A 72,089-nucleotide genomic window follows, 5' to 3' on the forward strand; every position below is an offset into this window, starting at 1 on the left:
TGCTGTTTTTCACAGCCTGGGCAGGAGGTAGCAGTTGCGAGGTTATCTCTGCTAGTGGCCATGCTCCACTTTTCGATGGCTTCTAGGGATGCAAATGCTGATCCTCAAGCTTGCTCAGCAAGCATTTTAACCACTAAGTCATCTCCCCTGTTGGTGACTTCCTGGTAAGTAAATGACCTATTATATTCATTTCTCTGTTTCTACATCTGCAAAATGTAGACAATGTGATATTATGAATTGAAAGATTGGATCTTACAGGATCTTATATCAATTTAATGAGAAGAATCTATACCATTGGTTTATTCTACAATGTCCTACAATGATATACTCTTCAAACATTTATAATTAAGCCTATTTTGCTAATCAGCAAATAATTATACATTTAAAACATATTCACACAATCTTTATGTGATTTGGTTGTTTAATGCTTTGTAGAACCCCATTAGATATCTAACCCGATATCGCAACATAAAATTTGAAATGGGCTTTTACTTAACTCAAGTGTCCATTATGTAGGTATCCCTAACATTTCACTACGGACTTTGGGGAACAGTAACCCATGGGTAAACTCTTTACTTAAGCAAATGATGAGTACTCCTTTCTATTCATGAAGGCAATCTTCTGGGGGGCGGGAGTGAAAAGGTCTCTCCTTCCTCACTTTCATCTGCAAACAAACTGCCTGTGTGAAGGAGACTGGAGTTTTGTTGTTTCAAACTTAACAAATGAAAAGGGGGAACTTTCTTCTTTTTCTGTTTTTTAATCCAGTGGATCATAATTCTTAGCCACACTCTGATGTATGTCTTATCATCACATAAGACTCATATTAACTTCAAAGGCAGTGACACACAATGGCACATGGAGTGGGGAGAAACATTTCCAGGACATAATGAAGTATTATCTGAAGCAGGGATGAAGCAGATGTCTTGGGAGGGGAAACAGTAGCAGTGTGGTGAGCCAGAAAGCTGCCAGAGGCGGCGTAGGCCACTCATTCAGCCTTATGGAGATCATACTGCCAGTCAACCAAAAGTTTGGAGCCAGGGGGGAAAAAGCACGTTGGAAGCACTGGAGACACTGCTTGAAGTAGAGGCCAACTTACACGTGTGTGACTTGGCAGAGGGTACAGGACACTCATAAATCTTCCCAGTTTCAGAGAACTGGGGGATTTGAGAAATGACCATGACCCACGTGGGCCTAAAATGGAACAAAGATTCATGAATTTATTCAGGGCCACTAAAGAGAGGCCAAGGTCATACCTCCTATTTTACAGACACTTCCCCCCCCCAACCAACCTCCGCCCACACTACTGTTGTAGAGCCCGTTCTGAAGTGGCAAAGTTCTACTTTGGTTTACCTCAAGTGTTCTTGGGAAGCTTCAAAGCTCCATACCCTAAGGGTTGTGCAAAGGGAGGCAAAGACCATCCTTATTTTGGGCAGGAAGAGAGTTTAATTTTTCCAGGTATCAATCCATGGGATAGATACCATTACCCAGGAAACCCCAGGCTTCAAATCCTGGGCTAGGCCTACTGATTGGAAATACAGAGCTAACTACAAAGTGATGTGTTAGTGAAAGGGGCATGTGAGGAGTTAGGAGATCAGCAGTTGCCAGGCACAAATCTCCCTAGATTTCCTCGGTGACTGTAGTGCTTAACTTGCAGTTGAGCAAAGGAAAGGTGTTGCAGGAAACTGTAACTTCAGAGAAAGTGCCTATTTTATTGCTCACTTCACAGTGCTCCCAGAATGGCTAATAGAGAAGCTGTACCGCAGGATTACCACTGCCTGCTGCCTCGGCTGAGTTGTTAAGGAATCTGATTAATGGAGCAAATATGGTTTTGGCATAACAATCAAGATGGGTTCCTTAGACAAAGCAAGACTTGTCTGCTTTACCCAATGCCCATTCAAGATGGACAACTCGACATTTTTAAAATGGAAAGCAGATGTTTGGTACAAAGCTTTAAAAGTGTCAGGTATAGATGAAGGACCCTGGCTACTTAGATGGATGGGAGCCAGGGAAGGAATGTGAAGAAATCTGACATTTCATTCACCAGGCATGAGTGCGTTCCAAAATAATCAGTTTACTACCAAAGAGAGAGAAGTTGTGTAGAATAGGTTGGTTAGGATAAGAAATGGCTTATGAATGCCATAGAAAATTCTGATAATTATTATTCTCAACAATTAACTTGTCCTATCATCATCTTTAAATCAACTTTAATAAAGAGAAAAAGCTTCAGATTATGTTATAGGCATAAAGTTAGTAAAGACACATTTAGAGTCAGTCCACCTAAAGCACCCAGGAAGCTATGTAGGATTTTTATGTACATCATTTTCAGTCTTCTCAACCAATGGAAAAAATGAACATCTGCATAAACAAATGTACACTTTGAAATATTAAGTATGTAAGACTGATTATTGTGTGTTTTGAATGGCAATGGTGTCATCTGGGGAACTTTTAAAAAGCACTTATTCTGAGCTTTCCTCTCATGTATTCTGATTCCCTTCATCTCTTGTGGGGCTGGACATTTGAATATGTTAAAGCTTCCCAGTTATATTAGTCTGTAACCAGATTGAAAAGCACTATAACAATGTTAGAAGTCTAAGATATAGGAATATATTCCTACTTTCTTACCTTGCTCTTTACTTGTGTGTGCCTTAGGCTAGACAGAGCCATTGCTGATATGTGTTTCTAGAAGCAGGTGCCCCTATTTACATTCTTAATAATTCTGCAGGGCAGTCAGCAAGAATGTGGATGTGAAAGTAGAAACACCTACTTTGAAATACTGAATCTCACTTAGGAGCCATGTAACCTTGTTTATATTGCTTACACAGTGTAGTCACTTTTTGTGTGGTACTAACAATGAAGACTACCACCTAGAGTTTGTACTAAGATTATATGTGAATGAGATACACACCAAGCCTGGCTTTAATTCTGAGTCACTGGCACCCAACACATAACCTTTTTTGCAATCATTAAACCATCAAGTTCATCAGGCCAGCTTTCTACATCATTCCTTGGCCTTATTATCATGTATTTAACAAAAATGGAGATATATGCAGGTCCGTCTTTGGCTCTTATGAAGTGTTCCTCATAGATAGGGTAGACTGCATACTGTGACCGGGTGTCTGGGGTGATTCTTATGTTCAATGCATAACTAGTCCAATCCATTTTGCTTAAATGGAAACCAGTAGAATTTTGCTTCCTTCTCCTTCTAGCTGTTATGGTTCTGGTTTGTCAGGGTCCCTGAAAACCACCAGCACAAGGTGTCTATAAAGGAGACACAGAAACTGATGACAATGTACTTTTGTAGACACTTAGTCAAGGTTGTTGACTGACTTTGTATGAGAAAACAATTTTTTATATTGAAAATATATTCTTTGATCATACAACATATCCTGATTATAGTTTTTCCTTTTTCTATTCTTTCAAGTTACTTCATATCTCCTCTCCCTTTCAGATGCACTCCCTTTATGTCTCTCACAAACATGACAAAATAAACTAAAACAATAGTTATTATATTGAAGTGGACACAACAACCCAACAGGAGAAAAAGAGTTCCAAGAGTTGGCAAAAGAGTCAGAGACCCTCTTCTCACAGTTGGGAGTCCCATAAAAATACTAGGCTAGTAGCTATATTATATATATAGAGGACCTGGTATAGATCCCCATGTAATTGCTAATTAAAGATGTCCACTTTGACAGTATATAATTTTGAACTCAAATTTTTTGGGAGATATCTTCACAAAGGCATGAATCTGTTATGATCATATTTTTGAAAGAGAGAACAAACGAGTGTTTTCCTCAAACCTTCCGAGCATATTCCTGGTAAGAAAACTCTGGAACTCATAGTTTGGAGAGAAAGTCGCATTAAGACCACTCAAGCATACTTTGTGGACTCTGTTCTCTTTTACTTCTTTTGCTGGCACCACTTTCCAATGGCTAATACATTCCTCCTCCCCATACCAAAGGCTGAGGGTATCTTACGTTCATCACCACCAAGCCATTCTTAAGAGGACAGGGTGGCATGAAGGCTGTGCCTTTTACTAGCATGTTATGGGGGTATGAGTGAAACTGAATCCCACAGGCTCATAGGAGTAGTACAATTAGGAGGTGTGGCCTTGTTGAAGGAAGTATGTCACTAGGGGTAGGTTTTATGGTTTCAGAAACCCAAGCCAGGCCTCGAGTCACTCTCTTTTCCTGCTGCCTACCAATATGGATGTAGAACTACCAGCTCCTTTTCCAGTGCCCTGTCTGTCTGCAGGCCACCATACTTCCTGCCATGATAATAGTGGACTAAACCTCTGTCCTGTAAGCCAGCCCCAATTAAATGCTTTCCTTTAAAAGGGTTGGTGTGTTCATGCTGTCTCTTCACAGCAACAGATACCCTAACTTAGGCACATGCCAAATTTGGAAGGCTCATTTCCACAGGGAGTCATTGTCCCATGAAGTAGTGGGTAAACAGTATGTGCGACCTCTTCTCTGTCTACTATTCTAAGTGCCAGGCCATACCTCACATCAGAATTCTTAAATATCAAGAGCTTCTGAAATAACAAATTACAGGAACCTTCCAACAATGATTTGTTTGTGGAGCTTACTTAGACATTTAGTCATTTTGGTGGCTAAACCTAAAACCATGAGAAACAACTGCCATTAAGTCCTTTGTAGAAGCCAATGTGTGTAGCCCAGCACACAGGTGGCAGAGGCCCACGGATCATGACTTTGAACTCAATAAGAATTCATGTCAAAAACCAAAAAGAAAAGATTATAATTTATATTCTTTGTTGCTATAGCCAGAGAATTGTTGGAAAACAGTACAATGGTCAAACTGGAATCAACCAGGAAATGGTGTTCTAGAGACAGAAAGATGTAAAATGAATTAGGATAGCCATGGTGTGCTGCTAGAGCCACTGGCTAGCTTCTTGGGGCTTACCAAACTAAGCCTGCATGTCTGTTGTGCCTTGGTCATTGGCTCTTCATCAAAGATCTTCTCTTGGGGACTCTGGCTGATAACACACTCATATCCAGAACACTGATTGTTCCGGTGGCTGGAGAAGAAAGCTCTTGAAGTCATGGGTCACAGAGCACACACATCATTTTTGCTTGTAATTGATTGGCCAGGACTAGCCAACCATTTGTTCAAAGAGACAAGCCAAGGCTATTTGGGGTAAAGTACTAGCAATTACCACATATGCATTTAAAGCAGCGGGACTTACCATTTCTATATAGTTCTTCAAGTAAATGGAAAGATGACTGTTCCTTTAGAGTAAGTATATTGTCTATTAAATCATAGTCATAGAAAAGAGACTTGTGAATATATAAAAGATTTCTTTCAGTCATTATACAATTGAAATCCTACTTTAATATATATATGTACATATATATATATATTTATATAATCTGTAAAGAATACATCAATATATTTGATTTTCTTTTCTTCAGATGCCAGAATTCAAAAAAAAAAAAAATAACTGTGAGCAAGCATAGGCTTTCTCTAGAGAAAACCTGAGGCCAAGGCTTCCAGTAAGAGTGGCATTGCTAGGTGAGAAGACACGGTGAGTTTATTTTTCATTTTAAAAAGACATGATAAATTTCTTTTTCATTTTAAAACTCTCAGTTTCAACATATGTGTGTATATATAATGTTTACATATGTGTTTTTTATAAAGGAAAACATAAAATATTCTAGGAGACAAAATGCTTGAGAAACAAATACTTGGTGGATTTTTTTTTTTTTTGCATTGGATATAAACCCAGATTATTTACTATAGGTCGTTAACTAGGAACAAAACCTCCTTTTCTTCTAGAAGTTTTAAAGTAATGTTGACTGTCATCAGTTCTGAGGGTTAGAACTTGTCAAGGGACAGGAATGGTGGAGGCTGTTACAGTCTATTCCTGCTTTGGCTTTAGTTGTTTTGCTTACTTAAAGCAGTGTAAGATACACACAAGGCTGTTTGTCAGGAAAAAAAATCCTTTGTCAAATTTTAGTTCGAGCATTTAAAAGAATGGCTGTCTTTTAAGTTTGTTTGTTTGTTTGTTTGTTTTATTGGTTTTTTTTTTGTTTTTGTTTTTGGCTAAAATCCAAAGTATAAAAACATAATATATTTTAGATTTTTTATTGAATTTAAATTGGCTACAGAATTTTCAAAATTTCTACTTTTAAACTGTTTTGTATATTTTAGTAATTTTCTTCTTTAACTTTCTCTTTTCAGCCTCCCTCTCTCCCATAGGAAGACCCTTCCCATGTTCACGTCTTTTCGTTTTTAATTTCTTATCTGTTGAGTTTGTAATCTGTATGGCTGTGGGTTTAGAACTATACAATTCACCCAGGTCGACTCATTGGTAGGGATACAATTTTAAGAAATAATTCAGCATATTAGTAGCAGATAGCAGATCAAGGATTTCTTAATAAAGAACAATGAGGGCTGGAGAGATGTCTCAGAGGTTAAGAGCATGGACTGCTCTTCCAGAGGACCTGAGTTCAATTCCCAACAACTACGTGGTGACTCACAACTATCTGTAATGGAATCTGATGCACTCTTCTGGTGTGTGTCTGAAGAAAACTACAGGGTACTCATATAAATAAAAATAAATAAATATTTTTAAAAAGGAGGAAGTGGAGGAGGAGGAGGAGGAAGGAGGGAGGAGGAGGAAGAGAAGGAGAAGGAACAGAGAGATAACAAGGGACCTGAGGCTACTTTTGAGGGAAATGGGCATATCTATCATTTTGAATGTGGAAATGATCTTATGACACATCGTAACTATCTGAATTGTTTATTTTAAATATGATCATTTACATTAGGTGTACAAATATATATTAAAAATATAACTCAGCCTTGACTATCAATAGTAGAGCTCGATAACGTTTCTGTTGAATTAAATTACCAAGGTACAAAGATCAAGCTTATAACCCTAACTTGTTATGTTTATATCAAAACTTAAAGCTTGGAATGTGAAATTTTTAGATGGCACTGAGCTAGAGGGAATGAGAATGTAATGTAGTTAAGATCACTATGAAGGACATAAAGTTAGTAAGCTGGAAGTTAACTAGTAGCTGATGCCAAGACTCCAGCTGGCTGGACAAAACCGACATTTTAAACTATTGTGTCCACTTCTGTTGAATGCAACTGTGATCTACAAACCTGTCCCATGAATGGTGCTCACCTAGAGTTTGTCACTATGATGAACTAACATGCCTCAGGTATAGTTCAAATGGCCAGAAGCATTTCATATAAACCCATAATGCTGTTGTGAAAACAATGTTAGAAATATCACTCGCTGAACGAAGGAAAGTGGAATATAAATTTCCAAGGCAAACATCAATTCATGAGTGCTAACAAATAACATAACAGTGGCAATACATGTGGTTATTGTGTAAAATTTTTTCTTAAGTATTTTCAGTGCTTTATACTTTTGGATCATCATGTGACTTTTTTTAAAACTCCAGACTAACAATGAACACAATACCAAGCTTCTAGTCATAACTGAGCCTACTTCTATAAGAAGAAATGCAAAAGTGAGGTATTCTTTTGATCCATCAGATCAGCTGTGGTTATTATGTTCTCAACAAGGACAGAGACATCCGAGTCGCTTTGATCTCCTCACCATTTATAAGGGTCACAGCTGATTGGATTAAGACACACATGCTCTAAAAGCTGTCCTACCATTGAATACATAGAAACAATGTGCGTCTAAGGAGATACTTTCAAAGTCTAAAATATTTATGGATAATAATGGCATTTCAGTTTCAAAAATTATTCATTGAAATTATTATTATCTATATTAATATTTAATTATATATATATATATATATTTTTTTTTTACATTTTAAACAGAACTTCAAACTGAGTGGAAAACAAACTCTCATTTATATAAAAACTCCAGAAGAGACTTGCACCTTGGGTAAAATTGACAGTTTTCAAAGGTTTTTAATTTTTTTTTTTCCTCTTCAAACTGTGGCAGTAGAACTCAAGAAACACTGCTTTTAAAGTTCTAGATGTAATGTTGTTATGCTGTGTGTGAGCACCGTTGCTTCTTCATTTTGTTTGGCACTTAACAGAGCAAATCTTTACGAGGAACTAAAATATACTAAATATTACAGACTAGTGACAGTTGACCCAAATGTAGCTGAGATAGGCATCATGACAGCCACCCAAGGAGGCTCACATGGAGAGCTTAGAAGTCATTAAATATTTTGTTCCAGAAGAATTAAGTATGTAGGACAGAGTTATAATGGAGATTGGTTCACATCATTAAGTAAGCCAAGATTCTCTATTGTATGAACTTCTAAACCAGTGGAGTAGCAATTGGACTGTATAATGCTGTGTATGGCTGGAGACCCAAGGATGGAAGTGTATAAAAGGACAGGGAAGCACACTCCAGGGGCCGCCATAAGTGCCACATTCTGTGCACCCAATATCTAGGGGCCCAAGAGAAGTTGAGTGTTAGAGATACATAAAAAGTGAAATTTGCCCTTCAGCCCCTGTTACTCATTCACTGTGTCATTCTCCCAGCCCTCAATGCGCTGTGTGAGTGTGCGCAGAAGTGGTGTGGACAGAACAACCTCAGTGGTCAGCCTACTGACCCAGATACTGACTTGTCTGGAAACAGAACACCCAGAAATAATATCTTAGCAGCTATCTAGATTTCCTGTAATATGGCCAAACTTACACATGAACTGGCCATTTAACAAAAATCCCAGCGTTCCCCTCACCTTCAATTTTACCTTTGATATTTGCATATCCCTTAAGTCAACTGAGGTGTCCAAACATGAAAGCAGAAATATTAAGAAGCTAAGGAACTCATACATTTAAAAGGTCTATTTTAGTATATTATTATAGCTGTTCTATGATTAGTTATTGTTATTTTATCCCTTACAGTGCTTAAGGAATAAACTAATATTGAATGGATATGTGGATACAAAGAAGACTTGCTTATTATTGAGGTAATGAATATGTAATTAAATTGTATTTAATCATTTAACTGAGTGTGCATATATCATAACATTATATTTTATCCAGTAAATATAGATAATTATTTGTCCATTAAAATACAATTTTAATGATTTTTTTATTAGATATTTTCTTTATTTCCATTTCAAATGTTGTCCCCTTTCCTGGTTTCCCCTCTGAAAACCCCCTATACCCCTCTCCCCCTGCTCACCAACCAACCCACTTCCAGTTCCCTATCTTGGCCCTGGCATTCCTCTATACTGGGGCATAGAACCTTCACAGGACCAAGGGCCTGTCCTCCCATTGATGACAGACTAGGCCATCTCTGCTACATATGCAGCTAGAGCCACAAGTCCCTCCATGTGTACTCTTTGGTTGATTGTTTAGTCCCAGGGAACTCTGGGGATACTTTTTATATTTTGAAAATATAATTATAATATTTCACCTTTCCTTTTCCTTCCTTCCAAGCCTCTTAACTAGCCATCACCTCCTTACTCTCTTCCAATTTCATTGCCTCTTTTTTCATTAATTTGTTAAATACATATATGTATATTCATATATACACAATTATATGTTCTATAATGCTATATAAAATATATTTAAAGCACATATATATATATTTATTTATAAATAAACTATTTTTCTTTAAAGATAAATATAGCCTGCTCAGTCTGTCTAATATTACTTGTATATATGATTTTAGTGCTGACCATTTTGTACTGAATAACCAATTGGTGAACTCCTCTTTGAGGAAGACTATTTCTCCAGCTCTCCTCACTCCATTGTCACCTGCATTTCTTTGTAAAGCTGTTCAGTTCTCCCTGTCCTCTTTAGCATACCTGCTGTTGTCCTTGTTCAGCTCATGTTTAGGCCATCACGCTGGTGAGATTTTATGGCAGTTTCTCACCTTCCTAGGACACCAAGTCACCCATCAATCTCTGTACTCCTCAGAATCCCACAATTTCTCTGCATCCTCTTATGAAGTGATCCTTGAGCCTTAGATGCAGGAGTTGAATCCTTTGGGATTGGGCTCCACATTTCTGCATGCTGTTGATTGTAGCCTCTATGTTCAAAGAGAAGGTTCTTTGATGAAGAGCAAGGACTGCACTTATCTGTGAGTATGAGGAAAAATATTTAGAATGTAGTTAGGGACTATGCTGAAGTACTAAAATGGTGGCTGTAGGCTTTTAAAAATCACCAAATAGAAAAAGAATACACAGCCTGTTGGGGAAGATAAAACATATTAATTTGGATAAGGCAACTTCAATACTGAGTGCTACATGTACCACCTGATAACTGCTGAAGAGAACTTAAGCCAAAATTGAAAGAAAATTTACAATTTATAAAGGAAGGAAGAAGATGGAGAATATCTTTTATTGATGTAAACTAGTTGGGAATTTTGTGGAACTATAGCTGAAGAAAAGCATAGATGTGCATTTAGTGAAATCACCTGGAACTTTGAAAAATCTGGTATCAAACTACTGCTACAGCCCTACCAAGGAAGGTTCTCTGTGAGAGAGATTAGGAAAGGTAGTTTCTGCAGCTTCCCTTGTGACCATGTTGTAATGAAAACCAAAGATGAGAACAGGTAGAGTTTGAACTTCAGGGAGGAAAGGAGAAACTTGACAACTGAAATAGATCTGAATATTTCAAATTATTACCTACAAAAGAAATTATTACCTATTCCCCAGAGATCAGTTCTGTTAAAGGAAGAGAAATACCAAACACTAGAGCCTTTAGCACTCCTGTACCACTGAAGGAAAGGGAAGACACTGGCATGCATTAGTGATGTTCAGAGTCAGAAAGCATGAACCCACCAAGAGTGGCTTAATTGTAGGAACACAGCATATTTGTCATTTGCATATGGCTAAATAAAAGATTGTTTTAAGGCTCCTCTTACCCAGTTTATCAGGGAAAACCATTAAGTAAAATTTATAAAACATATGAATCAGCAAGTACAATAGTTTAGGGGAAGTGGTGAAAGTGACAGTACCAGGGTCACAGAGGAGGGTGTTGAAATGGCCAAGCGAGAACTTAAAATCATATGATTATTGTGATACAGACTCTTAACCCTAGCCCTCTAATTATTATGGCAAACAAGATGCAAAAAGGTAGTAATATAATCACACATATGGAAATACTACAAAGGAGCAATACACAAACGACAACAAACCCTACTAGACATCAGAACGCCATAAAAGAATTCTAATGGGATTCTTGTATCAGACATGCCTGAACACAGAATCTTTGAATTTGGAGATGGATCAATAGAAACTTCCCTAGTTGAAAAACAACCAGAAGAGATGGGAGTAAAGTTAAGCATAAGCTATAAGAACTGTGGAACCGCTGCATGGGTGGAGGGAGAAGATCAGAAAGGAGGAAGGAACAGAGGATATATTTGATGCAAAAGTAACTGGAAAAACTTTCCAAATGAATGCTAAGCTTTAAACTACAGAGCTAAAGGCCCAGAGAATATTAGGCAGGATAAATGTCTAAAAAACCCTCCAATTCCCCAGGCCCTGTGCTTAGGTACATATTATTTAAACCGCAGGAAATCAAAGATAAAGAGAAAATCCCCAAAGAAGATGACAAAACACTTCCACAGAGAAGCAAAAGTAAAGATTAATTTCTCTTCATTATAAGGAAGAAGAAAGTGAAGTGAAATGTTTGTTATAGATAAGCCCAAATGACCCAGAGTTCTCTTCCTGAGAAAATTTCCTTTAAACATGTAAAAGAAAAACAACTGCTTTAGACAAACAAAAATTAAGAAGAGGCATAGCCAGAAACCTGCATAGCAATAAATAGTAGAGAAAATCAGTAGAAGGGAGGAAATTTATATAGGGAATCAACTTAAAGCTATATAAACAGCACTTCAGAACAGGAAGATGTTAATAAATAGAAACAAAGTTTTCCTCTGATTTATTCAACTGATAGACTCAAAGAGAAATTTAAAAGAAAAATTAATTTGAAATGCTAACATAGATGCACTTGAGTAAGTATGCTTATATTCATTTATGTTTAAGGTAAATGATCACATCAATGACTCAAAGAACCAAGAGTACTTGTTTGTAACACATTTGCAACACTCATGAAATGATATGATGAGTCTGAATGTAGACGTGGATTCATTGTGAATATATACAGAAGATGCTAGGGCAAACAATGTAAAGAGGTTAAACATGATTGGTGAACTAGCAAAGAAAGAAAATTCAGTCATAGAAATTGCTAATCAAAACCACAAAACCCAGAAGAATAGTATTTGAAACACAGTATAAACAAAGTATGAGCAACTACAGTGAACATGCTAGATATTAATGGAAATAATTTCAACAGTCATCTTAGAGCCAATTACCTGAATATTAAAAGACATAGTTGAAAGACATTGTGAGGGAGCATTGTAAGACACAATGTGTTATCTGGAAGATAAGGAACTTATTTTACATATGAAGAACCATAAACGAATGGGATATACCAAACACTAGTCAAAAGCAAGCTTCAGTTGCTATACCAATTATCAGAGAGAGCAGATCTAAGAAGAAAATGCACTATCAGAGTCAGGAGATAGTGTCTAAGAAAGTATAGCAATTCTTTTGGGGTGGGGGTGGGTGTCGAGACAGTTTCCCTGTGTAGTCATGCCTCTGCTTCCCGAGTGCTGGGATTAAAGGTGTGTGCCACCACCACTGCTGATGAGCAATTCTTAAGGCAAAGCATACCACAACATTTGAACCCAGGGTGAAAATGAAGGAGGTATAGATTAATCCATTTTAAAGAGGGAAACACCAGTATCTCTGCTTTAGGGGCAGACAGGTCTAGCAGACAAAAGGTAAGAACAGAAATCAGTTCAGAGGTATCACCCAGCATCCGCAGATATTCCAAAGACATTGGTCAGGCTAGCCAACAGCAGGGATGTGTACACTTACAAATTCTTGTGGAACACCTAGCAGAGAGGCCACATTTGAACTCATTAAACAGATCTTTATAAAATTGAAATGAAAGGAAGGATAATGAGTGGCTTCAAAATACAGCCACCTTAGGCTAGAAATTAATAATGGAAGGGTAGTTGGAAAAGACTCCAGCACCTGGATTCTAAGTAGCATAACTCAGAAAAGAAATAGCAAAAGAAACTGTAAATATTTTGAATGAAGATTAAAATGATAAAGTAAAATGTCAAAGATTTTGAATATTGAAAAAAAAAACCCACATTCCCTAGGCAAGTTTCCAGCATTGAGCTTGTTTTCTGTTGGCCATCTACTGCTGGGTGTGCAGCTGACTCCTAAGAGAAGTTTGTGCAGGTGTGGGGAGAGACAGGAGAGAGGGAAAGAGGGAGTGAAAAAACTCTGAAGCTGGTGGGAGTATAGGAGGACTTGATGGAGACCTGGGAGGAGGCTCCCAAGAGCCAATGGGAGTGACCTTAGCTGAGACACATAGCAGAGGGGATATGGAACACTATAGAGGCCACCTCCTGCAGTCATGGAGGATCCCCAGTAGAGGGATGCTGACACCAAACTACCTACAAAACCTTTGAGCCAAAATTTTCCCTGTCTACAAGAAATGCAGGAACAAAGATGGAGCCAAGATTTAGGGAATAGCCAACCAATAACTGGTTCAACTTGAGACCCACTCCATGGGCAAGCACCAATCCCTGACCCTATTGATGATACGTTGTTATGCTTGTAGGCAGAAGTCTAGCATACCTGTCCTCTGAGAGGCTCCACTAAGGAGCTAACTGAAACAGATGTAGAGACCCACAGTCTAACATTAGATGGAGCTAGGGGACTCTTATGGAAGAGTTTGCATTGGGAAGGGCAGGGATTGAAGACACTGAAGGGGACAGGAACTCCACAGGAAGACTAAAAACGTCAACTAACCTGGACCCTTAGAGTCTCTCAGAGACTAGTCACCAACTAAAGATCATCCGTGCCCTGGACAGAGACCCCCGGCATATGTGTAGCAGATATGCAGCTCAGTTTTCATGTGGGTCCCAAACAACTGGAGTGAATGAAAGCTGTCCCTAAAGTTGTTTCCTGTCTGTGGAATCAATTCCCCTAACTGGGCTGCCTTGCCGGGCCTTAGTGGGAGAAGATACAACTAGCTCTACAGAGACTTGATGTGCCAGGATGGAGGAAAACCGGGGGTCAGTCTCTCAGAGGAGAAGCTGGTAAGGGCATGCAGTGATCTACATGTAAAATGAATAAATTAATTAATTAATGGAAAAAACAACAGCTGAATAGAGGGAGGAAAAAGAGTAGTCTGTTAATCCAGTAAGACTCCCTTGGAGAAATGTTCCACTTAGACATTGCTTCTGGGTTAGAGATGGGGCATGTGTCCACTTCTTTTAGATCTAGTCCACCAACTGGTGCAGATCCTTGCAGGCTATGCACATGCTGCCCAGTCTTCATGAGTTCATGTGTGTGCCAATCGTGTTGTTTTAGAGGGTACTGTTTTTGATGTCCTCCAGCTATTGTGGCTCCTACACTCTTTCCATGTCCTCTTGCTCAGAGTTTCATGAGCACTGACTGGAGGGATTTGGTGGCTGAGTGTTCTAAGGTCTCTTATTCTCTCCATAATGTAGGACTATGGGTATCTGTATCTGTCTCCATTTGCTTCAGGAGAAAACTTCTCTGATGATGGTTGAGAAAGGCACTGATCTATGAGTATAGTAAATCATTAGGGGTCATTTTATTGTGTTATTTCTTTCCTTCTTTCTTTAGACTAGAAACATTTTGTTTCACCAGAGGTCCATGGGCTCTCTTGTCTTAGGTGCTTGGTCCTCCAAGCCATGTTGGGTATAGATTCAATCTTGAGGAGTAGGTCTTAATCAGATATAGGTTGATTACTCCCATAAGTATTGTGCCACCATCTCACTAGAATGTCTTGTAGGCAGGACACCATTGTAGATTGAAGGGTTTGTGACAGGGTTGCGTTTATGTTTCTCTTTTGGTGAAGTGCAGAATACCTTTCTGTAACAAAGAATCTAGAATGTAGGAGTGAAGGGTCTGTCTAGCAACCAGCTTCACTTCTCTGTGTTCAGTGAGTTTTGTAATTATTGACTTTAGCAGTGGGAATTTGCCATTAATTTGTGGCGATCATCCTTTCCTAGTGGCAACAGCCTATGTTGTTTGAGAGTTCCCACGTGACCCCTTTGGCCAAGAAGCCAATTAGCTGTAACCCAATTCTAGGACTGGAAGCGTCATTTGATGACAGGAAATGCCCAGTTGACATTCTGTCTCCTCCATTATTTAGTGAGTTCATTTAGATCACCTTCATATATGAATATGTTTTAGCAAGTCCTCTTAGTATCTTCTCTACACCTAACCTCTGCAGTTCTATGGACTGTTGCTTAGTTATCATTGGCTTAGCAGCTAATATCCACACAGGAGTGAATACATATCATATCTTTCTGGGCCTGGGTTTCCGCACTCAGGTTGATGTTTCTCTAGTTCCATCCATTTACCTGAAAATTTCAAGAATTTTTCTTTCGTTTTCCCTTCACTTTCCCTTCCCTTCACTTTCCCTTCCCTTCACTTTCCCTTCCCTTCACTTTCCCTTCCCTTCCCTTCCCTTCCCTTCCCTTCCCTTCCCTTCCCTTCCCTTCCCTTCCCTTCCCTTCCCTTCCCTTCCCTTCCCTTCCCTTCCCTCCCCTCCCCTCCCCTCCCCTCCCCTTCCCTTTTTCCTTTCCTCTCCTCTCCTCTCCTCTCCTCTCCTCTCCTCTCCTCTCCTCTCCTCTCCTCTCCTCTCCTCTCCTCTCCTCTCCTCTCCTCTCCTCTCCTCTCCTCTCCTCTCCTCTCCTCTCCTCTCCTCTCCTCTCCTCTCCTCTCCTCTCCTTTCCCTCCCTTCCCTTTCCTTTCCACCAAGCCTGCCTTTCTTTCTTTCTTTCTTTCTTTCTTTCTTTCTTTCTTTCTTTCTTTCTTTCTTTCTTTCTTTCTTTCTTTCTTTCTTCCTTCCTTCCTTCCTTCCTTCCTTTCTCCCTTTCTTTCTCCCTTTCTCTCTTCTTTCTTTCTTTCTTTCTTTCTTTCTTTCTTTCTTTCTTTCTTCCTTCCTTCCTTCCTTCCTTCCTTTCTTTCTCCCTTTCTCTCTTTCTTTCTCTCTTCTTCCTTCCTTCCTTCCTTCTTTCCTTCATTTCTTTCTCCCTTTCTCTCTTTCTTTCTCTCTTCTTTCTTTCTTCCTTTCTTCCTGTCTTCCTTCCTTCCTTTCTCCCTTTCTCTCTTTCTTTCTCTTTTCTTTCTTTCTTCCTTTCTTTCTTTCTTTCTTTCTGTCTTCCTTCCTTCCTTTCTCCCTTTCTCTCTTTTTTTCTCTTTCTTTGTCTCTTCTTTCTTTCTTCCTTTCTTTCTTTCTGTCTTCCTTCCTTCCTTTCTCCCTTTCTCTCTCTTTTTCTCTCTTCTTTCTTTCTTTCTTTCTTTCTTTCTTTCTTTCTTTCTTTCTTTCTTTCTTTCTTTCTTTCTTTCTTCCTTCCTTCCTTCCTTCCTTCCTTCCTCTCTCTCTCTTTCTCTCTCTCTCTATATATATTTCTTTCTTTCTTTCTTTCTTTCTTTCTTTCTTTCTTTCTTTCTTTCTTTCTTTCTTTCTTCTTTCTTCTTTCTTTCTAGTGAGTTCAGCTCCAATATATTCATGTACTATATTTTCTTTATCCATTCTTTTCTTGAAGAACATTTAGGTTGTTTCCAATTGCTAGCTATTATGAATAAAGTAAAAATGAACATGCTTGAATAAGTGTCTTTGTGGTAGTAGGAAATATCTTTTGGGTATATATCTAAGAATAGTACATCTAGATCTTGAGGTACATTGATTCCCGTCTTTCTGATGAACCAGTATATTGATTTCCTAAGTCACTGTACAAGTTTTCATTCTCATCAGCAATGGATGAGTGTTCCTCCTGCTTCACATCCTTGCCCTTATGGTCTTCTCTTAGTGTTCATAGCCATTTTGATAGCTCTAAGATGACATCTCAAAGTAGTTTTGATTTGCATTTCCCTGATGATTAAGGGTGTTGACCATTTCTTTAAGTGTTTCTCAGGCACCAGAGTTTCGTCTTTGGAAAATTATCTGTTTATATCTATACCACATTTTAAAATTAGATATATCTCTAAGATCTAGTGCTTTACAAACACTTTAAAAATATGAAACTAGAAGTACTCCTTCCTAATAAATTCTAGGAGCTCAGAAATACTCTGATACCATAACCACATGAATTTCTCTCTCTTTCTTTCTCTCTCTCTCTCTCTCTCTCTCTCTCTCTCTCTCTCTCTCACACACACACACACACACACACTCACACACACATGTAAAACCATTTTCACTCATGACAATGAACATGCATGTATAAATCATGAACAAAAATATTACCAAAACTAATACATCAATGTATAAAAATTGTGATCATACATTTGTGACTTCATGGCCTGTGTCTCACATATGCAAGGCTTCTCAAGATTTGAAAATCAGTGTAAGCCTCAGATCAACAATGTAAAGAAGAAAGCTGAAAATATCATAACAATGCATGCAGAATATTTATTCATCAGAATACGCTCTGAAAATAAATGTATGAGTTCTTTCTACAAAACTCTGATAAAAAATCAATAAATTCAAAGATTATCCATGTTGATGGACAGGAGACACAATCTTATCAGTAATTCTCTAAACACGGTCTATATATTCAACCCAATCTCAGAATTAGAAGTTGTCTCAGAAGAGTCAACACAAGACTGTGGGAAAACAACACTTAAAGTTCTGATGTTCAAAATTTACTAGTAAATTACAATAATTAAGACTGAATTGTATTATAGTAAATATAAATAGAATGCTGATGTAGGATAGATAAAGTAATATATCCAATGAAAATATCTTTGACAAAGGAGCAAAGACATTACAATGGAGAATAGCCAGGCTTTTGAATAAATTTTATTTCACCATTTTGGCATCCACATACAAGACCATGAAACAAACAGCAATATTATGCTTTACATAAAATCAACTGAAAATGATCATTGTACTAGATATAAAATTTTTGGTATAATCTCTTAAGTATCATCTGTGAAAGAAATAATGTGGAAGTTAGACTATATCATTAAAATTCAAATTTCTTACTCTGTCAAGAACTGTCAAGAAAACAAAGATATATTGGAATTTAATATTAAGAAAACATAACTGGTAAAGAATCAGAAACAGTCAAAAGATATCACGTTATTGGAGATATACAGATGGCAGGAAGACATTAGGAAAATATACAGCATTATCTGTAGCTAGGACATTGTGCATTAAAACAAGGATCCACCACTTCCCAATGAAGGGAAAAGTACCATGCATTGCAGATGAGAATACAAAATACTGCAGCCACTTTGAAAGGCACTGTCCTTTTAACACTTCTATCTACATACTTATTTCTGACAATATACCCTTAGAGTAAAAACATAACTGGTAAAGAATCAGAAATAGGCAAAAGATACCACGTTATTGGAGATATACAGGTGGCAGGAAGACATTAGGAAAATACACAGCATTATCTGTAGCTAGGACATTGTGCAATCTAAATAATCTCAATGTATTATGGGAGTCTGGTTGATGTGATAGCAACTAGACTCATCCCATCATGAATGTTTTCTATCTGAGGATTATTACACGTATTTTAGAAAGTTGTCCAAAAGACCCTTGTTATATAATCTGTTGTAAAGATTTGAGAACCAGAGGCTATTTAGTAGTGTCTGTATAAGCATGTTTTATGTATGATTGAGGATGTAGTCATAGACTGGATGTGAATGAATGTTTCAGTCTCCATAAATGCCCTCGGATCCTCTTACCTTCAATGACTATGGTCAGTGTGCAGAGAACTAGGTACCAGCTGATAGACATTGAAGCATTGGTGCTTACCTTTGTGATGTGTGACTGAAAAATGTGGCTGTGTGTCATTTGATTTGCTTTTCCATCTGGCTTTTACATTTACCAACCCAAGAGCCATATCATTTATCCCTCAAAGTGCTCTCCTTTTTATTTGATGAAATGTCTTTCCATGGAACTCTATTCCACCTGTCAAGCTTCCCGTTGCTCACATCAGAAAGGAAAGCTTTTTACTTTTGATATGTCTGAATTAAAATGGCGCAAGACTCATTTGCCTTAAAGACTCTAGCAATGATAGCAGAGGTTTGGTGAATGGTAAATTAGAATTTGGTCCAGTAAATTTTATATCTTATAAAGAAAAGAAAGACTTATTTTATTGCTCAAAATAACTGAGTTATTACACATTCATCACAATTTCGCACTAAAAGACTGTGGTATGTATTTTTTTAAGTAAACAATAGATCCTCTGTTCCAAGAAATATTTCATCCAAGAAAAAAATGATTTTGTAATTCAAAACAGAAATTGCCCTAAGTTTTCATCATACATAGTCACATTTGTGGGCCATTTCATCTGGGTGACTTGCTGACATTTTTCGTGTTTGTGACTTCATAGGCTGTGGTCATTTGTTACCCCGACATTACCCATCTGCACATGCATTTGTCATTCTCTCCTTGAATTTGCTCCAGTTGGGTACCAGGAACTTAGGACCAAGAATAATAATGTTATGTGAAGGATATCATTAGAGGAAAATTTTTACTTCAAAGTCCAAGCACATATGGTTTTGACTTTTATAAAGATGGCAGGTGGACATGAAGAAAAGGTTGATTTCGAATTTATTTTTGGGATGGAGGGAACTTCTTAAAGTCTGAGGAAGATTAATTTTCAATTTGGCATTCCTCATAATTGAAATACGATCAGGTTTTACAACTTCCTGAGGTAACTTTTGTGGATGCCGAAGCTGTCCTCCTGGAGAGCAGCGGAACAATTTAACAGAAGTGTCAGAATGATGGAATACTGACAAATGTTAGGTAAGAGAAGAAACACGTCTATAGTGAAGTCCATTTGAAGTCATAACAATGAGCTAAAGAGGAAATGATTGCCTTTGAACATGCCTCATAATTGAGAACAGTTTAAAAACAGTATCTATTTTAGAAGATCAATTTATTACACATTGTGTTTATTCCTAAAACTCCTCAGAATATAGATGTCCAAAAAATGATGAAGGTTCTCTAGTGAATCTCCAAGTTTAGTCCTTTGGAAATATCCGTATCACTTCTATGATAGGGATGTGACCAATCAAAGAAGGGACAAAGATTGATCAAGTAGAACTGAGAATTCAAATCCTAGTTGTTATCCTAAAGACATTCAAATATCCATTGGTCATATTTACTAGCAAAACATGAGAAATCACCTAAATGTAAAGTTATGGGAGAGCCCAGACCAAGTCCTATTAGAAATGTACCATGATTGTTTTATACATATTGTCAATAATATTGGCATATTTAATATTATGGAATAACTTCCAAGATGTAGAATAAAAAGCAAAGTTCAGGGTAGTGTAATATGAATAATATGCTAATGTCCATATATAACTGTTTCATATACACATTATTCATACGTGAAACTTTAGTAGATTTTAAAATAGAGTCAGCATTTCCTCATCTCCAAAATGACTTAGTTACAAATTGACTTAGTTACAAATGTCTGCTTTGCAGCCTTGTATTGAAGTTAAATATTTATGAGGAGTCAGAAGGTTTCTATGACAAGTTTTGATTTAAGATAAAGATTTCCCTCTGTGAGATCTACTTTTTTTTTTGTCAGTAATCAGGGTTTTTGTGAAGTAGTGGAGAAGAGGTCAGGGGATCTCTTTATATAATATTGGTTTGGATGGAGAGCAACTGTGTGAAAAGGTTTGGGCCTGTCACTAGACCTCCTTTCCCTCAGGCTCTTCTCCTTGTAGTTCTTGCAGACAGGAACAATTCTGGGTCAGAGTTTTTGACTGTGGAATGGCAACCCCATCTTTCACTTGATGCCCTGTCTTTCTACTGGAGGTGGACTCTATAAGTTCCCTCTCCCTACTGTAGGGCATTTCACCATGATCCATCTGAAGGGGAGACTCCAAGATCTGATACTATTACTGATGCTATGGTGGGCTTACAGACAGGGGCCTATCATGACTCCACTCAGAGAATTCCAACAAGCAGCTGAGTTAGATACAGATACTCACACCCAACCAATGTACGGAAGCCAGGGACCCCTGTGGTTGAATTAGGGAAAAGCTGGAAAAAGCTGAGGAGGAGGGCAGCCCCATGGGAATACTAGCAGTCTCAACTAACCTCGATCCCTGAGATCTCTCAGACACTCGGCCACCAACCAGACAGCATACACCAGCTGACATGAGGCCCCCAGCACATATACAGCAGAGGACTGATGGGTCTGGCCTCAGTGACAGAAGACACAGCTAACCCTGGAGAGACTTGAGGCACAAGGGAGTGGGGTGGAGTTATGGGGCGGGGACATCCTCTTGGAGATGGGGGAGGAGGGATGGGATGAGGAACAGTCAGAGGTCAGACCATGAGAGGAATGATGACAGGACTGTAAAAAAAAATTAAAGAATTTTTAAAAAGAGAAGGATTGGGGGACATTTCTAGAAGAGTAGAAAGAAGTCAGACTTCTAACATCTCCATTGTGCTTGTGTGAGCGCATGTGTATGCCATCTAAGTATGCCCAAGTGTGTGCTTATATGTGTGTGCATGGTGATGGAGGCAAGAGGAAAACTTTAAGCAGTGCTACTCAGGTTCTATCCACCTTCAGTTAGAAAAGGGTCTCACTGGCCTACATTAATCTAGACTGCCTGTTCAGTGAACTTCAAGAATTTACCTGTCTCTGCCCTATTCCCTGGCCCATGCTACCTCCTCCTCCTCCTCCTCCTTCTCCCCCCTCCTACCCCCCTCCTCCTCTCCCTCTTCTTCTGAGCAAGTGTCTGTGGAGTAGGATGTCAATCATTTGGGCATATGCCAATGAGTGGTATAGCTGGCTCATATGGTCGATTTATTATCAGCATTTTGAGAATTATTCACATTGATTTCCAGAGTGGCTTGACTTGCTTGCAGTCCCACTGAACAAGAGGTCCCATTTCCCCACACCCACTCAACCATTTGTTATCCTGTTGTTTTGTTGATCTTTGCCATCCTAATTGGAGTAAGGTGAAATCTCAAAGTTGTTTTGATTTGATTCCTAATTGTTAGTGATAATATGGAATCATACTGTTAAATGTCTACCTAAAATTTCCTATAGGTTAAGTCAGTGTATAAATATGCATATACAGTTGGGCGGCAATGCTGCCTCCAAGCCAAAACCCATGTAACAAAACCCCCAACACCAGGCATGGTATATTCTTTTTTGAGTTATTAGATAGGGTTGTTCAAGAGACTCTGATAACATTACAGGCCATTGCTATTGCCCTTTGTTTCCCCTTTGAGGTGGAAGGTAAGTCTAATGCACTTTAGACACAGAGTCAAGAGGACCCATCGTGTATCTTTGGCTTCTTTGTAAAAATAAAATTAGTTGGCCATGGGTGTATGGATTATATTTTTGATCTCATTTCTCTTTCATTCTTCAAGTGTCTGTTTTGATGCCATGCCATTAGTTTGGTTTGGTTTGTTGTTGTTTACCACAGCAGCTCTGTAGTGTGACTTGAAGTCAAATACAATGATACCTTCAATATTGTATATATTTTTGGCTATTCTTTGCCTTTTTGTACTTCCATATGAATTTTGAGATTTGTTTTATAATTTATGTTACAAAATGCCTTGTAAATTTGATGAGAATTGCATTAAATCTGTATATTGCTTATTGGTAAAATGCCTATTTCTACAATATTAATTTTAGCTGTTCATGAGATTGGAGAGTCTTCCCATCTTTTGGTGTCTTCTTCAATTTCTTTCCTCAATGTCTTAAATTTTTCATTTTACAGTCCTTTATGGACTTGGTTGAATTTTTCCAAGACATTTTATAATGCTTTTGTGGATATGACTGCTTCCCTAATTTCTTTCTTGGTGTGTTCATTATTTTTGTGTGTTAATTTTGCTTTCTGCTCCTTTGATGAATGCCTTTATAAGCTGTAAGAGTTTTCTGATGGAGTCTTCAGGATCTTTTACGCACAGAATCACAAAAATAATTAACTTAAGCTTTTTTCCTCTCTTTAATCTACTTTGGCTAATGGTTCATAAGTCTTGTTAATATCCATAGAACCGACTCTCCCTCCACATTGGTTTGTTCTGTGCTGCTGTATGTTTTTCATGAATTTCAGCCATGATTTTGATGATCTCATCCAATCTACTGTTTTGAAGTGTTGTTTGTTATTGTTTTTCCAAGGCCTTCTGGTACATCTCTACCTTATTAAATCGGGCCTCTCAACTTTTTTGATGCAAACACCAAACACTAAAACGTTTCTTTAGTACTGTTTTTGTTGTGTCTTAGAGACTTTGCCATGTTATGCACTTATTTTTGTTTTGCTTGAGGAGTATTTAATTTTCCTTATTGATTTATTCCTTGTTACGGTTATCACTCAGTATTGCCATTTTAGTATTTGCTCTAGTTCATATTACTGTTGATATATATTCTATCTCACTATAGTCAGATAGAATGTAGAATGTTATCTTGACCTTCTATATCTTGAGACATGATCTGTGTCCTAATGTTTGTTAGATTTTAGAGAATGTTCTATTGGTTTCTTTTTTTTTTATTTAATTTAATTTTTTTTTTTTTTACAATACAGATTTTATCCCCCTCCTGGCCTACCTTCTGACTGTTCCATATCCCATGCCCCCTCCCCATGTCTCCACGAGGATGTCCAAATCCCCCTGATTCCCCATCCCACCAAACCTCCCTACTCCCTAGGGCCTTCAGTCTCTTGAGGGTTAGGTGCATCATCTCTGACTGAGTCCAGACCCAGCAGTCCTCTGCTGTATATATGTTGGGAGCCTTATATAAGCTGGTGTATGCTGCCTGGTTGGTGGCCCAGTGTCTGAGATCTTGGGGATCCAGGTTAGTTGAGACTGCTGGTCCTTATACAGTGTCACCTTCCTCCTCAGGAGGAAGTGTCTTCCTTCCTTCCTTCTATTGGTTTCTTATAAGAATATGTATTCTGTTACATTTGGGTAGAATGTTCTATAGATCTCTGTTGGGTCTATTTGACTTATAACATCATTTAATTCCAGTGTGTCTATTTAGTTTTTGTCTTGATGACCCCTTGATGAGAGTATGATTTAAAAGTCACTCACAATCGCTGTGTGGGTATAACTATATGGCTTTAGTTCTAGTGTATGTCTTCTATCGAGCTATGAGTGACTGTGTTTAGCACATAACTATTTAGAGTTGTGATATCATCTTGGTAGATTTCCCTATTAATAGGTATGAAATATTCTTCCATATCTCTTCTAAATATTTTAGTTTTTGAAGTCAGATATTAGGACAACTACACTTGTTAGTTTCTTAATTTCATTTGCTTTATTCTAACCTTTTCCTATCCTTTTACCACAAAGTGAATATTTATTGTGGATGATGTTTTTCTTGTAGGCAGTAAGAAGATGGATGCTGTTTTTTCTAATTAATATTGAATTATAATTGACAGATGTGTATAAATTACTATAATGTTTTTCATATTTTATGCTGGTTTCTTATACCTCTTTCAATCAACTGTTCTGGAATTTGTTTTATTCTTTGTGACCTCTTGATGTATTATTTATCTTTATCTTCAGATTGAAGTATCACTTCAATTATCCTCTGTACTTTTTGATATACTTTAATCTGTTTTTATCATGGACCAGTTTTATTTCTCCTTCAATTTTAGCAGTTCTTAGTATAATAATCTGGATTAAAACTTATGGTATTTTCAAACTTGAAATACATCATGCCAGACCTTTCTGGCTTGAAAAATGTTGTCCAAGATCCAGATACTTACCTAGTAGATCTTGATAAATTCTCTTGCATCTTACAGGACCTTTTCTTTATTCCATGTTTTTGATGTTCTAGCAGCAATGGTCTGATCCTGAAGTCTTGATATTCTCTAGGCCTCTTTTATACTAGTTCCTAGGTTTGAGAAATTTTCTTGTATAATGTTCTTAAAAGTACTCTCAGTGTTTTTGCCATAATATTATTTTCATTCTTCTATGGCCACAATTTGAAGGTTGGTTCTGTTCCTCGTATCAAAATGCATTTCTATGTTCCATTACATTACTTTCTCATCCATCCCTGACCCTCTGTTTTTAAAATGACTGAGTTGGTTGTTGAGGCTTTTCAGTGAGATTTTAATTTGGCTTATCTAGTTTTTCATCTCTTGTATTTTCCCCCCAAAAAGTTCTGTCTCTGAATTAAATTCTATTTTCACATCTTGGATTAACATATCCATTTCATTCAGCTCTCTCTTTTTGTTTTCTTAGAGTAAGTATGTCCATAACCTTTTAAAGTTGATTGAATGTAGTTATAATCATTTGTTTGAATTCTCTATCTGGACTTTGCTGGTCATTCTCATTAGGATTCATTACTTTGCGATTAGTCATTTGGAGAGCAGAAATGCTCTCTTGGTTTTTGGTGTTATTCTTGTGTCTCTGCTGGGACTTGAGCATCAGAAGCAGTTTGTTAGTGGATTTTTTTTTCTTAAACCATCTTTGTTTGAATGCTCAGTAGCAGATTAAGTTGCAAGACAGTTGAATTTTTTTCTTTTGTGGAACTGGTATTGAGGGCTGCCATTATATCTTTAGCTTTCTTCTAAGAGCCAGCTATTGTCTGTATAAACAGGCAATAATGAAGGGTCAGCACATACCTTGGTGGTACTCTTTGCTGTTTCCTTCTGTTGTGGCTCTCCAAGATTGGTTGGTTTACCATGAATAAGTTCTTGTAAACTAAGGATTAGGGAGAGAAGATGTTGGGACAGTAGTTTTCTAAACAATTAGTCTATGGGTTTAAAGAAGATCAGTGTTTTCCAGGAAGTATAGAAAAGTGAAATTTTAGGGGAGTGGCTAACTTATGGGGTGGGAGTGAATCTAGTCTGAAGCATAAGGATGGAAGATCTGTGAGGAACCAGGCTGGACAAGAGTAAGTGGTAACAAGATCTTAGAGGAAACACCAGGTCCTAAAGATTAACAATGAGTGTGTATGCCTAGTGGTGTGTTGAGGTGAATCACAGCAAAGCAAAGTTAGGATCATAGGATGGGAAGAAGGCATACCTGGTGTGTATTTGGAAATCCCAGAGAACCTGAGCAGGTGTATAATATTGAAAAGCAGTCCCTTATTTTTCTATTTCAGCAAAAGACTATTTGCCACATCTAATAATAACTTTTGCTAAATCTCAGACCTTTAATGAATATTCCTTCTCCTTTTGTTATCCCATTTCCCCATTCTATTACTTAAGTATCAATAACCTTAGATCAATGAAGCGTATAAACTGTGTTTCCCCTAATTAGTAATCAAGTGCTGCTGTCTCTGAACCTTTTTGTGGATGCAAGCAAAATGCACAAGTGCCTTTTGCTGTAAGTTGATGTGGACCACTGGGAAATCGTTAGGGAAAACCAACAATCACTAGTCACCATTTTCAAAAATCAGCAGAGAATGCAACTCCAAGTGACGATGGCTTGTGAGGAGGACTCACACCATAAAAAGCCAAAAGTATAGGGAAATGGGATAGATTTTTTTAAAGTGGAAGACATGAACATCCTAACAGATGCACAAAACACAAGAGAAAAAGAGCATGCAAAAATATTTGAGAGAAAATCCACTATGACTTCTTAATACTAAATATCTAGACAATGAGATAGCATATACATTGGAGAAATATATGAGAGTCCTATAGAAAGAAAGAAAGAAAGAAAGAAAGAAAGAAAGAAAGAAAGAAAGAGAGAGAGAGAGAGAGAGAAAAAGAAAGAAAGAAAGAAAGAAAGAAAGAGAGAAAGAAAGAAAGAAAGAAAGAAAGAAAGAAAGAAAGAAAGAAAGAAAGAAAGGAGGAAAGAGAGAGAGAGAGAGAGAGATTATCCAGAGACCTGAAATAAGCACATCAATAAAATTTTAAAAAATTGATTCAGAACCTAGACAAGAAACTCGTTAAAATGAATAAAGTGGTTGGATAACTTAAAGGATTAATTCAAATCATGGGGGGAAAATCGCAAGGAATTGAGAATAAAACAAAGCAAATAAAAATTATGAAAGGGAAAAATCAATCAACCAGAAAAAAAAACAAAACAAAAACAAAACACAGTAGGATGCACCATCAACAAGACACGAACAAGCAAAGAATAAATGCTAAGGAAGAAGGACTGTATCAAAAATGTAAGGTATTTTGAGATATATAAGGAAAAAATAAGCATAAATGGCCCAAACTTCCAATAATTCTGGGTTACATTGAAAAGAACATGCCTAAAACCCATGAGTTTAATAAGGAGTTGAGATTAAACCTAAAGAAAATGTATTCAATTAGTCCTAGAGAAAATTTCTCAAATCTCTATAGATAAACGGACATCTAAACATCAGCAGGATTTAGAACCCCTATGTACTGGATTGTTTTATGTTAATGTGAAACAAGTTAAAGTCACCTAAGAGGAGGGGACCTCCATTAAGAAAATGCCTCCATGAGATGGGCTGTCCACAAACATGTAGGACATTTTCTTAATTGGTTATTGATGGGGTGGAACCCAGCCCATTGGAAATGGTTTCAACCCTGGTCTGGAGGTCCTGAATTCTGTAAGAAAGTAGGGTGGAAAAGCCATGGAGAACAACCCACTAAGCATCACATTTTCATGGCCTTCGCATCAGTCCTTGACTTCAGCCCTGCTCTGTTTGAGTTCCTGTCCTGACTTCCTTCAATAATAAGGAGCAATATGAACGTGTGAACCCAATAAGTCTTTTCCTCTCCAATTTGCTTTTGGGTCATGTTGTTGTTGTTGTTGATGATGATGATATTGCAGATATAGAAACCCTAATAACTCACCTAAAGAAATTTAGAGGAGAAATCTCCACACAGCACAGAATAATCAAGATGTCAAAATTAAATAAAGAAACAATTTTAAAAGCTGTGAGGAGAAAACATCAACTGATACTCAAAGGCATAAACATCAGAATGTCAGTTTTGTCTTTAGCAACCCAAAAAGCCAGGTAGCCTGGAATGGTATAATTCACTCTCCAAATTAAATAACTGTCCACCAACATTCCTGCACTCAGAAAAGTAATTCCTTGTCTATAATACATTTTTAATTTATAATATTATTATATCATTGTCCCCTCCCTTTCCTCCATTCAACCTTTCCCATGCACCCCTTGCCTCTTTTCTTCAACTATTATAGTTTACATATTTTTAAATTGTCAGTGCATATGTACAAATTTATATTCCTAAATAGAAAACTAAACCCTGCTAATTCCAGATAATGTTACCTATATCTATAGGATCCCAGGGTTAACCACTTAGTATTAGATAAACCATTGTAGGGAGGATCCGCACAATGCACTCATATTGCCCATAGTTCTTTGTTTAGAGCTGAGCCCCTGCCTTAACTCTATCCCTGCTATGTTAGCATGTTCATTGATCTCATCCTTGCTCATGTCTCCTTTGCTCAGCCCTGTTGGTGAGACCTAGTGGATGTAGCCTCTCTGTGACATCTGTGACATTTCTAGGAGACACAATCTTACACCAAACTTTCTACTTCTTTGCCTTTTACAGTCTTTTGGTTCCCTGTTCAGAAATGATCCCCAAGCCTTCTGTTCAGGTATTACGTTGTAGATGTTTCAGTTGGGACAGGGCATTATACTGTCACTTATTTTCTGTATTTTGATAAGTTGTGTGTGTGTTTTGGGTTTTTTTGCTTTGTTTTGTTTTGTTTTGTTTTGTTTTGTAATGTCCTCTGCCTGTTGAACAGAGAAAGTATTTTTTGGGAGGGGAGTTAATATTAATTTTTGTTTTTTTAAATTTTAATTTATTTCTTTTTTTATTACATATTTTCCTCAATTACATTTCCAATGCTATCCCAAAAGTCCCCCATAGCGCCCCCCACTTCCCTACCCACCCATTCCCATTCTTTTGGCCCTGGCATTCCCCTATATTGGGGCATATAAAGTTTGCAAGTCCAATGGGCCTCTCTTTCCAGTGATGGCCTAATAGGCCATCTTTCGATACATATGCAGCTAGAGAAAAGAGCTCCGGGGTACTGGTTAGTTCATCATGTTGTTCCAACTATAGGGTTGCAGATCCCTTTAGTTCCTTGGGTACTTTCTCTAGCTTCTCGATTGGGAGCCCTGTGATACATCCAATAGCTGACTGTGAGCATCCACTCCTGTGTTTGCTAGGCTCCTGCATAGTCTCACAAGAGACAGCTATCTTTGGGTCCTTTCAGCAAAATCTTGCTAGTGTATGCAATGGTGTCCGCGTTTAGAGGCTGATTATGGGATGGATCCCTGGATACGGCAGTCTCTAGATGGTCCATCCTTTCATCACAGCTCCAAGCTTTGTCTCTGTAACTCCTTCCATGGGTGTTTTGTTCCCAATTCTAAGAAGGGGCACAGTGTCCACATTTTGGTCTTCATTCTTCTTGAGTTTCATGCGTTTAGCAAATTGTATCTTATATCTTGGATATCCTAAGTTTTGGGCTAATATCCACTTATCAGTGAATACATATTGTGTGAGTTCCTTTGAGATTGTGTTACCTCACTCAAGATGATGCTCTCCAGGTCCATCCATTTGGCTAGGAATTTCATAAATTCATTCTTTTTAATAGCTGAGTAGTACTCCATTGTGTAGATGTACCATAATTTCTGTATCCATTCCTCTGTTGAGGGACATCTGGGTTCTTTCCAGCTTCTGGCTATTATAAATAGGGCTGCTATGAACATAGTGGAGCATGTGTCCTTCTTACCGGTTGGGACATCTTCTGGATATATGCCCAGGAGAGGTATTGCTGGATCCTCTGGTAGTACTATGTCCAATTTTCTGAGGAACCGCCAGACTGATTTCCAGAGTGGTTGTACAAGCTTGCAATCCCACCAACAATGGAGGAGTGTTCCTCTTTCTCCACATCCTCGCCAGCATCTGCTGTCACCTGAATTTTTGATCTTAGCCATTCTGACTGGTGTGAGGTGGAATCTCAGGGTTGTTTTGATTTGCATTTCCCTGATGATTAAGGATGTTGAACATTTTTTCAGGTGCTTCTCTGCCATTTGGTATTCTTCAGGTGAGAATTCTTTGTTCAGTTCTGAGCCCCATTTTTTAATGGGATTATTTGACTTTCTGGAGTCCACCTTCTTGAGTTCCTTATATATATTGGATATTAGTCCCCTATCTGATTTAGGATAGGTAAAGATCCTTTCCCAATCTGTTGGTGTTTTTTTTGTCTTATTGATGGTGTCTTTTGCCTTGCAGAAGCTTTGCAGTTTCATGAGGTCCCACTTGTCAATTCTCGATCTTACAGCACAAGCCATTGCTGTTCTATTCAAGAATTTTTCCCCTGTGCCCATATCTTCAAGGCTTTTCCCCACTTTCTCCTCTATAAGTTTCAGTGTCTCTGGTTTTATGTGAAGTTCCTTGATCCACTTAGACTTGACCTTAGTACAAGGAGATAGGAATGGATCGATTCGCATTCTTCTACATGTTAACAACCAGTTGTGCCAGCACCATTTGTTGAAAATGCTGTCTTTCTTCCACTGGATGGTTTTAGCTCCCTTGTCGAAGATCAAGTGACCGTAGGTGTGTGGGTTCATTTCTGGGTCTTCAATTCTATTCCATTGGTCTATTTGTCTGTCACTATAACAGTACCACGCCGTTTTTATCACAATTGCTCTGTAGTAAAGCTTCAGGTCCGGCATGGTGATTCCACCAGAGGTTCTTTTATCCTTGAGAAGAGTTTTTGCTATCCTAGGTTTTTTGTTATTCCAGATGAATTTGCAGATTGCACTTTCTAATTCGTTGAAGAATTGAGTTGGAATTTTGATGGGGATTGCATTGAATCTGTAGATTGCTTTTGGCAAGATAGCCATTTTTAAAATGTTGATCCTGCCAATCCATGAGCATGGGAGATCTTTCCATCTTCTGAGATCTTCTAGAATTTCTTTCTTCAGAGACTTGAAGTTTTTATTATACAGATCTTTCACTTCCTTAGTTAGAGTCACGCCAAGATATTTTATATTATTTGTGACTATTGAGAAGGGTGTTGTTTCCCTAATTTCTTTCTCAGCCTGTTTATTCTTTGTGTAGAGAAAGGCCATTGATTTGTTTGAGTTAATTTTATATCCAGCTACTTCACCGAAGCTGTTTATCAGGCTTAGGAGTTCTCTGGTGGAATTTTTAGGGTCACTTATATATACTACCATATCATCTGCAAAAAGTGATATTTTGACTTCATCTTTTCCAATTTGTATCCCTTTGATCTCCTTTTGTTGTCGAATTGCTCTGGCTAGGACTTCAAGTACTATGTTGAATAGGTATGGAGAAAGTGGACAGCCTTGTCTAGTCCCTGATTTTAGAGGGATTGCTTCAAGCTTCTCACCATTTACGTTGATGTTGGCTACTGGTTTGCTGTAGATTGCTTTTATCATGTTTAGGTATGGGCCTTGAATTCCTGATCTTTCCAAGACTTTTATCATGAATGGGTGTTGGATCTTGTCAAATGCTTTTTCCGCATCTAACGAGATGACCATGTGGTTTTTGTCTTTGAGTTTGTTTATATACTGGATTACGTTGATGGATTTCCGTATATTGAACCATCCCTGCATCCCTGGGATGAAACCTACTTGGTCAGGATGGATGATTGTTTTGATGTGTTCTTGGATTCGGTTAGCAAGAACTTTATTGAGGATTTTTGCATCAATATTCATAAGGGATATTGGTCTGAAGTTTTCTATCTTTGTTGGGTCTTTTTGTGGTTTAGGTATCAGAGTAATTGTGGCTTCATAGAATGAGTTGGGTAGAGTACCTTCTGTTTCTATTTTGTGGAATAGTTTGTGAAGAACTGGGATTAGATCTTCTTTGAAGGTCTGATAGCACTCTGCACTAAACCCATCTGGTCCTGGGCTTTTTTTGGTTGGGAGACTATTAATGACTGCTTCTATTTCTTTGGGGGATATAGGGCTGTTTAGATCATTAACCTGATCTTGGTTCAACTTTGGTACCTGGTACCTGTCTAGGAACTTCTCCATTTCATCCAGGTTCTCCAGTTTTGTTGAGTATAGCCTTTGGTAGAAGGATCTGATGGTGTTTTGGATGTCTTCAGGATCTGTTGTTATGTCTCCTTTTTCATTTCTGATTTTGTTAATTAGAATGCTTTCCCTGTGCCCTCTAGTGAGTCTGGCTAAGGGTTTATCTATCTTGTTGATTTTCTCAAAGAACCAGCTCCTTGATTGGTTGATTCTTTGAATAGTTCTTCTTGTTTCCACTTGATTGATTTCGCCCCTGAGTTTGATTATTTCCTGCCGTCTACTCCTTTTGGGTGAATTTGCTTCCTTTTTTTCTAGTGCTTTTAGGTGTGTTGTCAAGCTGCTAATGTGTGCTCTTTCTAGTTTCTTTTTGGAGGCACTCAGAGCTATGAGTTTTCCTCTTAGAAATGCTTTCAGTGTGTCCCATAAGTTTGGGTATGTTGTGGCTTCATTTTCATTGAACTCTAAAAAGTCCTTAATTTCTTTCTTTATTCCTTCCTTGACCAAGGTATCATTGAGAAGAGTGTTGTTCAGTTTCCATGTGAATGTTGGCTTTCTATTATTTATTTTGTTATTGAAGATCAGCCTTAGTCCATGGTGATCTGATAGGATGCATGGGACAATTTCAATATTTTTGTATCTGTTGAGTCCTGTTTTGTGCCCAATTACGTGGTCAATTTTGGAGAAGGTACCATGAGGTGCTGAGAATAAGGTATATCCTTTTGTTTTAGGGTAAAATGTTCTGTAGATATCTGCCAGATCCATTTGATCCATAACTTCTGTTAGTTTCACTGTGTCCCTGTTTAGTTTCTGTTTCCATGATCTGTCCATTGGTGAAAGTGGTGTGTTGAAGTCTCCCACTATTATTGTATGAGGTGCAATGTGTGCTTTGAGATTTGCTAAAGTTTCTTTAATGAATGAGGCTGCCTTTGTATTTGGAGCATAGATATTCAGGATTGATAGTTCCTCTTGGAGGATTTTACTTTTGATGAGTATGAAGTGCCCCTCCCTGTCTTTTTTGATGACTTTGGGTTGGAAGTCAATCTTATCAGATATTAGAATGGCTACTCCAGCTTGTTTCTTCATACCATTTGCTTGGAAAATTGTTTTCCAGCCTTTCATTCTGAGGTAGTGTCTATCTTTTTCTCTGAGATGAGTTTCCTGTAAGCAGCAAAATGTTGGGTCTTGTTTGTGTAGCCAGTTTGTTAGTCTATGTCTTTTTATCGGGGAGTTGAGACCATTGATATTAAGAGATATTAAGGAAAAGTAATTGTTGTTTCCTGTTATTTTTGTTGTTAAAGTTGGCATTCTGTTCTTGTGGCTGTCTTCTTTTAGGTTTGTTGAGGGATTACCTTCTTGTTGTTTCTAGGGTGTGGTTCCCGTCCTTGTATTGGTTTTTTCCTGTTATTATCCTTTGAAGGGCTGGATTCGTGGAGAGATAATGTGTGAATTTGGTTTTGTCGTGGAATACTTTGGTTTCTCCATCTATGTTAATTGAGAGTTTGGCTGGGTATAGTAGCCTGGGCTGGAATTTGTGTTCTTTTAGTGTCTGTATAACATCCGTCCAGGATCTTCTGGCTTTCATAGTCTCTGGTGAAAAATCTGGTGTAATTCTGATAGGCTTGCCTTTATATGTTACTTGGCCTTTTTCTCTTACTGCTTTTAGTATTCTATCTTTATTTAGTGCATTTGTTGTTCTGATTATTATGTGTCGGTAGGTATTTCTTTTCTGGTCCAGCCTATTTGGAGTTCTGTAGGCTTCTTGTATGTTCATGGGCATCTCTTTCTTTAGGTTTGGGAAATTTTCTTCTATAATTTTGTTGAAGATGTTTACTGGTCCTTTGAGTTGAAAATCTTCATTCTCATCCACTCCTATTATCCGTAGATTTGGTCTTCTCATTGTGTCCTGTATTTCCTGGATGTTTTGAGTTAGGATCTTTTTGCATTTTCCATTTTCCTTGATTGTTGTGCCGATGTTCTCTATGCAGTCTTCTGCACCTGAGATTCTCTCTTCCATCTCTTGTATTCTGTTGCTGATGCTCGCATCTATGGTCCCAGATTTCTTTCCTAGGGTTTCTATCTCCAGTGTTGCCTCATTTTGGGTTTTCTTTATTGTGTCTACTTCCCTTTTTAGGTCTAGTATGGTTTTGTTCATTTCCATCATCTGATTGGATGTGTTTTCCTGTGTCTCTTTAAGGACTTCTACCAGTTTGGTTGTGTTTTCCTGTTTTTCTTTAAGGACTTGTAACTCTTTAGCCATGTTCTCCTGTAGTTCTTTAAAGTCCTTCTTGATGTCCTCTATCATCATCATGAGATATGCTTTTAAATCCAGGTCTAGCTTTTCAGGTGTGTTCGGGTGCCCTGGACTGGGCGAAGTGGGAGTGCTGGGTCCTGATGATGGTGAGTGGTCTTGGTTTCTGTTAGTAAGATTCTTACGTTTACCTCTCGCCATCTGGTAATCTCTGGAGTTGTTATAGCTGTCTCTGTTCAGAGGTTGTTCTTCTGGTGATTCTGAGTATCGTCTGTCAGCAGACCTGGGAGACAGGCTCTCTCCTCTGAGTTTCAGTGGTTAGAGCACTCCCTGCTGACAAGCTTTCCTCTTAAAGGGAAGATGTACAGATATCTGGCATTTGAACCTTCTCCTGGCCGAAGAAGAAGGCCGAAAACAGGACCTTTCCCAGATGCTGTGTTGTTTTGGCAGGTCACAGAAACTGTCAGCTTCTGTGGTGCACACTCTCAGCTGTGCAGACTACGTTCCTAAGTTCAGAGGAGTCCTGGATCCAAGATATGCTCCCTGCTCCTGAGGCAGAGGGCTCCTGTGCAGGGCAGAATACAGTCTTCCAGCTGGGAGGGTGCCGGATGTCTGCAGCCCCAAAAGGGTGCTGCCTCAGCGACTCTGTGGCTCCCACCTGTCCCAGAAGCTGTCTGCCTCTGTGGTCCTCACTCTCACCTCTGCAGACTAAGTTCGGCGGAGCCCCGGAGCCAAGATGGCGCTCCCTGCAGGGCAGATCACTGTCCTCCGGCTGGGAGGGTGCCGGATGTCTGTGGCCCCAAAAGGGTGCTGCCTCAGCGGCTCTGTGGCTCCCGCCTGTCCCAGAAGCTGTCTGCCTCTGTGGTCCTCACTCTCACCTCTGCAGACTAAGTTCGGTGGAGCCCCGGAGCCAAGATGGCGCTTCCTGCAGGGCAGATCACTGTCCTCCAGCTGGGAGGGTGCTGGATGTCTGCAGCCCCAAAAGGGTGCTGCCTCAGCGACTCTGTGGCTCCCGCCTGTCCCAGAAGCTGTCTGCCTCTGTGGTCCTCACTCTCACCTCTACAGACTAAGTTCGGCGGAGTCCTGGAGCCAAGATGGCGCTCCCTGCAGGGCAGATCACTGTCCTCCGGCTGGGAGGGTGCCGGATGTCTGCCTATTTCTTTTTTAACTTTTTTACTTTATATCCTGTTCACTGCACCCCTCCCCATCACTCCCTCTCACATTCCTTCCCCATTCCCCTCCCCTTTTCCTCTGAGTGGCTGGGCCACTCTTGGGTGGCACTTTAAAACTCTTCAAAGTTAGGGGCTTTCTCTCCCATTGAGGCCAGACAAGGAAGCCCAGATAGAAGAACATATCCCACATATAGGCAACAGCATTCAGGATAGCCCTGCTCCTGTTGTTTGATGCCCACATGAAGGCCAAGCTGCACATCTGTTACATATGTGTACGGATGTCTCGGTCCAGCCCAGCCCACTTATGTTCTTTGGCTAGTTGGTGGTTCAGACTCTGAGAGCCCCAAGGATCCATGTTAGTTGACTCTGTTGGTCTTCCTGTGGTGTTCCTATCCCCTTTGGGGGCTTGCAATCCTTCCTCCAGTTCTTCCATAAGAGTTCCCAAGCTCTATCCACTGTTTGGCAGTGGGTGTCTGTATCTCTCAGAGTCAGCTGCTGAGTGGAGCCTTTCAGAGGACAACATGCTCCTGTCTGCAAGCATAACAGAGTATCATTAATAGTGTTAGGGATTAGCACTTGTCCATGGGATGGGTCTCAAGTTGGGCCAGCTATTGGCTGGCCATTCCTCAGTGAGAGAGGGTTCTGTGATGAGGGTTGAGGGCTACACTTACCTGTGGATATACGGATAAGTATTTAGAATGTAGATATGAATTAGTTGAATGTAGATATGATTAGTAAAGTTGTTAGTTCTCCTCCAAGATCCATGACTTTACTATCACTAAGTATTTGACTAGGTTTCTGTTTTGTTTATGATTTTTAATAATATTTTAATTTCAACTTGGGAACTGTTGGTTACTACCACAGTATATATGCCACTATTGTCTCTTTAGAGTCTCTTTAGGGTCATGGTGGTCATTGCTGTGATTTTAAAGCATCAAGACTGGGTGGGACTATTGGTTTCTTCCTTCCCTTGTAAGTTTGCATGGTTCTTCTGCTACCAGGTAGTTGTCAGTGAGGAGAATTTCAAATCAGATCCAGCTCAGTTCCTCTGGTTCCTGTGTCTGAAGAACATGGTGTCTCCAGTCATTGGAACTTGCCTTTCACCTCTTGGTTAAACAAGATCAATGACCTAAAAAGAGAGATACCCAAGTTTATGCCCCAGGTTCCTATGGCTATCCTGGGGTGGTGGGCTGGACAAAAAGAGATACTTAAGCACCAATCAGGGCCCCAAGGGAGTATGGAGTGGAGAGAACACTGTGCAAATAAGTGGAACTGGAGATGTAATGGTGGTGAGGTGAGGAACAGGATGATATGAAGAGCCTGCACAACCAGCCCAGGCCATGGAGAGGCCTAGGCCCAGGCTGCTGCCAGTGGCTGTGTCTGATTCCATGGCCTTACTGCAGCCAGGATCTGGGTTGACATCTGTGACCTGTGTTGCTATCAAGGCCCATCCAGGTGTCAGTGGTCTGTGCTGCTACATGAAACCATGTTGAAGTCCGGGGGCCATACTGAGACTGGGGGGCCAAACTGATCTGAGTGGCTTGTGCTGCCACCTGAGGCCATGGTGACATCCTGGTATGGGCTCTTCCTGAGGAGCCTGTTTTGGCCTGTCATCCTGCTGCTGCTGGGGTCTGCGTCAATGTCCATAGCCTGAGTTGCCACCAAAGGCCATGTGTATGTCAGTGTTCTGACTACCACATGAGACCACTTGAATGTCTGAGAGCCATGCTGCCAATAGGGAACATACTGATTTAAGCACCCTGTTGCTGCTACCTGGGGCCATTGCAACATTTGGGTCCATGTTGCCACTGGGGGCCATGTCTTATCTCAGACAGGGTCTGTGTTGATGTCCAAGGCCCAGGTTACCACCAAAGGTCCGGGTTCCAGCCTGAGGTCATATTGACATCTGAGCTGGCTGTGTACCTTGTCTGTGGTAGGAGAGTCAACCTTGCCCCCTCTCCCCATTGACCCCTGTCCTTTCCTGGCCAGCATGAGTGAGCTGGCACTGGTGGCATTAGTGCAGAAGAGCTGGCCCCAAGGGTAGGAAAACGGGGGAGCTGGCTGTGCTCCACACCTCCTGCAGCACTTGGAAGAGTGAAGCCAGCTTCTCCCCAAGGTAGCACAGAAGAGTAGCAGAGTAGAGTTACCCCTGACTCAGCTTCTACCCAGTCCCAGATCCAGGGCTCTGAGTTGGCTCAACATGAAGGGTCTGGTTCTACACATCCAAAGCTACAGGATCTCCCTGATACAGGGCAACAACAGGACTTCTGAGAGGAATGACAATGAGGATCCAATATTGATACTGTAGCAGTCTTTGAACCAGACCAATGACTCATCGCAATAAACATTTGCAGCCACCATAGGAGGGACAACAATATGAACTAACCAGTACCCCCAGAGTTCCCTTGGACTAAACCACCAATCAAAACACACACACACACACACACACACACACACACACACACACATGGTAGGACTCATGGCTCCAGCTGCATATGTAGCAGAGAATGGTCTAGTTGGTCATCAATGGGAGGAGAGGCCCTTGATCTTGTGAAGGCTCTATGCCCCAGTATAGGGGAATGCCAGGACCAGGAAGCAGGAGGGGGTGGGCTGGAGAGCAGTGGGGGGAGGGGATAGGGGATTTTTGGAGGGGAAACTAGGAAAGGGGATAACATTTGAAATGTAAGGTATTGTGAAGATCATATGCCCCAGTACAGGGGAATGCCAGGGCCAGAAAGCAGTTGAGGGTGGGTTAGGGAGCAGGGCAGGGGAGGGTATAGGGGGCTTTGGGGATAGCATTTGAAATGTAAATGAAGAAAATAACTAATAAAAATGCCTTAATAAAAAAAAACACATCTGTAAGTAAAACTCTTTGGGCAAATAGGCTATTCTGTGTGATACACCATGACATACTGCAACGTCCAGTGTGAGATTTTGTTTTGCTTTGTTTTTATTTCTATTTATTTTATTTTTCATTTAGGAGGAAGGTTACAAGGTTAAAGATGGATATGAAGGGATGGGCAGATGAGTGGGATTGGAGTGCATGATGGGAAACTCACAAAGAACCAATAAAAGTTAAAAAAATAAAAATGAAAAAGTCAATAGACCTTAGGCTTAACTAACCAAAAGAAAGAGAGGAAAAAGATGAAAGTCAATAGAACCAGAAATAAAGAAGGAAATACTACAATAGACACTAGAGAAACTCAGACAAGTATAATGAAATGCTTTTAAAAACTATACTCTACTAATCTGGAAAAGTTAAAAGAAATAGACAAACTTCCATATTAAGCAAAAACACAAAATTAGACCAAGAAGAGACCAGCAACCAAAACAGACCTGTAACAAATGAGGAAATTGAAATAGCAATTAAAAAAAAAACAGTGAGAGAAGATGCATCTAGTCCTCTAGAGACTTGAGGCCCCAGGGAGTGAGGAGGCCTGGCAGGAATGGGGTAGGATAGGGGCATCCTCTTGGAGACCAGGGAGGAGAAATGGGTTGAGGAACCGTCCAAGGGTGGACTAGGAAGGGGATAACGACTGGCCTACAAAAAAAGATTAAAGATAATTTTAAAGGTACAGATTTTCTTATTTTAGAAGAAAGATAACTAGATCTACAGTAATATAACTAAAAATTACGAGCTAAAAAAGAAAAAGAAAAAGCCTCTAAATAAAAAAAGCCAGGCCCCTGTATGCATTCTCTCATACTTTCTCTCCTCTTCCTCTTCCTCTTCCTCTTCCTCTTCCTCTTCCTCTTCCTCTTCCTCTTCCTCTTCCTCTTCCTCTTCCTCTTCTTCTTCTTCTTCTTCTTCTTCTTCTTCTTCTTCTTCTTCTTCTTCTTCTTCTTCTTCTTCTCCTTCTTCTTCTCCTTCTTCTTTCTTCTTCTTCTTTTTCAAGACAGGCTTTCTTTGTGTAGCCTTGGCTCTCCTGGAACTCAACTCTGTATAACAGACTGGTCGTGAACTCAGAGATCTGCCTGCCTCTGTTTTCACATTGCTGGGATTTAAGATATACAGATGGAGGAAGGGAAGTGGGTGGAAAAGGGGAGGGGGAATCAGAGCAGAGTGAGGGGCTAGGTGTGGGGAGGGCAGGGTAGAGAGAACAGAGAGCGATAGAAGAGAAGCATCTCTAGGACATGCCAGAGACCTGGGGAGGAAGGAGGCCTCAAGGTGTCTATGGGGGAGACTCTATATGACACTCCTAGCAGTGAGGAATATCGATTCGAAGTGGCTACTTCCTGTATCCAGGCAGGACTCCCAGTGGAGGGATAAGAACAGTAATCCACCCACTAAACCTTCGACTCAAAATGTGTCCTGCTTACAAGATGTGCAGGGACAAAGATAGAACAAAGACTGAGGGGATGGTCAACCAATGACTAGCCCAAACTGAGACCCATACCATGGGCAAGAAACAATTCTAGACACTATTAATGGTACTCTGTTATGTGTGAAGGATCCTAGCCTGACTGTCCCTTGAAAGGTTCCACCCAGCAGTCAATGAAACAGATGCAGAAACTTACAGCCAAATAGATGAAGCTTGGGGAATCTTATGGACGAGTTGGAAGGATTGAGGGACCCAAAGAGGACAAAGACTCCACAGGAAAACCAACAAAGTTAACTAACCTAGACTCTCTGGGGTTCCCAGAGACTGAAACACCAAACAACCATAGTTGGGCTGGCTGGACCTGGGCCCCTTGCACATATGTAGCAGATGAGCTTGGTCTTCATGTGGATCCTCCAACAACTGAAGAAGAGGCTGTCCCTGATTCTCTTGCCTGCCTGGGAATCCTGTTTCTCTAACTGGGCTGCCTTGTTTTCCCTCAGTGGGAGAAGATACACCTGGTCCTGCACTGACTTGATGTGCCTGAGGTAGTGATACCCAGGTCAGGGGGCTCCCCTTTCACAGAGAAGAATGGAAGGTGGTAATGGGGTCTGTGTGAGGGGTACTGGGAGGAGTCAGGGTCTGATATTGTGATGTAAAGTTAATAAATAAATAAATAAATAAATAAATAAATAGTCTAGGCCCAAATGGATTCTCAGTGGTATTTTACCAAACTATCAAGGATGATCTGAAGATGCTACTAAGACTATTTTTTAAAAAGAAAAAGAAATTGAGCTAATTAATTTTTTAATTGATGGGAGCATAAGGACATTTCAGTACAAGTACTTAAGCTATCAAAGGTGACAGTTGACAACCAAGTCAGCATTGCAGAATATTTAATGGAATAGTATACACAAAGAAAAAAGACAATCTTACTCATGAGAACAAAGGAAAGTATCTATTTCATGACATTAATAGATGAATAAAAGAAAGCCAAGAAGAAATTTATTAAGTGTAATACAGTAACCTAGAAAATTCCTAATAGGAGGAAGAAAGAAGGAAGAATAATCCAAGCAGAATAATCATAAAAACATATAGGAACTAGAAAATCTATCTGAAAAATAACTAGATGAACAAAGCCTAAACACGGTATTTAAAAGAAACATTAATTTTAGAATTTAGATTTAGAAACACAATACAACTACTTGCTGTGTCCAAGAAACACGCATTATTGGCAAAGGCATTCAAAAATGGAGTCAAGATTTACAAGTAAATCCATTAAGCCATTAGAAACTGTAAATAAGCTGCCACAGTAACTTTCATAGTGAGAAACGAACCTCAAACTAAAACTACTCAGGAGAGAGAAATCTCCCACCAAAAGCAGACTCCCTTTTTGCTGCTTTAACATACCTCAAAATCATGGATAGACATATATTTAGGGTAAAAGGATAAACCAAGGTTTCTATAAATTATTGGAACCAGCAAAGATAATAAAAAGCAAATGTCACTCTTTTATTATCAAACAAAATAGTCTGCAAACTAAAATGAATCCAAAAATATAGGAGCTAGAAAATCCATCGGAAAATAACTGAATGGAAAAATCCATTTGATACAGAGTGAGGGAACAACTCATCAAGAGCACATTATAACTCTAAATATAGACATACCAAATATAGTTGCTTTCAATTTCATAAGCAAATATGACTAGATATAAAGCCATACATTAAGTCCAACAAAGTAATAATTGGTGATAATAACAATGAGTGATAATAGTGCTCACTCTGACAAACAAGAATGAAAAGAGAAATATTGAAATTAAATGACCCCATAGATCAAATGACTTAAGAGATATCTACAGAACATTTCATCCTCACGTAACAGAATAGAGACTATTCATGGCACTCCATGTAACTTCCTCCAAAATATACCACATATGAGGACACAAAGTCAATCTTAATAAATACAAAGAAATTGAAATAGCTTCTTGCATTCTATCTGACCACAATAGGATAAAGGTCAAAATGAACATCAGGAGATACTACAAAGATGCAGAAGAAGCTGGTAGAAATTAGAGAAGACACTCCCAAAATGAAGGACATCAAAAAGTTCCTAGAACTGAATGGAAATGAAAATGAAGTGTATCAAAATTAAGATAATGTGGAAGTAGTCCTGACGTCAAAGTTCATAGCCCCATGTTCCTGCATTATAAATCTGAGAGCTATCAAATAAATAAGGCAATGATGCACTTTAAGGCAGTAGGAGCAAGCCAACCCAAGAAGCAGTAGATGGAAACAATAACCAAGAGAAAAAACTGGGGCTGGAGGGATGTCTCAGTTGTAAAGAGCATTTGCTGTTCTTGAAGAAATCACAAGTTCAGTCCCCAGCACCTGTATAGTAGATTACTATCATCCATAACTTTAGTTCCAGAGGGAGCAATGTCCTTTCATACTTTTAAAAGCACTGTACAAACATGTTGCACAGAAACACATATGCATAAAATAAAGTACATGCATTTAAGTTTTAAAAGATAGAACACCAATCAATGAAAACCAAGTGAAAAAAGTACTAATTAGTGGAAATTAAAATTGGTTCTCCAAAAACATCAACAAGATTTGTAGACCCTTAGTTAGATTTACAAGAACTGGGGCATAAAACATTAGACATTTGTCATTAGACATTGGAGAAGAAGCATGACTGAAGAGCTTAGTTTCACCAACTTGACACAAACTTGAGTCACCTGAGTAAAAGAAACTTCAGGTGATTTTCATCTCTCAGCTGGGTGCATATCTGTGAGGCATTTTCTTGATTAATGTTTGATGTCAAAGAGTCCAGGGTTGGTAGTCCTTAGTTGTTTAAGAAAGCAAGCTGAGCAGACTCAGCAGCTTCTATTCATGGTTCCGGTCTGCTCTTTCTACCCTGACTTCCCTCACTGAAGTATTGTCATCTGGGTGTGTAAGACAAGTAAATGCTTCCTTTCCAAAGTAGCTTTGCTCAGCGTTTTATCACAGCAATGGAAAGCAAACTAGAAGAGAAGTTGATACAAGAATGCTGTCTTGCTGTCATGAGCTGACTGTTTGGTTTTATGCCTTTGAGTGTTTTGTGGTAGGAAGTTGGAATTAAGGCTGTGAAAATATAGTATAAAAAAACCTGGCAGATTCAATGCAGTCACCATCAAAATCCCAAAGATGTTTGGCACAAAACAGAAAAATAAATGCGAAATTTCAAAAAGAAATGGAAAATACCTCAATAGTCAAATCAATCCAGGCAAGAGAGGAACTGTTGAGGGTATCACAATGCTTGACCTCAAATTACACTACAAAGCCATAAGGACAAATATAGTATGACAATGGCAAAAGACCCAATTGGATCTGTAGAACAGTCAAACATAACTGAGGATCAAGAAACAAACTGACACAATTACAGCCTCATAGATTTGTCAAAAGTGTGACAAATGTCCATGGTAAAGAAGACAGTCAATTCAATGACTGGTATAGGCAAACTGATGTTTTCATTTAAGAGAATAAAATTGGGTCCATGACATCCTGCACAAAAATAATTTCAACTGTTTCAAAGACCTTAGTTTAAGACTCTTGAATGCAGAAAGCATGATAGGAAAACATATCTAGAAATAGTCACATATATGGATTTTCAGAAATTTTTGTTCAACATTACAGGGAAGAACCCCAGACTTTTGACAGATGAGATTACATAACATGAAAGTGCTACCCACAGCTGAGGAAACTTTTAGCAGAGTGGAAGGACAGCCTTCAGCACAAGAGAAGATCCATACCAGGTATACTTCATACAGATGCTAATAGCTATAATATGTACAGAATTACAATAGTCAAACACAAGAAAAAGGGAAATTCCCAATGACCAAACAGAATAATGACATGTTCTCATGTTCGTCAGTTCACACAGGAAGAAGCACAAACTTCCATAAATACTTTAAAGCAATTTTATATCCTCAGACATCAGGTATGCAAATTTAAGTCGTTCTGAGACTCCATCTCAGCTCAGTGAGAATGGCTTTCATCAAGAACACAAATGACAACAATGTGACAAAAAGAGGAACCCTTGGACACTGCTGGTGGTTGTGTAAGCTGCTATAGCCACTATGGAAGCCATTATGGAGATTGCCCACAACAGTAAAAATAGGGCTACGATATCATCCTCCTACACTGCTTCTGCACATTCAAAGGACTAAGTCAACATTGCCAAAGAGATACTCACACATCTATGTTAATTGCTGCAGTATTCACAATAACTAGAAAATAGAACCAAATCATATGTCCATCAAGAAGCGAATGGATACAGAAAATATGGTATATATTCACAGTGGAATTTTATTCAACCATAAAGAAAAATATAAAATTTGCAGGAAGAAGGATGAATCTGGAAATTATCATCATAACATGTTAAGTGACCCAGACTCAGAAAGAAATACTTTATGATCTGTCTTATAAACAGACCCAATGTGTTAATTTTATATGTGTTATACTAATGTGTATAGGGTATAAGTCATCAAATTGGAATGGAAGTAATGAAAGAAGAAAATTGGGGCCTATTGCAAAGAAGGGGCAGGGGATAATAGAATACATGTGAGATGAAAGCATAAAGGGTCCACTGGGGAGAGAGATGTGTGTGCAAGAAACAGAGAGGAGGTGGGGGAAAAAGAGAAGAACATCAGTGAAAAACAAACAAATGGAAAACAAAATTATGGATGTAAATGTGAAATGACTAAATGCATTGTATACAAGTTAAACAGAATAAAGCAAGTTAAAAACAAAATGCTAGATATTAATTTAACCATATAACATAAAAATCATTGATAGTACAGATATATCAATTAGAAGACACTTGTTAGAATAAAAGAAAAACAAGATTAAAACCTGGTGTGGTGATAATCTGAGCATTCCAGTGACCAGGCTGAAGTATTATGAATGTGGATGTAAGCAGAGTTAAAAGAACTCATCTAGAGAAACAAACAAAAATGAAATGCCCAAATCAAAATAAAAATCTAGCTATAGAAATCTAACTCAAGTATAAAGATTCAACCAATTTTTCTGAAAAATATAACACAGTAATATTAGTTAAATCCAAATTTTCAGATACAGAGATCATCACAGAAAGCCACAGTGGCTAATACACAGAGGAAAATTGTAGGTTAGATGCCCAACCACAATTGGTATAGCTACAATGTAATGCCTATCCTTATGGCTCAGGAACAAAGAAGGCTTAAATAAAACTTAAAAAATAACAACACCAACTTCTCTCTGCAACAGACAGAGAGCACTACCAAAAATCACAACCTATCAATAGGCTGAGTTGCGGAGCCCAGCCCCTATGGATGCATCTGCAAAACACTCCCACACCTAAGGATCTGGGAAATGTGCAGAAGAGAGTATCAGGGCATTCTCTGTGCCATTCTGTCTCTTAGTCATATCGTCTATACTTTCAAAGTCTCACTAACATGACCACCCAAATATGAGCTGAACATGTAGGACACCAAAACACATGCCAAACTGCATTAGAGAAAGCCCTACAAGGTGTCAGTCATACACTAATAACCCCAGGCAACCAAGGAGAGTTGAGAGTAGGAAGAGATGGCCTTCCACAAGGAAGAGCACTCTAATTGATTTTCAGTGCCAAAACAGCCAGTCCTGAAAACACACATGCATGTGACATTATGTAGACTAAAATATGTATGTATTCAAATACACATAGGCATGCAAAATTAATTGATGACAAAAGATGCCATGAATTAAATAATAGGAGGTGTGTATCAGAGAACTTGGATGAAGGAAAGGGGAGAGAGAAATTATGTAATTAAAAACACAATCTCAAAAAAATCAATAAAAGATTTTTTAATGAAAAAATGGCAATCAAACATGGATGGGGTATTCTCACAAGGTTTTACCACCAGAAGTGTTGTAGGTAATTGATGGTGCCTGAGAGAGTCTGTCTTCCCCAAAAAGAATTCTTTAAAGGTTAGCTTATCCCAAGAGGTCAGCCATAAACACATACGAACAATACAGAATGATCTTAGCCAGTTGTGTTTGAAAGAATAAGAGACCATGCATTTGAGAGGGAATATGAGGGGAATTAGAGATGAATAAAGGAGAGCGAATGGTGGATGGTGTAAGTACAGCACCCTATATGAAATTCTCAAAAAGATATAAAAAGGACAAAACGGAAAACTGAGAGTTACACACTTTAAGACACAGCAGACTTTAGGAAAAAGAAAAATTAAGAAGGACATTTGCAACTAAGAGGACACCTATTTACAAACCTGTCTATACACAACAAAGCATTCTACACATAAGACCAAAGTTTGCAGAAAATTTCCAGAAGAAAAAAAGCCAGGCATCACTATATTTGAGGACTTACATACTCTTCTTATGGTAAAGGCTAGATACTCTTGACAAAAAAGCAAAAAGAATACACACCATGTTATACAAATCAGTAAGTGAACTGAAATTTACTTCATTGTTACTAGCTAAACATCCCACAGAAAAAAAAGTAGATGATATGTTGTTTCATAGCACACATGGCCATTCATAAAGGAAGATCAGATTCTTAACTATAGAGACCGCCTTTGCAAAATAAAGAATAGAAACCATTCAGTATACACTTAAAATAATAGAGTTGAATTGGAAGTACATAAAAGGTAATCAGAAAATGCACATCTCTCTGGAAATTGTGACACATAATCCTCGCCTAAAATGCATACCGGTCTTGGAAGTCCCATGATAATTTAAAAAAAATACACTCACACACATATGCATATACCTATGTATACACACACACACACACACACACACATATACATATATACATAAACACAAAGGATAATGAAATTACACCCCATAGAAGCCAGGGCTATACTGTACCTTGCAATGGTGCTATAGCTTTAATATACCCGGCACTAATTGTGTGGGACCCAAAGTACCCATTATAACAGTATAGAGAGGTGGGGCCTAATGAAAAATGCTTAGGTGACTATCATAAGTAGTGCTGGTGATAAAGGCACAGTAGTGTAGCTGTCTTTTATGGCTCTCTCACCCTCTTCTTGTCTGTATGCCATGGGGTAGCACAGTAAAAATTTTCTTGTCTGCTGTTACACCAAGCTTTGATGGTTTATTCTCCAGAATTATATGTCAACAAACTTTTGTTCATTGTTTGACAAGTTCTATGAGATATTTAAATAAGTAAAATTGCCAGCTCTCCACAATTTTATAAAAAATAAGCAGAGGGAATACTTCCCAATTCATTTTATGAGACAAATATCTTCTAATACTCAAACCATCTATGCCCCAGACACAGAACTAACAGGCTAATATCTTTCATGGACACTGTCTTAGGGTTTTACTGCTGTGAACAGACACCATGACCAATGCAAAGTCTTATAAAAGACAAGTTTAATCAGGGCTGGCTTACAGGTTCAGAGGTTCAGTCCATTATCATCAAGGCGGGAGCATAGCAGCATTCAGGCAGGCATAGTGCAAGTAGAGCTGAGAGTTTACATCTTCATCTGAAGGATGCTAGCAGAATACTGGCTTTCAGGCAGCTAGGATGAGGGTATTAAAGCCCATACCCTCAGTGACGCACCTACTTCAACAAGGCCACACCTACTCCAACAGGGCTAAATCTTCTAATAGTGTTATTCGCTGGACTAAACATGTACAAGCCATCACAGGCAGAGATAGAAAATTCTTATAACCAAGTGGGGTTCATATATTCATAAATCATTTAATTTAATTCATAGTATTAACAAAACTAAATAATAAACTGCATGCTCATATAAATACTTGATGAAGATATATTTAAAACCCATTGAAGATTCTGAGGAGAAATATGACATCGTCTTAACTGATTTTGAAAGTGAGTGGAAGCTAATGCAAAAGCAAATGGGTGTGAATAGCACCCCTTAATTTTGAAGGTGTTTCACATGTGAGAACAGTTAAGGGATGCTGGAGCTACTGAGACATTCCTTGGAATGAATTGAAAGGACAGCAGATGGATTTCTTCTTGCTGGCATGGTAGCTAACAGTCAAGCAAGAGGAATGTTTTAGTTTGGATTTGGAGTATCCTCCAAAAGCCAGTGCTAAGGCTCCATGCCTCTAACCCCGGAGTGGCACTTACTGGGAAATTCCAGGGCCTTTCGGCTTGGTTCTGGTGTAACTTTAAAAAATTTAGAGCCACGGAGATCATGTAACTCATGGAGCTCCTGTCATTTTTCTCACTTGTGCATAAAATAAATGTTCTCCTACCATGATGTGCTAACTTGCTGGAAGTCTAATCATGGGTAATGGGTGTGCTTATTCATGGATGGGGGCATATAAAAGCTTGCGAGTCAAAACAATCGTTTTCTTCTTATAAGTTAATTACCTCAGTATTTTGTTGTAGTGACAGGAAACTGATTAACACAGGAGGTAAACTCATAGGTTATATTTAGAATAATGGAATCATATGTTTAGACAGTAATATAGCCAATCCACGGTTAGCTAGCCCTGTGGTTTTGGTCCTGTGGCAATTAAGTATGCCATGTCTAAATTATATGCCTAAGCAAGAATGTTCACTTTATCAACTGAGAAGAAACTACATTGAAAATTTTGCAGGTGATGTTATAGCTATTACATTGCAGCTTTGCCCCAATGACCTAAAGACCTCCCATAGGCTTACTGTCCTTAAAGTTCTACCACCTTTCAGAGGTGCTTCCCTAGGCCAAGCCTTTGATACAGAGGCCTCTATTGGCCATGCAAAAGATGATGTTCTAATGTATTTGTCAATGGATCAGGAACAGCTAAAACTATCTCAGGTATTAGCATGTAGGAATGCTATTCTTCCAGTAGGTCTCCACTGAAGTTGTTTTAAGTAAAGAGCAGAACAAAACTCAGATTAGAATTGAAAATAAAGCTTATCACATGTTTATATGTATCTATTTTACTTCCCTGGTACTTTGCTTGTTAACATAAGAGGATGCTTCTGCAGAGTGCTTAGTGAGCAACTGTTGGATCAGAGAGTGGGTAAGTAAAAGCCATCTAGCTCAGGGCACTTCCACTAATGCTAGTCCTTTCTCTCTTTAGAGAACCAACATGATGAGTGTTTACATTCATCATCAAGCTTCCCCAATTTAAGAGCTTGAAATAAACGTGGGTGTGTTCTATATTTCACTATGCTTGGAATCCAGCAGATCTTTCCAGCACTGATTGGTACTCAAGATAAAAACCGTTTCCAGCATCCTGAGTTTTCTGCCTCAAGCCCAGCATAGCAGCCAGAGCAAAGCAAGTTAAGCGAGATCATGTGACATAAAACAAGAATTTCCACTGTAAGAGGTTGTATGGGGCTGACGTCCCCACTCCTAGTGTCAATTGATATCACTGTCATTCCTTCATTTCTGATTATGGCAATTCTTAAAACCCAATGTGAAATTTTTTCCTTCAAAGGATTTTCTGTATTTTTAGAACAGTTTAAGGAAGCCATCCAGAGACTACACAGATTACTTCAAAAAACAGCCAGCACCACTAAGAAGCATCCTGGTAGAGCGTTCTAGAGCTTGACTAATCATGGGTGTCAACAGTCTTCTGAAGGAATGACCAAGCAAAGTTCTGGAGGGGCTGGTTTCTTCAGCCAAGTTTCTGAGCCTTTTTTTTTTTTTCTTTTAATACTAAGCACATAAACCTAACCCCTGTTGGGATTTCCTTTTTTTTTTTTCTTTCTTTCTTTTTTTTAAGGGTAAAACAATAACAAAGGTGGAATGGATGGATTAGGTAAAAGTTGATGTTGAACATTTAGGGTATCTCAACAAACAGCAAATCAATTACGGAACTTTTTCTGCTCTTCGCTTACAGACCATCTGGGGCTGTCATGTAGCCTTGCCCTTTCTTTAAGAACTGTCGAGAAGAAATTGTCGAGATTGTCAGAAACACATGCCTTAACGCCACTTACACAGCATCTGTATGAGGAATGAAGCTTACACAACTCTGGGCAAAGTTACACAGCATGCAGGAAGTGCACAAGTCTGACTTGCCTTGGGATAATGTAAACGTTTACAAAGCACAGTCAACTGTGCAGAGTTCACACCTCTCTCCACCAAACACCTCATTTATTTTTTTTCTTGAAATTTTTCCTTCTATATTACATTTTCTATGTCAGAATGTTTTCAGACATGCTAATATTTGGGATTTTTCATATTTCAAATTAATTATGTGTGTACACTCCCCCATGTTTCTCTTTTTCTCTTCATAGATGTTTAGAATTCTAAAATTATTTTAAAAATTCAGTTCTTTCGCTACTATATGTGGGATATAGAATACTACTGAATCTGTAATAACTGCAAGCCATAGAATTGGTAACTTGGGTTTGAGTAATTTGGGTGAATTACAGCTTACTTAAATCCATGTTATTATTTTGTATGTTCAGACTTACATTCCCTTGAAATGGAATTTTCAAAGTGGCAGCTAAAGCATGAAGAATATATCTCCCAATCTTATAATACAAACAACTACTCAGTCTCATGGATAAATAAATATTCATGCAAATTAACTTTAAGGAGAGAACTTTAAAATGAAAGTGGTATGTGTGTGGATCCAAGGGAAACCTGAGAAAATGTATATGGAGTGGATGCAGTCCTAAGTGAATGTGTGCCATTGAAACGGACACAGCCATGTTGAGGACCTGGTGCCTCAGACCCATGGAAATAGCAAAGACTTCCCACGGTGAGGTTCAGAGAGACAGCGAAGCCTTCCTTCAGTCTATGTGAATGTTCTCAAGGTATATACACTCATCTACCACAGCCTCTTCTTCAGGGATGATTACAATCTAAGCCTCCTTCCCTACAGAGATGTACCAAGATTAGCTAAACCTGCCTATCATTAGCTAGACCTAGCTCAACTATTTATCAAAAAATAATCTCCTTACTCAGCTATATACAATAAACTCATCTCCATTATTCATATGTGTAAAGTAAATGTGCTGAAGTTCTGGGCTGATGTTGGTGTTCTCTGTTAAAGTGAGTACATCCCACCCAAACCCCAGCTCTTCTGTACGTGTCTGTATCGGGGTACCTGCTCTGTTTTAATTCCCTTGTTGCTCCAGATAGGCTAACCCCTGAAGCCATACTAAGCACAATGGATGTCTGATTTCAGGTTAAAATAATTAAAGAAAAATAGGTCATGAATTTGAAAGCAAGGTGGGAGTTCATGGGAGGGTTTGGAGGAAGGAAAAAGAGTGAGAAAATCATTTAATTATATAATCTCAATTAAAAAACAGAAAGCTTATCAGGGCATTAATTTCTTGTTTAAAAATTATATATTGTTCCAATAGGAACTCAAATGCTGTTCTTGCTCATGATTATAGTCACTGAAATTATTCAATATTTGTAGTATCTTTTATTTCCCTTTGTACACTAGAGTATTGTTTCTTCATGGAAACTTTTAAAATTCTCGATACTTTGTTCTTACTGACATTGTATTTTAGAGATACTTTGCCTGACACAGTCTAGATCAGTAGTTTTCAACCTGTGGGTCACCACCCTTTGGGGTTGAAGAACCCTTTCACAGGGGTCACCTAAGACCATCAGAAAACACAGATTCTTCCATTATGATTTTTAGCAGTAGAAAAATTACAGTTATGAAGGAGCAATAAAAATAACTTTATGGTTGGGAGTCACCACAACATGGAGAACTATATCAATGGGTTGATGCATTAGGTAGGGTGAGAATCACTGTTCTAGAACTTCTGAGGTCATAAACAGAGGCGAGATCCCGGCTGAAGATGGCAGACTTATTAGTTCATAAAACAATATGACCTTGTTCACCTCTGTTCCGCAAATCTAGGCACTTCATTTGAGAGGACAACAGCAAAGCTATTATTTTGACTGTGGTCTTCCCTAGATGTGCCTTATTATTTTTGCCCCACCCCCCTCATGGGCATTCAATGGTCACTGACGTGCCCCATGGAGGAGAGGTTTGGAAGGCTAAAGCAAATGACCTTCAAATGCCAGTGCAGTTCTAACAAGGGCTGTGAACTCCCATATTACTGCGGATAGGTGAGGATGTTCAAGGGTATAGACAGGTTAGCTGACCAGCAAAACTATGATGACCCCAGGTCTGAGGAAGGGCAATCATTACAGTTTGTTTCATATTTACAATTCACAGTCCTCTCTGTTAACTGCTATCACTTCACTTCCTGCTCTGTGTCTCCTTAGAGTGTATGACAGAGCCAGAGGGAAATTAAGAGCTGTCTTCTAAGGAGACTCACATGAACAAGGTTTAATCTGCATGCAGATTAACAGACGAGGAATCCTGGACTTGTAAGGTTACTGCTCTGAGACTAATCCAGTTCTCCCACACATTGTAAATGTTAATTTGGAACATTTGAAATGATTTTCTTTTTTTAAACATTAATTTTAATTTTGTGTAAATTTAAATGGTAAATATACTTATATTTGGTATAAAATTTAAATTCAAATTTCAAAATGATCAGGGACTTAGATTTTGGAAGCCCAGTTTTTCTTCATCCAGCCAGACAGACAAAGGCAAAAATATTGTCAGAAAATTTTCTCCATTGAAATACTTAATTGTAAGATCCACAGCTGTACATAATATATAGCTGAGGGCCAAGAACAAAATAGTAACAATATTCAGCTTTATCTTAAATACCAGGCACCATTCAAAAGTCCTGCAGGTCTTTCTGACTTCAAAGTTTGGGCTCTTCACATGCTGAGAGACATGCAGCCCCGCTGCTGCTGCTGCTGCTGCTGCAGATTGGAGAAAGAGCTTGGGGTCAGAGGTCGACACAGTGAGGGAGTTTGCTCTTTAAGAGGTTATCTGTGGATCTGCAAAGCCAAAGTGTAATTGGGTTTTGTGATGTGATTTTAGTGAGTAATTGTATATGATCTGGGGAGGTTTCAAAGACAAGCTTGGGAGATTTTTCTAGCTTGCTCGCGATAGCAATTTTAGGGATTGTGTGCACTCGTGGAGAGACAGAACAGAGTGAGCCAAAGAGTGATCAGAAGTGACACAGCAAATGTTTTATTCTCTATAATTATAATTTTAGCTCATCGATTCTCCTATAACATGCTTTCTCTTTTTAGGCCACCACACAGGTAGAAAGAGCAAAATACTACGTGCTCATAGGTAGTGTCAGCATTGCCAATTAATGTCAGCAGTACAGCCATTTCATGCTGCTCTCTGTGCTTCAGAGACTGAATGTTATTTGAGGATTACTGGATGATTATAAAGCAAGGGAAAAAAAAAACCCGTTCAAGCTCTGCAATTGGCTGTGGAAGGTTGGGGGGGCTTAGTACCACAAACCCTGCTAACTTTGCGATCCCGAGTTTCCCACACAATGAGAAATCAACATTTCCTTATTGTTTTAGTTGTTTAGGGTTGCCTTGATTAAGCTGTCCCTCCTGTCAGTTATGTTCCTATAAGCCTGGCTGGATCTATTTCATGTTAGGAAAAAGCTCAGATAAATCCAGGAAAGCTTAATGTTTATCCAATGTGAAAATAATTACTCAAAAGTGTTATTCTTAATCCAGATAATTAGAGCGAGGAAGGGAAGATCAGTGTCATTGTGAATTATGCCCCGGCAATTGACTCTTGGTCCTTGTAAGTTTCAGGTGAAGATGTGGATGGATAAAGGTTAGATTAAACATAATCCAAAGTAGCTGCAGCTTTAATCTGTTATGATACAAGGATGATCACTTAAAAAGAGCTGGATTGTGGGCTTGCTTCTGGTTGGATAAGATGCTGCTCGATTGGGACGAGTCTTAAAACATGCTTAGCACCATGTCACTGCGGCTGTAAGTACTTGTGCACGACCGTGGGCTGCCACACCAACAGGCGTGCCTGGGCTCACACTGTGCAGCAGAGCACCAGACATTAGCAGGAGCTCGGCTTCACATAAGCATGGCTTCCAGGGTCTACACAGGGGGTGGGAGAATATTTCCTGTGACCCATGGCATCTCTTCTGGGTTGGAATAAGCGTGGATTTGGAATCTGCTAAAATTCAGGCATAAAGTAAGCAGCCATTTATTAACTGGTATGATTATAAAGTAGTTTTTGTAATTGAAGTTTTTTTTTTGTTCTGATTCAATACAGAAGTTATATTTTAAGTGTGAAAACTTAGGTAATAGGCAAGGTTTGAATTAACTATCTGACATGTACTCTGAAATTAAAATTAGCACTTTCTAAATATTTCTGCGAAATTAAAAATAATTTTGGAGGAGTATGAATAATGAGTTCCAATAACGACAGAATGCAAAATCCAACCTAGTCATTTTTTTAATTAAAATGAAGAAATATTGATATTTCTTCTATTTCTCTCAACAAACTCAAGAAATTTAATATAATTTCTGTGTGACAGAATTGGCTTACTTTGATTATAGAAAATGAGAGCAAAACTATTTTACCAATTATAATGTGAATTTTTATTGCATAAATTAAAATTTATTGTTATTTTATGACAAGTAAATTTTAATTAGTTTGACTATTTAGTAGTTTGCTACAGTTGTTTCTTTTCCTCTTTATAACTGTATTGCATCCTATGTCTGCTCCAAGTTTAAAAAAAGGTTATTGTAATGTAAAAACTAGTAACACAACACTTCTTAGCACATGTCATACTGACCCATAAAAATTGACATTATTAAAAGGGAGACAGAATCATAAAGTATGTTAAACAAGCATAACTCATATCAATTTATTTTTAACCTTTAACCTTTATCAAATTCCAACTTTACTTTAGACAACAGTTATTGTCCTTAGATAAATATGTATCGTGATATGCTGTAAACACAACAGACCGGCTACCACTTTTGTTTTGTTTTGTTTTGTTTTGTTTTGTTTTGTTTTGTTTTTTGAGGCAGGGTTTCTCTGTGTAGTTCTGGCTGTCCTGGAACTCACTCAGGCTGGCCTTGAACTCAGAAATCTTCCTGCCTCTGCCTCCCAAGTGCTGGGATTAAAGGCATGCGCCACTACTGCCCAGCTTAATAGTAGATTTCATATGTATTTGTTCAAAATCTTTTTTAAAAGGCCATACATGTTTGTTAAGAGTTCATCACCCTTTTTAGTCACTTGCTCCATATTTTCACAACTTATTTACTGCACACAGCCAGGATGTTGCCAGGGGTCTTTTACAATGTGCCAGACAGTGGTCAAGGGCTAAGTATGTTGGTGAATGGAACAAATCCCATGCCATTTTGATTCTTGCATTCTTATAAAAAGAGAAAAAGTATAAATTACGAAGACAAGATGGATCAGGAAGTAAAGGAGCTTATTGCTAAGCCTATCACCAGAGTTCTATCCCTATTCCATCATCCACCATCTATAGATGAATGTCTTGAACTAGGCCTTGCTTTGCAAGCTCACTGACATGTAAGATATGATTAGTATGTTTACAGTAGTCAGTATGTTTGGAAGTTTTAGCTACACAGCTTGTGGCCAGAATTCATTTCTCTTCATTTTCAAGATACGGTTTTATTATCATAACCAAAGGAGAATACAGACCATTTTGTTGCTCATTTATACAGTTGAAAGAGAGTATCAACGCCTATAAATTGTCCTCTGACCTCCATATGTGCACCAGAGCATGCATTCCTTTCCATCTCTCTCTCTCTCACACACACAAACCACACACATCTATAGAAAGTATATTAGTAAATGTGCACTGCAACATACAGTTGGGGTTTAGGATGGGACCCAGTACATTACTACTTGAGGTGAGAAGGTTGCAGATAGCATTGTCACAGAGACACATTAGCATTAGCATTAAGACCTGAAGGATATTTGTGAATGAGCTGTATCGAACTACCAGGTCTACCAGCTTCTGTATAATTAATTACTCCTGGTAAACCAGACAAGATGCTAGTCCAGTTGGTTTTTAAGAGTCCAAACATAATTATGATTTAATATTTTCTTATTTATTTAGGTAAAGGTATAGTTTCCTTACATTTCAAGATCATTCAAACTGGCAGACTTCATTAACCTGTGGGCCTAAACTACTTATGAATACACTATGCTCTTACTTTTGGAAAAAATGTTCAGATAACAGAAGAGAGCATAAAGCCTTTAACATTCAAGATGTTTGTGCATGTTTTAGTAAGGGGAACTAAGAAAAGTTGGAACTTGTTCAGTTGTCTGTGGATGCTACAGGTCTGTGGCACTATTCATCATTATTCATTGTGTAATCTCTTACCTATAGATGAATGTCTTGAACTAGACCTTGCTTTGCAAGTTCACTGACAAGTAAGATATGATTAGTATGTTGAGTAGTCAGTATGTTTGGAAGTTTTAGCTACATGGCTTGGGGCCGGCATTCACATTTCTCTCCATTTTCAAGATAGAGTTTTATTACAATCATCGAAGGAGAAAACAGACAGACAGACCTTTTCTGTTGTTCACTTGTACTCTATAAAGGTGTTGACTAGGTCATCATCAGAGGAAAACCAAGGAGCCTCAACCCTATACAAACAACTGGAGGCAACCAAGGATTGCTGGGAACAGGAGGGCTAGTCTTCTCCAGAGACAACATACCAATTGGCCATTCAATATCAAAGAGTCAGTCATGAAAAAGTAACAGTATATAGATCAAGCAGGTCCTTGAGGTAACTATAATCTCAGAAAATAAAAGAAGTAACTTTTTAAAAAGAAGTGAAAGCTGAAAATCCCTATCTACAATATAAGGCAAAAAGCAGATGTAAAACGTATAGGACACAAGGACATAAATCCATCCCGTTCAGCAGATTATAAGCGTGTTTACCAGAATAGCCAAAATACTAAACTATTAGAACTAAGAGAGCTTAATTAAGCACCAGGATATAACACAAATGAAGATATTAATTACTAGCTGGGGCACTGTTACATGTTAATTACAGAAATGATGCTTCTACTGAAAATGTTAAAAAAAAAAAAAGGTAATTTCAACTTTGGTTTTTATTACGAACTAACCAGTACCCCAGAGCTCTTGACTCTAGCTGCATATGTATCAAAAGATGGCCTAGTCGGCCATCACTGGAAAGAGAGGCCCATTGGACATGCAAACTTTATATGCCCCAGTACAGGGGAACACCAGGGCCAAAAAAATGGGAATGGGTGGGTAGGGAAGTGGGGGGGGGGAGGGTATGGGGGACTTTTGGGATAGTATTGGAAATGTAATTGAGGAAAATACGTAATAAAAAAATATTAAAAAAAAAAAGTTAGAGCTACCCCGTATTTGTATAGAAGAGTAAACAGGACCTGCGTTTGCTCATTATGGCCAGGAATACAAGATTAGTGAGCCATTTTAAAGGGTTTTAAGTAATTTGAAGAGGCATATGAAAGGAGGTTATTGTTATTTTGATAATTTCATAATTAAATCCTCACTCTGGGCTATACTCACTTGTCCCCTGTGGGAGCTATTAGGATGTTTGAGGTGTCACAGACAGGAGAGTACACTTACTCTGGGAACTTAGAGAACTTGGACTCCATTTGCTCTGATGTGTGACATGGGAGAAGCAGATTTCTCTTAAATCTGTAACTAGGGTTGGTGAGATGTTCAAATGAAATAAAAATAATCAGAGAAATAACTCAAAAAAAAAGTTAGAGCTACCACAAGCATAATGAAAGAAGAAACAACAATCTTGGCATGTGAGTGATGTGGCAAGAAGGGGCTTGCTTGAATATAAGCAATACTTGAAAATTAGAAAGAATAACATAAAGTAATGGAAAAGATACCAGGAGATCAATCAAAGAAATAAAAAAAATAATGTAAAAAAGAGAATACTCTAGTTAATAACTGTTGAAATTTAAGTAGCTGCCACATACTACTGACAACTAATTTTCAACTGTAGCTATTTCTGAGTGTGTAGTAAATTATTCAAAACATAGTTCTTAAATGTCAAATATTTATGACCTCATATTTTGTATGTGAGGAATCTAGATACGTCTTCATCTGTCATGACTCATGAGCTGTCGTCGAGAAACCAGCAGTCCTGGATCCATCACAGGGCTCCCACACTTAACATGAATATTTTTCCTCTGTATCTTGTCATTGACCAGAGATAGCAATGATTCACCATATGAATCTTTCCCCAGAGTTTCTTGCCATGCACTCCAGTCAAGTCAGCTTGACAGGCTGTGAAGCCTAAAAGCCACTCAGAAGGCAGAGAGTTTCACAGAAACTCAACTCCTAGAGTCTGGCATTCTCTTCAACCCATATACTCATATTCTATTCCCGAGTTAGTCTGGTGTATGGATCCATGTGCTCTCTTTTAGTATTATCTTATTATAAGTGCCTTTTAAGATTGAATTCTGACATAGCTAAGCCTTCGCCAGTCTTCCAATGTCCTAGAAAGTCCTTCAGCTGACCATGGGCTTGGAATTCAGTAAGAATGTTGCATATTCAGTGACATTCAGAATTGCCTCTGGTATTACACTATCACTTTGAATAAAAGCTAAGTCACTGCCCTACACAGGAATTTACCATCATTTAGGAAGAAGGAAGTTTGAGTCCTAAGGAGGAACCAGAGTAGATACTTAGAACTATAGATGGCTGAGTTACACCCATACACACGTATTTACAATGGCCTAGGGGGAAGGTGGACTATACAATAGACTAAAATAGGAACTATGGCAAGGGCGTGAAGCCCTTGACCTTGGCTTCTAAGATTAAGTGGATCTTAGGTGGAGCTCTTTTTGATCCCAGTTGTTAACAATGAATTCTATCCCAGGTGGTTCCTGTTAGACCTTCTGTGTTTGCATTCCTCTGTTTTGTGTAAGAATCCAGTAACCTCTTTGTACCTTGCTGGTGTGTCACCCAACTTCCCTATTTTCTTCTGTATAAAAAGTTTGATGCTCAATTTGACAAATTACATTCAGATTCTACACAACCTCTCCTGTCTGTCATTTCATCCAACGCTTTGCCCACCTGCGACTAGAGACAAAAGGGCCCAGAGGGTCTGCGGCAGTTTCTCACAGTGGCAACTTGAAAAAGATGAGCATCTGTGATACAAGGTACTGTCTTTTTGTAGCCTAACTTAGGAAGTGATATCTTACCATGACGTGTTTTTTGTCTTTTTTTCAAGTAAGTTTGTCCTTTGACGTATACATAATGCATTCTGAATACTCTTGACCCATGCCTATCACTCCCCGCACTGTCAGCATCCCCCTTCCTTACAAATCCACTTTTCACATGAACTCAATAGTTTCTCTGATTACCTTCGCTGGGTTTGCTGAAACCTGGACTTGTTAACAGTTAGTCATGAGCAGAGGAAGGTCTCGGAGGCTGCTACCTCCACCAGCTAGACTTCTGGTAACTGTATAATGCTAGGGGTATAGAAAATTGAAATGGTGAGCCCACCAGACTCCAGTGAACCATTCAAAGCCATGGTCACACAGATGACCCTGCTTAAACACAGTGGGTCACAAAACAAGAAGACATTAACGTGGATTTGATCAGTTTTCTTCTTTCCAAAACTCATGCAGTAATTTAATTCTCAATGCTAGCAGCTTGGGACACAGTTCCTGGGGAACATGCCATAGACACCATGGAAAGGACTTGAAGATGAGGCTCAGTTCCTCGTTGTGTAGGGGATAACTCCAATACTCAGACATGGAAAATGAATTCAAACATTTTAAAATAAAAGAAACACTCCATCTTTAAAGAAAAACAACATGAAGGGAATGATCCTGTCATGTCAATTAATTACCTAACCTGGGGAAAAAGTGCTGTTAATCAAATTGTAATTGTACATATATAGATTTGGCTACAATGATTGATGTAATTTTAAGTGAAGCTTTGAAAAAATATTTTTGATTTGTAGAGATGTTCTGTACATGAAAAATATCCAAACATTTCTTTGGCTCTTTCACTGTCTTATGCCAATGCAAAAGAGAGGGCTATGATTTAAGGATGTAATTAGCTGTGCTAGCAGCAGCATGCTCCGTCATTTTAATTGGTGGTATGTCACATGATAGATCCAAAGTACAGACACACCAGGGAACTGAGAGCATCTTCTCTACTCTGTGGCTCAGTGATAGTCTTGGCTAAAGCAATTTTTGATGACAACAAACACTGTACTTACAAGTAATTTCCCATGGCAAACATTCAGTATCCCTCTTTGCCTTTTAGCCAAACTTACTGAACTATATCTGAGTTTCTAATAAGAATCTGGCATAAATTTGCTTTCAAGACATCAAATCCCCCAACCATCATCTATTAACACAGTGCAAATCACCATAATGTTTTGGTTTTTTGTTTGTTTGTTTGTTTTTGTCTTTTCCTTTAAAATCAGGAGTAATCATGAGAGATAGAGACCAATCGGGAGACTGCTTCTTTCAGAGCTCTGCATGAAGGCTGCATCTGGAATAAGCCATCTGTATCATTCAGACATCATGCTTTAAAAATAGTGTTTCAAGAAGCACAGGTTGGTCCTAAATTTCTACTGTACCTCATAATGGCATTGATCCACATGATGTCACATCCCAAATACCACACTCAGGTATACTCCACTCTATCCAGTTGTGTCTATTTCTGGGGCTAGAACTCAGGACTTCCAGTATTCCAGGTGGGAACTCTACCAACTGAGCTACATCCACAGTTCTGGAAAACACTTCTTTAAAATCTTCCCTAACACAGAGTAAAAAGATGAAGGTAAAGACATCTTTCCCTCATCAATCTCTTTTGTGTACTTTAGCTCAGTGTCTAGAGGATCCCAAGGACACACTATTTCTTTCTTAATCGAATGGCTGAATGAAACTGGGCGTTTGGGTTTGTTTATAGCAACACTTCTGCACTCTTTCACTTTGGTCCTTTCCTGTTTCTATGTTGACCAAGCCAAGACTAAGCGATTTAGAATCCTTTTCTCCATGACTTTTTTGCTACCCACAGTAAAGAGAAAGCAAAGTGACTTTCCAAGTGACTGGTGTAAGGAGAGTTGCTCCTGATTGCCAAGTGTTTCTTTTATTCATTCAAGTAACATGAAGTCACTGTTGTAACCACCCTTTAAAGTGTGGGTTAAGAGAGCTGCTGTTTTGTGGTCATTATGTTTCTACTTACTCCAATGCCCTGTGGAGTTCAAATGTGTGTGTGTGTGTGTGTCTGTGGTATGTGGTATGTGTGTGTATGTAGTGTAATATAGTGTAGTCTAGTATAGTATATAATAGTGTGTGTGTGTGAGATATGTGTGTGTGTGTGTGTGTGTATTCATGGCTGTCAGAATACTGGCTTTTTGAAGATAACTACTCTCTAATTCCAGGAATTGTAAATGTGTTTGTTACCTTACATAGCTAAGGAGACTTTGCTGGTGTGATTGTGGGTTTACAGTCTGAGATGGGGAGTTTTCTTTTCATTACTCAATAGCCCAAAGTAACTGTGAGATTTCTCAAAAATGGAAGGCCTTTTCTATCTCTGGTTAGAGAGAAGGTGAGTTGGAACCTTGTAACACTGCCAACTTGAACAGATATAGCAGAAGACAATAACTGGAAGCTGGGAAGAGCAAGGAAAAAGATCTCTCCTGCTGCCTCTGTAAAGCAACATGGCCATGCTGTACTTTAATTTAGTCCAATGACATGCATGCTGGCCTCTGAGTCACCAAATTAGAAGACAATACACTGGGTAACGAAGTTTACCCAGTTTGCAGAAAACAGATTGGTGCTGTTAGTAAATTTATGTCATCTAAGTGCTAGTTATAGGAAGTTATCTTAATAAAAAGATTATTCAAAAGTAATAGCAGCATGACAACTGTTTGACAAGTAAATTTAGATACATGTGTATTTTATAGATTGACCCTATTGGTTAAAAGAAACATAATCAGGTTTGGCAGATCGAATTTGAACAGTCAAAGATCTGAGGGAATTTATGGGAATCATCACGTATAGTTAAATTAGGAGTGTGTGTATGTGAGGCTACAAACATGTTTTCCTTGACCGAGGATTTGGGGATTGGCAGGTGGGGTATGGAAATGGGAGATAAGTTTGTATTTGTGGTCACCTTGGTAAAATATTTGGTGCCATGTTGATTTTATATATGGCTCTTTAAGTCATAACATCTTGGCAATAAAGCAATACCCTTCATCTGGAATTTTATATTAACCTTAATATCAGCATGAGAGTAAAGATATAAAATCAAGAAGCTCAAAAATAAATTTATATAAGATCATGGTTAAAATTGTAGTAGATAGTTAATCTTTGGAATTTTAAAAATTTTTACTTCAAGTAAAAATTACTAACTATTAAGTAAGTGAAAAAATATAAGCAATAGCTTAAAATGTTAAAATATAGTAAGTATGTTTATACTAAAATTTATACTAAATTAAATTATACTACTAAGTTTAATATAGCATTCTTCTGTTTGATCTAAGTTACTATTGTAACAAATGGCCATAGACTACATCACTCAGTCCAACATAAAGTTTTTCTTTTAATAGTTTGGGAAGTCATAAATAAGTGCTAGGACTTAAAATCAATCGTCTACAGTGTTGCCTCTATTATTCAACTGAAACATGAATGCAGTCAACTCATTACTCAGTCCCTTTTCCTTCATGGCATGGTCATCCACAGTGACTTGTCACCTCCTTCGTACAATTGTACAAATGCATACAGCTAGGAATAATTGGTATTTGAAGCATTGACTCTCACATTGTATATACTACTCTGCAGGCAGAAGGGCAGCTACGAGGAAAATCGTTCTGTGGACAATGTGAGTACATCACAAGTTAGCATTTCTGAAGCTTAGAAACCTGATCCTACAAGACCATAATCTATAAAACATGTTTCCCTTCAAAGTCCTTTGGTCCCTAATAGAAAATATGCTTCCTTTTAAAAGCATGCTATTCATTAGATGTTGCCTTCTAGCTAATTATCTACTTCCCTTGTATTTGTGATACAAATATATAAAAATAAAATAATATGTCCCAACACAGTACACACTATTACTATGTAAAACATGAGGTATACTGTATTTTATATGCTAGAGATATAATATTAATATGATAGTATGCTTGTAATATACTATAATATATATTCAGTATATGAATCCTTCTATTGTTTTCAGCAGATATTATCTTATAGATAAAGCTGAATTACCTAGGAAGATTTAGGAAGACATATAAGATACAAAATTGGATTTACATATGTGTATATTATATATATACATGTATATAATATACATATCAATATAATCTTTAATTCTAACTGTAAACCTAAACACAGCATAATACATTATATTATTATGTAAAATATGAGTAATAGTGTATTTTATATATCAATCATAAAATAGTACATATGATATATATTGCACATGATATAAAACATATTATAGTATATAATATTCTAAGAGCAGAAAAAGGCTTAAATCTAATGAAATTTCATAAAAAGTAAACAAGACAACAACAAATATGGAAATAGGAAAGTATTAAATTTGAGAGATGATTCAGAAATCACATATTTAGCTAAAACAGCTATAATAAAATGGATTTTAAACGAGGGAGACAATGGAGGGTTGCTGTGAGATTTTGTCTCCTGGAAACATCAGAAGCTACACTCATGAAGTCTCAGCAACATAACTATCCAGATATGAGCTGAACAAGGATGACACCAAAAACATGCCAAACTGGACCGGGAAAGGTCCACAGGCCATAGCCCTCAAAAGTAACTCCAGGCGTCTGAGGAAAGCTGGGACAGGCAGTGGCAGCCTTCTTGAGCGAAGGCCACAATGATTGGCCACCCAGTGCTAATGATTAGCTCTGAAAATACACTTAAAAGCCACATTACTCAGGCTGAATTATATACCTTATATCTTTATGTACTATATCTATCTTTTATATATTATATATTAATTATATACAATATAGTTACACATGCAATAACACTTAGTGAAAAAGAGATAATGAATGTGAAGGAAAACAGTGAGTGGCCTATGAGAAGGTCTGGATAGAGGAAAGGGGAAAAGGAAATGTTATGATTACATAATAACAAAAAAATAAAGTCTTCAAAATAAGAGAACGATCAATGATTTTTATTTACATCAGCATATCTATGATTATGAGTTCCCCTTTATTCCACACTAGACCTTCTGCCACTGAAATACATCTTGTAAAATACGGAGGCAGCTGACTTCTGTATTAGACTCCTCATCCAATGACATTACAAACACGCACATGAGAGGAAAGTAAGAGGCATCGGAAGACTGCAATGCTACAGATAACGTGTATTTCTCCTACTTCCCTTAGGACCCAAAGGGAACATACACTTCATCAGATGACAACAGCTGGACAGTGTGGGAATGTATTGTAACAGAAAGGGACTTTGAGGAACTGGCGTGGTGTTCCTGAGTCAGCACTTGCTATGAGCTGGTGTCATGGAAGGTACAGAGCTAAAAACACACCAGGATGGGCTTTAGTGTGTTTAACTGCAAGACGGCTTTCACCATTCAGTAAGGTTGGGACCACATAGTTGGGAAACGTACAGAAAGTGAAGTTAAAACTAACAAGGTGCTTACTGATGAAGTTCATGCTAAAAGGAAGCTATTTAAGAAAAGGAAAAGTAAATACATTCTTAAGAAACCCATATAAATGTAGGCATATTAATCAATGTGTGTGTGTGTGTGTGTGAATGTGTGTGCACATGTGTGTATATGTGAAGGCATATGTGTGTGAGTATGTGCATATGTGTGTTAGCATGTGAGTGTGTGTGTGTGTGTATATGTGAAAGCATGTGTGTGAGTGTGTGTTTGTATGGGTGTGTTTGTGTGTGTTGGCATGTGTGTGTGTTTGTATGTGTGTATGTTTGCATGTGTGTATTTGTGTGTATTTGTGAGTGTCTATGCGCATGCAGGCATATATATGAGTGTGTTTTTGCCCATGTGTGTGTTTCATATGTGTGTTGTGTGTGTATATGTATTTGTGTGTGTGAGTGTGTGTGCATAATATGTGTATGTGTGTGCCTGTGTATAAAACTATGGGAATAGGGCTAGAATAAAGTGTATCTTCACCTTTCACATTAAAACATTCAACTGATGTTTTAAAAGTAATACGCATAGTTTTCTGTCTGCAGTGGGATTTAGGGATGGGTAGGAATAAAATAGGTCTGCTGACTTTATGCACAAGCAAAATAATCTAAATTCTTAGACTTCATAAACTATGCATATAACATATATTTCTTTGAGAGAAATTTAAAAACTCAGGACAATATGCAAATTGTCTGTCTAATCCACTTAGTCATAGTTTAGTGGTGACTTCTTCAAGGAGGCAGAACAAATTCTCTCTGCTCCATGGAGTGCTTGGCATGTGAACCATCCATACATTGTCACAGAGGTATGTTCATGCATGATTGTTCACACACATGTGCATACAAATGCCTTGATACCACTTAGGCAAACTGAATCAATATGAATCACATTTCTAAAAGTCACTACTATTTGAGGTCACCAGCCGTATGTCTAACAATATAAGAGGAGCCACAGAGACTCTTATTTGGCCCCATGTCTTAATTTGCCAGTGTGTCTAAGTTCATGCTTTATTGAAAAGAATCAGAACTGATAGGAGAAAGCAACACACAGTCCAGAGGACGAGTCAGAGAAGGAAGCATGGAGTGAAGTCAAAGGAAAGAGAGGTGTTATGCTGTGTGAATTTCTTCCTGTTGTTATTTTTTCCTTTGTCTCAATCTTTTTTTGATGACCCGACCCACAACTGGCTTTCTCTGAGGTGAATAAGAAGTTACCTGTGGTAATCAGAAAGAGCTAGGAACACCCCCCCACCCCACCCCCGAGAGAGAAGCAACAGAACACACACAACTCTTCTCTCAGATGTCCTAGAGAGGAGTCCCACTGTTAGTCTCAGTGTAGAATGGAAACAAGAGACACCTGCTATTTCCCACTGCAAGCTCTTTCTTAATGAGAGTCTGCTATAGGAGCCTGGGAAGTCTGCCTTTTCTACTCCCGGGGAATTGTCCTGAGAAAAATCAGTGTCAAAGCATCTAGCTGTTTCTGTGCTTCCCTTGGCACAAGAGGGCTGAATACCTTTCCTAAATGCAGCTCAGTTCTATGTACAGAGGATGAGGGTAGCTAAACTCACTCTATTCCCTACAGCAGCCTCTCCCTCTTTAATGAGAGAGTGCGGCTACTGGGCACAACGCTTGTTTTCCTGTCTAGAACTCAGAATCTTCCGAGAGCAGGCAAGAATAAATCACGAGTGCTTCCAGAACCATCAACAGCATTGCAATAAAGAACCAAGAAAGCCTGAGATCGTTGCCTTTCCTGTTAGAGAGAGTTGCAGCCGTGCCTGTGGTGTGGCCCTTTCAACAGGATATTCCCTAGTTCTCCATCCTGCTATGCATAGAACCCCTAGTCATCTGCTTCCCCCAAACTCACACTGTATTGGCTCAACACTCCATATTAACCACTGCATTCCTCACCTTTTATATCAATAAGGAGTGAAATAAAAATAGTTTTATCTCTGTTTATTCATTCCCTAATTTGTCTTTATGTATACTCATTTGTGACATCGGAATCTTTAAAAACTGAGTGTTATCTGAAGTGTGTGTACGTTTGTGCATGCATGTGCAAGGACAGGCACGCACACAAATGCATGGAGGTGCCCGTGAGGCTAGAAGAGGCCGAGGCTCCATTGGAGCTGTAATTCATGGAGGCTGAGAACCACTCAGCACAGGTTTTGGGAACTCAGGTCATCTGCTGGAGAGAGCAACCACTCGTAACCCTGTGTACATTCCCCAGCATCCTATAATTATGTCTCTAATAAGGATTTCTTTTAACATTCCTTTTGGCTTAACTGATCTGCTTGCAATGAATTTCCATTACTTTCAATAATGAATTCTTTTCATTTATTTCTGAGGGGTGGTTTTATTGAATTCAGGGCTCCGCATTGGTAGTTCTTACGTTTTAGTGCTTTAAGCTTGTTTCTGCAGCCTGTCTTGTTTGCATGGGTTTAAGAAGTCGCTTTTCACTCCTGCTTGTTCCTCCCTGTGCACAGCGATGTACCTCTCCCTTTCTGGCTTGTGTCAAGGTTTTGTCTTTGTCTTGGTTTCCTGTACTTTGCGCGTGTTATGCCTAGACAAGTCTTCTGCTTTCTGCCTGATGCATTTTGGTATCTGGCATTGGTTCAGGCAGATTCATGGCCTTTTATAATTTTATTATAAATACCTTTCTGCCCTTTTGTCTCATATCTTCTGATATTCCAATTAGACTTATAATAGTGATTATTAATGTTATTATTGAAATTATCTTAAATACATGTTTTATTCTCTTCTCCCTTATTTTCTTTGTGTTTTAGTTGGAGATGTTTCTGTTGGTTCAGCTTAAGGTTCACTAGGTCTTTTCTCAGTTGCATCCAGTCTACTGGTATATCTATCCGAAGTATCCTTCATTTCACTTTGGGGCTTTTGTTGTCTTGCATTATGGTTTTCAGGTGAAATTTGTATATATCACCAATGCAAAGTGTTCATCGCCATTTCACATGTCCAAAAACATGTACTCAATGGACACAACCACTATATCTCTCCAGCTTTAAAACCATCCTGTTACTTTACACTGCTAATCTTTCTACGTCTATGTCTTTGATAATTTCAAATATATCATAGGAAAAGATGATAAAATGTTGGGAAACCCTGCTATTGAAGATCGAAGTCTACCATGTCTAGATAGCTCCTCTGAGCTCACAGCAAAATGGAGGAGACCCTTTCTGCAGCAGGGCTTCTCCTTCTCTGACCTTGTCTGGGGAACATGACCTGTGCCACCCTGCCCCCATAGACACACCTGAGGAAGATCACATAGCCCTTGGCAAACTTCCAAATTCAACTTCCCCTTTCCCTGATGAGAACTAGGCATTCACCATACATTAAGCTCTAGTCAATGATTTTATACTCACCCTGAAAACTCCTTACTACTCTCCAAGCCTTTGTTCACCCTGAACAAAGTATGCTTGCCAGCTGTTTCACTGAAGATGGTTTAAGAGAGCTGTTTCATTGAGTATCATTGAAAAGAGCTGTGACATTAAAATCCTCGAGGAAGGCCTCCCTTCCCCCAGCTCTACCCTGGCACTCACTCCCAGCTGGACCAGGGTCCTACAGACCCCACTCATTCCTGACTCTGCTTCATCCTTCCAGCCTGGGATGCAGCAGCTCCTGCACACCCCGAGGAAGGAACCGGAAGACTTGGAACATTAACTTGTGCCCAAAGTAGAGGCACAACTGAGGAAACCACAAAGGCATACCACAATAATATACCTAACTTTAAAAATAGTGCTTCTTTTATTTGGTGTATGGTCTTGTGGTTTATTCAAGTTGTGGCATGTACCGGTCCTTTATGTCTTATTTGAGTGAAAAATATTCTACTTTTTTTGTAGATGGTACAACTTTTTATCTAATTCTTTTGAAGGAGATGTTAGTTGTTCATGCCTTTGCATTATTAAGAATAATGTTGCTATAAACGTACAGTCACATTTTTTTGTGTGTATAAAATTGTGTTTACTTCTTTGTAATGTATGTGACCAAGAACAGAATGGACCATTAGTATTACTGTTGTAAATTTTGAAGAATGGTCAAAATGTGTAGAATGGTCATTTCTACAGTGACCAAATAATTTCACATTTATGCCAGCTCAGCATTAAGGGTTTTGTTTTGCGCCCTTTTTGCCGTTACATATTCCTTACCTTTATTTTCCTCAAAGCCATCCTAATTATAGGAATTTCATTTGTATACCTTCTTTGAAGAAAAACATATTCAAGCCTGTTGTGGAATATATTTAATCTCAATCAGGGCTTCTACCCTGCCTTTGATTATTTAGTTCCCACATAAAAGACACATGTGACCTTTAATTTATAATACGCCATTTTTAGCATTAAAGCTTGGCAGGTATCTACTCTCGATGCTATCAGAATCTACTTTCCTATTGAGAACAGCAAGTTCTTACTTACTATGTTCCATCTGAGCTGCTCTTAACTCCAACAGGTCAGCCCTCATGGCCATGATTTTAAGAGTCTTACCTCATGGCGTCTTCCTCTCTCTCCACCTTCCTCTCCTCTCCCCTTCATAGTAAATAGTTTCTACAACCCAAGCCCTTTACCTCCTGAAAGCTTTCAAATTCTATCTACCATTTACTTATTTATTATTTACATGTGTATATGTGTTGCGTGGTTCATGCCATAGTGTAGGGTGAAGGCCAGAGCGGAACTTGCAAAATTTGGTTTCTCCTTCTACCTGTGAGCCAAAGGTATGGGCCATAGAGATTGAAGACATTCACTTTAATCAGCTGAGCTATCTCACTGGCCATGTTGTTCACTTTTAAGATGTGTTGTTTTTGTTGTTGTTTTCTTTTGGGCAGTATAAATGCTTTATATGTTGTGTATATTAACCTCTTATCAGTTTTATGTTTTGAAAATATTTCCTCCCATTTTTGAAACCCTTCCTTTCAAGTCATTTCTTGATCAAAGTTATTAATTTAAGGAAAGAAAGCGTAGATACTTTTCTCTTGCTTAAATCTAGTACTCCATTGTCAAATGCAAAGTCTTGAAGTTCCTTTTCTTATACTTTCCATACTTTGTTTTTAAAGCCCATTTACTTTTATGCGTTGATAGATTCTACTGGAGTCTTTAACATATTAATCATAGTTACTTTAAATTCCAAGTCTATAAATTTAAATGAGTGAGGTACCTGAGTCTTACTCTTATGTTTCCTTACTCTTATGATTGTCAAATTATTTTGAAAAGCTCCATGTTATAGCCTATATTTCTGTGTTGGAGGCCAAGCATATTGTATAGTGATCTGAGGTAACAAGATCTGAGGTAACAAGAAGTTGGCCATGAATTCTTGGGTTAATCTGGCTAGTAGTTGAGCTCTATTTGATACTTGCTTTGTTGAATGCTTTTGTGCTCCAGGTTTAAAATCTTTCTAGTGCTTTTATTCTTGTCTCTTTCCTGCCATATTGTGGATCTTGTAACCTCTGCATTGATATTCTCTATTATTCTGTGGAAGCCCTGTGGTGTTGACAAGGTATGGTGGGAGTCATTATTCCATAATGTGATGATTTTATCTTAGTCTTACATTGAGGCTATACAATACCACTGGATGGTGACATTCATTCACAAGTGTCCCTTTACTCCCCAGAACAGGAAGGTTGATGGGAACCAGGATCATAGTAGAGTCTATAGTAGAGGTGAGTTCCTCTGGAGAATAAGCTTTTGGTTTAGAAAACAGTATGCCACATTTCTCATTGCTTACACTTCTCCCCATAAAATAAATCACAGAGGTGTATTTCTTAGGCTTATTGCTAGAAAACTTGGTTGAGTTCCTAGAAGCCAAACTCTAAATGTATGGGCTCTTATACAATGGGCCTCTCCAGGTCTTCCTTGTACACACTTGTGAGGATAAACATTCTATGCAATGTCCCAGAAAGAAAATACACTCATACACACACACACACACACACACACACACCATACACACCACACACACACACACCACTTAAATATTCTAGAACTTATTATTACTCCTTTCAGGAGATGTAGCACCTTGTAGTAGACATGGCATGGCTGGTTTGGTCCTATTCCTGGAGAGAAGAATATTCTTCAAGTTTTTCCCAATGAGCCACATCACCCCTGATGTCTATAACCAGGAGTTCCCCTTTAGAATCTCTCAGAAGTGAACCAAGTGGGGCAGAGCTAATTAAGACTTCATCCACTCAGGGCAATTATTTTGAGACTTACAGCACATGAGCTCCTGATTTTTGTCCTTTGATGAAAAAAAGAATCAAATCCAGTTTACACAACTAATTGTTTGTGAATAGACTGTGACTCAATGAAGTAAATAAGTGTGTGTAGAGTGTCTGATAAGATCGTTTGATAGGATCCTCTAAGATTGCATATGACAATCTTAGACTATCCCTCCATATACAGCTCCAACAAACTGCATCAAGATTCTCATTTTAGTTATTTTTATCTGTTAATGGGCTCTATGGTGAGTAAACAAATGTCTTAGTTTCTTAGGTATTGTAATGAAGAAAGTTGACAAAAAACAGTATAAGGGAAAAAAATTTACATTAGCACACAGTTCAAGATGAAGACAGAAGGAAGAGAACAGCAAGTGCATTGATGCTAGCGCCCAGACATCCTTTCCCATTTTTTTACAGTGCAGAATGCCCTGTTCTAGGAATAGTTCTACTCATTTTTATATTCTTTAGGGGAATGCTTTGGATGTTATGGAACTGTGAGCTCATAGAACTAGTTAAGACGATGCTATATGTTTCTGCCTTTTAGAAGACATGATAGGGAAATGCAGTGTTTTAATATTTTGTGTGTAGTTCACCAGGAAACCCAGCTGGTCATGTCCTGCCTGTTTAAAAATATTATTATTTGTTGACTCATTTTAAATAATTACAGAACAATTCAGATTATGTATTTATCCATGTATGAATTTCTATAAATTAAATCCTTAAAATTTGGATTTATTTCATTGAGGTTAGAATATCCATGGACACAGAGCTGTCCCTAGTATTCTTTTATACACATATCATTCTTGACTTAATCATAATTTTATATCCAGATAAACCCATTAAACAGGAAAATATAAGGTGAAGATACACTTAATATTAGAAGTTGAAAATGCATAAATGTTTCATATGTCATAGCTTAGCATTGCAGCAAAATATGTGGTAGGGCTGGGTTTCTTAAAATTAAAATTTACAACCCTAGGTAGATAAGTATATGAAATGATCATACAAGTGAAATAAGTAAAATATGTATTGATAGCAAAATATATATGCATTTATTTTAAAGTAACTCATATATATATATATATATATATATATATATATATATATATATATTTACTAAAGATGAAAACAAATTTGGATTGTGATAAGATGATGGTTTGTTTATTTTCACATAAAGAATTAGGTCCAGCCTTAATATTTGTTACTTCAGAATGTAGAGAATTTTCACTGAATTTTAGAATTGACTAACATTTTGATTTTATGATTGTTAATAATGATGATAGCATTCACATACATATACAGGGCAAAATGCAGAAGTATGTGTAGGCTATTTCAGATATTGTTGGCAATTCTGTTCTAATCTCAAGCCAAATGTTTTGAATGACTTGTTTATGAAACTAAAGTGAGAAATTCCGCCAGCCCTTTTTAAAATCCAGCATTCTAATGCAGGGCAATCCAAGATGCATCATTCTGTTCTCTGAAAGATAACCTTGTATAGTAAAATATACTGTAATTTATGATACACAATGATCTTGGATATGATAGGTTGGTATCCAAAATATTAAATTTGTGCTCTTCTTCTGTTTCTTAGTTTTATAGCCAGAGGGTTATTAGTTATATTTGTCTTGTCATGGAACCAACTTTGGGCTTTGTTGAATTTTCTCTATTCATTTTCTGCTTCACCGATTTCTTTTTAAATATTTGTTTTT

The sequence above is a fragment of the Mus caroli genome, unplaced genomic scaffold (genome assembly GCF_978045245.1).
Source record: "Mus caroli unplaced genomic scaffold, Mus_caroli_1 scaffold_3, whole genome shotgun sequence".
NCBI lineage: Eukaryota > Metazoa > Chordata > Mammalia > Rodentia > Muridae > Mus > Mus caroli.